General features: G+C 41.2%; 1 pseudogene; it reads right to left on the bottom strand.

Annotated features, from left to right (window-relative positions):
* Positions 1-30,615: 30,615 nt before the first annotated feature.
* LOC110481211 (leucine zipper protein 2-like) lies at positions 30,616-71,845 on the bottom strand (annotated as a pseudogene).
* Between the last annotated feature and the right edge of the window lie 244 nt (positions 71,846-72,089).

The following is a 72,089-nucleotide window of genomic DNA, read 5'->3' as shown; positions in this document are numbered from 1 at the left end:
AGAGAAAATGACCAAAGGATGTGCCCAGGGGCCCGTGGCCCTGGGCTCGGACCTGAATGCAAAAAATCCTTATATCGAAGGATGGAACCCAGACCAAAGTTGTCCCCTCCTCAAACTTGTGCTGCTCTGATAGACCCAAGGCAGCCCTACAAACTGACATCAGGAACCTGGACTGGTGAGTTTTCTTTCCCAGGGAAAATGGCCAAAGGATGTGCCCAGGGGCCCCTGGCCCCTGGCTGGGACCTGAGTGTAAGGAATCCCTATATCGAAGAATGGATTACAGACCAAAATTGACCCCTCCTCAAAGTTGTGCTGCCCAGATAGACCCAAGGGAGCCCTACAAACTGACATCAGGAACCTGGACTGGTGAGTTTTCTTTCCCAGGGAAAATGGCCAAAGGATGTTCCCTGGCGCCCCTGTAACTCGGCTGGTGCCTGACTGCTAAGAAACCCTATATCGAAGGATGGCTCGCACACCAAAATTGTCCGCTCCTCAAATTTCTGCTGCCCAGATAGACCCAAGGGAGCCATACAAACTGACATCAGGATCCTGGACTGGTGAGTTTTCTTTCCCAGGGAAAATGGCCAAATGATGAGCCCAGGGGCCCCTGGCCCTGGGCTCGGACCTGAATGCCAAAAATCCTTATATTGAAAGATGGAACCCAGACCAAAGCAGTCCCCTCCTCAAACTTGGTCTGGCCTGATAGACCCAAGGGAGCCCTACAAACTGAAATCAGCAACCTCGACTGGTGACTTTTCTTTCCCAGAGAAAATGACCAAAGGATGTGCCCAGGGGCCCGTGGCCCTGGGCTCGGACCTGAATGCAAAAAATCCTTATATCGAAGGATGGAACCCAGACCAAAGTTGTCCCCTCCTCAAACTTGTGCTGCTCTGATAGACCCAAGGCAGCCCTACAAACTGACATCAGGAACCTGGACTGGTGAGTTTTCTTTCCCAGGGAAAATGGCCAAAGGATGTGCCCAGGAGCCCCTGGTCCCTGGCTGGGACCTGAGTGTAAGGAATCCATATATCGAAGGATGGATTACAGACCAAAATTGTCCGCACCTTAAATTTCTGCTGCCCAGATAGACCCAGGGAGCCCTACAAACTGACATCAGGAACCTGGACTGGTGAGTTTTCTCTCCCAGAGAAAATGGCAAAAGGATGTGCCCAGGGGCCCCTGGCCCCTGGCTGGGACCTGACTCTAAAGAATCCCTATATCGAAGTATGGACCACAGACCAAAGTTGTCCCCTCCTAAAACTTGTGCTGCCCTGTTAGACCCAAGGGAGCCCTATAAACTGACATCAGCAACCTGGACTGGTGAGTTTTCTTTCCCAGGGAAAATGGCCAAAGGATGTGCCCAGGGGCCCCTGGCCCTCGGCCGGGGCTTGACTGCAAAGAATCCTTATATCGAAGGATGGACCCCAGACTTAAATTGTCCCCATCTCATACTTGTGCTGCCCTGATAGACCCAAGGGAGCCCTACAAACTGACATCAGCAACCTGGACTGGTGAGTTTTCTTTCCCAGGGAAAATGGCCAAATGATGAGCCCAGGGGCCCCTGGCCCTGGGCTCGGACCTGAATGCCAAAAATCCTTATATTGAAGGATGGAACCCAGACCGAAGGTGTCCCCTCCTCAAACTTGGTCTGTCCTGATAGACCCAAGGGAGCCCTAAAAAATGACATCAGGAACCTGGACTGGTGTATTTTCTTTCTCAGGGAAAATGGCCAAAGGATGTGCCCAGGGGCCCCTGGCACTGGGCTGCCACCTGACTGCAAAAGATCCTTATATCGAAGGATGGACCCCAGACCAAAGTTGTCCCCATCTCATACATGTGCTGACCTGATAGACCCAAGGGAGCCCTACAAACTGACATCAGCAACCTGGACTGGTGAGTTTTCTTTCCCAGGGAAAATGGCCAAAGGATGTGCCCAGGGGCCCCTGGCCCCTGGCTGGGTACTGACTGTAAAGAATCCCTATATCGAAGGATGGATCGCAGAACAAAGTTGTCCCCTCCTAAAACTTGTGCTGCCCTGTTAGACCCAAGGGAGCCCTACAAACTGACATCTGGAACCTGGACTGGTGAGTTTTCTTTCCCAGGGAAAATGGCCAAAGGATGTGCCCAGAGGCCCCTGGCCCTCGGCTGGGGCCTGACTGCAAAGAATCCTTATATCGAAGTTTGGACCCCAGTCTGAAATTGTCCCCATCTCATATTTTGCTGCCCTGTTAGACCCAAGGGAGCCCTACAAACTGACATCAGCAACCTGGACTGGTGAGTTTTCTTTCCCAGGGAAAATGGCCAAAGGATGTGCCCAGGGGCCCCTGGCCCTCGGCTGGGACCTGACTGCAAAGAAACCCTATATCGAAGAATGGCTCGCACACCAAAATTGTCCGCTCCCCAAATTTCTGCTGCCCAGATAGACCCAAGGGAGCCCTACAAAGTGACATCAGGAACCTGGACTGATGAGTTTGGTTTCCCAGGGAAAAGGGATAAAGGATGTGCCCAGAGGCCCCTGGCCCTGGGCTGGCACCTGACTGCAAAAACTCCTTATATCGATGGATGGACCCCAGACCAATGTTGTCCCCTCCTCAAACTTGTGCTGCCCTGATAGACCCAAGGGAGCCCTGCAAACTGACATCAGGAACCTGGACTGGTGAGTTTTCTCTCCCAGAGAAAATGGCAAAAGGATGTGCCCAGGGGCCCCTGGCCCCTGGCTGGGACCTGACTCTAAAGAATCCCTATATCGAAGTATGGACCACAGACCAAAGTTGTCCCCTCCTAAAACTTGTGCTGCCCTGTTAGACCCAAGGGAGCCCTATAAACTGACATCAGCAACCTGGACTGGTGAGTTTTCTTTCCCAGGGAAAATGGCCAAAGGATGTGCCCAGGGGCCCCTGGCCCTCGGCCGGGGCTTGACTGCAAAGAATCCTTATATCGAAGGATGGACCCCAGACTTAAATTGTCCCCATCTCATACTTGTGCTGCCCTGATAGACCCAAGGGAGCCCTACAAACTGACATCAGCAACCTGGACTGGTGAGTTTTCTTTCCCAGGGAAAATGGCCAAATGATGAGCCCAGGGGCCCCTGGCCCTGGGCTCGGACCTGAATGCCAAAAATCCTTATATTGAAGGATGGAACCCAGACCGAAGGTGTCCCCTCCTCAAACTTGGTCTGTCCTGATAGACCCAAGGGAGCCCTAAAAAATGACATCAGGAACCTGGACTGGTGTATTTTCTTTCTCAGGGAAAATGGCCAAAGGATGTGCCCAGGGGCCCCTGGCACTGGGCTGCCACCTGACTGCAAAAGATCCTTATATCGAAGGATGGACCCCAGACCAAAGTTGTCCCCATCTCATACATGTGCTGACCTGATAGACCCAAGGGAGCCCTACAAACTGACATCAGCAACCTGGACTGGTGAGTTTTCTTTCCCAGGGAAAATGGCCAAAGGATGTGCCCAGGGGCCCCTGGCCCCTGGCTGGGTACTGACTGTAAAGAATCCCTATATCGAAGGATGGATCGCAGAACAAAGTTGTCCCCTCCTAAAACTTGTGCTGCCCTGTTAGACCCAAGGGAGCCCTACAAACTGACATCTGGAACCTGGACTGGTGAGTTTTCTTTCCCAGGGAAAATGGCCAAAGGATGTGCCCAGAGGCCCCTGGCCCTCGGCTGGGGCCTGACTGCAAAGAATCCTTATATCGAAGTTTGGACCCCAGTCTGAAATTGTCCCCATCTCATATTTTGCTGCCCTGTTAGACCCAAGGGAGCCCTACAAACTGACATCAGCAACCTGGACTGGTGAGTTTTCTTTCCCAGGGAAAATGGCCAAAGGATGTGCCCAGGGGCCCCTGGCCCTCGGCTGGGACCTGACTGCAAAGAAACCCTATATCGAAGAATGGCTCGCACACCAAAATTGTCCGCTCCCCAAATTTCTGCTGCCCAGATAGACCCAAGGGAGCCCTACAAAGTGACATCAGGAACCTGGACTGATGAGTTTGGTTTCCCAGGGAAAAGGGATAAAGGATGTGCCCAGAGGCCCCTGGCCCTGGGCTGGCACCTGACTGCAAAAACTCCTTATATCGATGGATGGACCCCAGACCAATGTTGTCCCCTCCTCAAACTTGTGCTGCCCTGATAGACCCAAGGGAGCCCTGCAAACTGACATCAGGAGCCTGGACTGGTGAGTTTTCTTTCCCGGGGAAAAGGGACAAAGGTGGTGCCCAGGGACCCCTGGACCTGGGTTGGACCCTGACTGCAAAAAGTCAAGACATCGAAGGATGGACCCCAGACCAATGCTGTCCGCTCCTGAAACGTCTGGTGCCCTGATAGACCCAAGGGAGCCCTACAAACAGACATCAGCAACCTGGACTGGTGAGTTTTCTTCCCCAGGGTTAATGGCCAAAGGATGTGCCCAGGGGCCCCTTGCCGTGATCTGGGCCCTTGCTGCAAAAATTCCTTATATCGAAGGATGGACCCCAGACCAAAATTGTCCCCTCCTGAAACGTCTGGTGCTGACATTATAGACCCAAGGGAGCCCTACAAACTGACATCAGGATCCTGGACTGGTGAGTTTTCTTTCCCAGGGAAAATGGCCAAAGGATGTGCCCAGCGGCGCCTGGCCCTGGGCTGGGCCCTGACTGCAAAAATTCCTTATATCGAAGAATGGAACCCAGACCAAAGCAGTCCCCTCCTCAAACTTGTGCTGCCCTGATAGACCCAAGGGAGCCCTACAAACTGACATCAGCTACCGGGACTGGTGAGTTTTCTTTCCCAGAGAAAATGGCCAAAGGATGTGCCCAGGGGCCCCTGGCGCTGGGCTGGGCCCGGACTGCAAAAAATCCTTATATCAAAGGATGGACCCGAGACCAAAGTTGTCCCCTCCTCAAACTTCTGCTGCTTTGATAGACCAAAGGGAGCCCTACAAACTGACATCAGCAACCTGGACTGGTGAGTTTTCTTTCCCAGGGATAATGGCCAAAGGATTTGCCCTGAGTCCCCTGGCCGTGATCTGGACCCTGACTGCAAAAAATCCTTATATTGACGGATGGACCCCAGACGAAAGTTGTCCCCACCTCAAACTTGTGCTGACCTGATAGACCCAAGGGAGCCCTACAAACTGACATCAGGAACCTGGACTGGTGAGTTTTCTTTCCCAGGGAAAATGGGCAAGGGATGTGCCCAGGGGCCCCTGGCCCTGGGCTAGGCCCTGACTGCAAATAATCCATATATCGAAGGATGGAACACTGACCGAAGTAGCCCCCTCCTCAAACTTCTGCTGCCCTGATAGATCCAAGGGAGCCCTACAAACTGACATCCGCAACCTGGACTGGTGAGTTTTCTTTCCCAGGGAAAATGGCTAAAGGATGTGCCCAGGGGCCACTGGCGCTGGGCTAGAACGTGACTTCAAAAATTCCTTACATCGAAGAATGGACCGCAGACCGAAGTTGTCCCCTCGTCAAATTTGTGCTTCCCTGATAGACCCAAGGGAGCCCTAGAAACTGACATCAGGAACCTGGACTGGTGAGTTTTCTTGCCCAGGGAAAATGGCCAAAGGATGTGCCCAGGGGCCCCTGGCCCTCGGCTGGGGCTTGACTGCAAAGAATCCTTATATCGAAGGATGGATCACAGACTGAAGTTGTCCCCATCTCATACTTGTGCTGCCCTGATAGACCCAAGGCAGCCCTACAAACTGACATCAGCAACCTGGACTGGTGAGTTTTCTTTCCCAGGGAAAATGCCCAATGGATGTGCCCAGGGGCCCCTGGCCCTGGGCTCAGACCTGAATTCAAAAAATCCTTATATCGAAGGATGGAACCCAGAATGAATTTGTCCCCATCTCATACTTGTGCTACCCCTATAGACCCAAGGGAGCCCTACAAACTGACATCAGGAACCTGGACTGGTGAGTTTTCTTTCCCAGGGAAAATGGCCAAAGGATGTGCCCAGGGGACCCTGGCACTGGGCTGGGGCTTGACTGCAAAGAATCCTTATATCGAAGGATGGACCCCAGACCGAAGTTGTCCTCTCCTCAAATTTCTTATGTCCAGATAGACCAAAGGGAGCCCTACAAACTGACATCAGAAACCTGGACTGGTGAGTTTTCTTTCCCAGGGAAAATTTCCAAAGGATGTGCCCTCGAGCCCCAAACACAGGCTGGGACCTGACTGCAAAGAATCCTTATATCGAAGTTTGGACCCCAAATCGAAGTGGTCCCGTCCACAAAGTTGTGCTGCCCTGATAGATCCAAGGGAGCCCTACAAACTGAAATCAGCAACCTCGACTGGTGACTTTTCTTTCCCAGGGAAAATGGCCAAATGATGAGCCCAGGGGCCCCTGGCACTGGGCTCGGACCTGAATGCCAAAAATCCTTATATCGAAGGATGGAACCCAGACCAAAGTTGTCCCCTCCTCAAACTTGTGCTGCTCTGATAGACCCAAGGCAGCCCTACAAACTGACATCAGGAACCTGGACTGGTGAGTTTTCTTTCTCAGGGAAAATGGCCAAAGGATGTGCCCAGGTGCTCCTCGCCCCTGGCTGGGACCTGAGTGTAAGGAATCCCTATATCGAAGGATAGATTACAGACCAAAATTGACCCCTCCTCAAAGTTGTGCTGCCTAGATAGACCCAAGGGAGCCCTACAAACTGACATCAGGAACCTGGACTGGTGAGTTTTCTTTCCCACGGAAAATGGCCAAAGGATGTTCCCTGGCGCCCCTGTCACTCGGCTGGGACCTGACTGCTAAGAAACCCTACATCGAAGGATGGCTCGCACACCAAAATTGTCCGCTCCTCTAATTTCTGCTGCCCAGATACACCCAAGGGAGCCCTACAAACTGACATCAGGAACCTGGACTGGTGAGTTTTCTCTCCCAGGGAAAATGGCAAAAGGATGTGCCCAGGGGCCCCTGGCCCTGGGCTGGACCCTGACTGCAAAGAATCCTTATACCAAAGGACGCAACCCAGACCGAAGTTGTCCCCATCTCATACTTGTGCTGCCCAGATAGACCCAAGGGAGCCCTACAAACTGACATCAGCAACCTGGACTGGTGAGTTTTCTTTCCCAGAGAAAATGACCAAAGGATGTGCCCTGGGGCCCCTGGCCCTTGGCTGTGGCCTGACTGTAAAGAATCCCTATATCGAAGGATGGAACCCAGACCAAAGTTGTCCCCTCCTCAAACTTGTGCTGCTCTGATAGACCCAAGGCAGCCCTACAAACTGACATCAGGAACCTGGACTGGTGAGTTTTCTTTCCCAGGGAAAATGGCCAAAGGATGTGCCCTGGGGACCCTGGCACTGGGCTGGGGCTTGACTGCAAAGAATCCTTATATCGAAGGATGGACCCCAGACCGAAGTTGTCCCCTCCTCAACGTTGTGCTGCCCTGATAGACCCAAGGGAGCCCTACAAACTGACATCAGGCACCTGGACTGGTGAATTTTCTTTCCCTGGGAAAATGGCCAAAGGATGTGCCCAGGGGCCCCTGGCCCCTGGCTGGGACCTGAGTGTAAGGAATCCCTATATCGAAGGATGGATTACAGACCAAAATTGTCCCCTCCTCATAGTTGTGCTGCCGAGATAGACCAAAGGGAGCCCTACAAACTGACATCAGGAACCTGGACTGGTGAGTTTTCTTTCCCAGGGAAAATGGCCAAAGGATGTTCCCTGGCGCCCCTGTCACTCGGCTGGGACCTGACTGCAAAGAAACCCTATATCGAAGGATGGCTCGCACACCAAAATTGTCCGCTCCTCAAATTTCTGCTGCCCAGATAGACCCAAGGGAGCCCTACAAATTGACATCAGGAACCTGGACTGGTGAGTTTTCTCTCCCAGGGAAAATGGCCAAAGGTTATGCCCAGGGGCCCCTGGCCGTGGGCTGGACCCTGACTGCAAAGAATCCTTATATCAAAGGACGCAACCCAGACCGAAGTTGTCCCCATCTCATATTTGTGCTGCCCAGATAGACCCAAGGGAGCCCTACAAACTGACATCAGGAACCTGGACTGGTGAATTTTCTTTCCCAGGGAAAATGGCCAAAGGATGTGCCCAGGGGCCCCTGGCCCCTGGCTGGGGCCAGACTGTAAAGAATCCCTATATCGAAGGATGGACCCCAGACCAATGTTGTCCCCTCCTAAACCTTGTGCTGCCCTGTTAGATGCAAGGGAGCCCTACAAACTGACATCAGCAACCTGGACTGGTGAGTTTTCTTTCCCAGGGACAATGGCCAAAGGATGTGCCCAGGGGACCCTGGCACTGGGCTGGGGCTTGACTGCAAAGAATCCTTATATCGAATGATGGACCCCCGACCGAAGTTGTCCTCTCCTCAAATTTCTTCTGCCCAGATAGACCCAAGGGAGCCCTACAAACTGACATCAGGGACCTGGACTGGTGAGTTTTCTTTCCCAGGGAAAATTTCCAAAGGATGTGCCCTCGAGCCCCTAACACAGGCTGGGACCTGACTGCAAAGAATCCTTATATCGAAGTTTGGACCCCAAATCGAAGTTGTCCCCTCCACAAAGTTGTGCTGCCCTGATAGATCCAAGGGAGCCCTACAAACTGACATCAGCAACCTGGACTGGTGAGTTTTCTTTCCCAGGTAAAATGGCCAAATGATGAGCCCAGGGGCCCCTGGCCCTGGGCTCGGACCTGAATGCCAAAAATCCTTATATTGAAGGATGGAACCCAGACCGAAGGTGTCCCCTCCTCAAACTTGGTCTAGTCTGATAGACCCAAGGGAGCCCTAAAAAATGACATCAGGAACCTGGACTGGTGTATTTTCTTTCTCAGGGAAAATGGCCAAAGGATGTGCCCAGGGGCCCCTGGCACTGGGCTGGCACCTGACTGCAAAAAATCCTTATATCGAAGGATGGACCCCAGACCGAAGTTGTCCCAATCTCATACATGTGCTGACCTGATAGACCCAAGGGAGCCCTACAAACTGAAATCAGCAACTTTGACTGGTGACTTTTCTTTCCCAGAGAAAATGACCAAAGGATGTGCCCAGGGGCCCGTGGCCCTGGGCTCGGACCTGAATGCAAAAAATCCTTATATCGAAGGATGGAACCCAGACCAAAGTTGTCCCCTCCTCAAACTTGTGCTGCTCTGATAGACCCAAGGCAGCCCTACAAACTGACATCAGGAACCTGGACTGGTGAGTTTTCTTTCCCAGGGAAAATGGCCAAAGGATGTGCCCAGGGGCCCCTGGCCCCTGGCTGGGACCTGAGTGTAAGGAATCCCTATATCGAAGAATGGATTACAGACCAAAATTGACCCCTCCTCAAAGTTGTGCTGCCCAGATAGACCCAAGGGAGCCCTACAAACTGACATCAGGAACCTGGACTGGTGAGTTTTCTTTCCCAGGGAAAATGGCCAAAGGATGTTCCCTGGCGCCCCTGTAACTCGGCTGGTGCCTGACTGCTAAGAAACCCTATATCGAAGGATGGCTCGCACACCAAAATTGTCCGCTCCTCAAATTTCTGCTGCCCAGATAGACCCAAGGGAGCCATACAAACTGACATCAGGATCCTGGACTGGTGAGTTTTCTCTCCCAGGGAAAATGGCCAAAGGATGTGCCCAGGGTCCCCTGGCCCTGGGCTGGACCCTGACTGCAAAGAATCCTTATATCAAAGGACGCAACCCAGACCGAAGTTGTCCCCATCTCATACTTGTGCTGTCCAGATAGACCCAAGGGAGCCCTACAAACTGACATCAGTAACCTGGACTGGTGAGTTTTCTTTCCCAGGGAAAATGGCCAAAGGATGTGCCCAGGGGCCCCTGGCCCCTGGCTGGGGCCTGACTGTAAAGAATCCCTATATCGAAGGATGGAACCCAGACCAAAGTTGTCCCCTCCTCAAACTTGTGCTGCTCTGATAGACCCAAGGCAGCCCTACAAACTGACATCAGGAACCTGGACTGGTGAGTTTTCTTTCCCAGGGAAAATGGCCAAAGGATGTGCCCTGCGGACTCTGGCACTGGGCTGGGGCTTGACTGCAAAGAATCCTTATATCGAATGATGGACCCCAGACCGAAGTTTTCCCCTCCTCAACGTTGTGCTGCCCTGATTAACCCAAGGGAGCCCTACAAACTGACATCAGGCACCTGGACTGGTGAATTTTCTTTCCCTGGGAAAATGGCCAAAGGATGTGCCCAGGGGCCCCTGGCCCCTGGCTGGGACCTGAGTGTAAGGAATCCCTATATCGAAGGATGGATTACAGACCAAAATTGTCCCCTCCTCAAAGTTGTGCTGCCCAGAGAGAGCCAAGGGAGCCCTACAAACTGACATCAGGAACCTGGACTGGTGAGTTTTCTTTCCCACGGAAAATGGCCAAAGGATGTTCCCTGGCGCCCATGTCACTCGGCTGGGGCCTGACTGCAAAGAAACCCTATATCGAAGGATGGCTCGCACACCAAAATTGTCCGCTCCTCAAATTTCTGCTGCCCAGATAGACCCAAGGGAGCCCTACAAACTGACATCAGGAACCTGGACTGGTGAGTTTTCTCTCCCAGGGAAAATGGCCAAAGGTTGTGCCCAGGGGCCCCTGGCCGTGGGCTGGACCCTGACTGCAAAGAATCCTTATATCAAAGGATGCAACCCAGACCGAAGTTGTCCCCATCTCATACTTGTGCTGCCCTGATAGACCCAAGGGAGCCCTACAAACTGACATCAGGAACCTGGACTGCTGAGTTTTCTTTCCCAGGGAAAATGGCCAAAGGATGTGCCCAGGGGCCCCTGGCCCCTGGCTGGGGCCTGACTGTAAAGAATCCCTATATCGAAGGATGGACCACAGATCAAAGTTGTCCCCTCCTAAAACTTGTGCCGCCCTTTTAGACCCAAGGGAGCCCTACAAACTGACATCAGGGACCTCGACTGGTGAGTTTTCTTTCCCAGGGAAAATGGCCAAATGATGAGCCCAGGGGCCCCTGGCCCTGGGCTCGGACCTGAATGCCAAAAATCCTTATATTGAAAGATGGAACCCAGACCAAAGCAGTCCCCTCCTCAAACTTGGTCTGGCCTGATAGACCCAAGGGAGCCCTACAAACTGAAATCAGCAACCTCGACTGGTGACTTTTCTTTCCCAGAGAAAATGACCAAAGGATGTGCCCAGGGGCCCGTGGCCCTGGGCTCGGACCTGAATGCAAAAAATCCTTATATCGAAGGATGGAACCCAGACCAAAGTTGTCCCCTCCTCAAACTTGTGCTGCTCTGATAGACCCAAGGCAGCCCTACAAACTGACATCAGGAACCTGGACTGGTGAGTTTTCTTTCCCAGGGAAAATGGCCAAAGGATGTGCCCAGGAGCCCCTGGTCCCTGGCTGGGACCTGAGTGTAAGGAATCCATATATCGAAGGATGGATTACAGACCAAAATTGTCCGCACCTTAAATTTCTGCTGCCCAGATAGACCCAGGGAGCCCTACAAACTGACATCAGGAACCTGGACTGGTGAGTTTTCTCTCCCAGGGAAAATGGCAAAAGGATGTGCCCAGGGGCCCCTGGCCCCTGGCTGGGACCTGACTCTAAAGAATCCCTATATCGAAGTATGGACCACAGACCAAAGTTGTCCCCTCCTAAAACTTGTGCTGCCCTGTTAGACCCAAGGGAGCCCTATAAACTGACATCAGCAACCTGGACTGGTGAGTTTTCTTTCCCAGGGAAAATGGCCAAAGGATGTGCCCAGGGGCCCCTGGCCCTCGGCCGGGGCTTGACTGCAAAGAATCCTTATATCGAAGGATGGACCCCAGACTTAAATTGTCCCCATCTCATACTTGTGCTGCCCTGATAGACCCAAGGGAGCCCTACAAACTGACATCAGCAACCTGGACTGGTGAGTTTTCTTTCCCAGGGAAAATGGCCAAATGATGAGCCCAGGGGCCCCTGGCCCTGGGCTCGGACCTGAATGCCAAAAATCCTTATATTGAAGGATGGAACCCAGACCGAAGGTGTCCCCTCCTCAAACTTGGTCTGTCCTGATAGACCCAAGGGAGCCCTAAAAAATGACATCAGGAACCTGGACTGGTGTATTTTCTTTCTCAGGGAAAATGGCCAAAGGATGTGCCCAGGGGCCCCTGGCACTGGGCTGCCACCTGACTGCAAAAGATCCTTATATCGAAGGATGGACCCCAGACCAAAGTTGTCCCCATCTCATACATGTGCTGACCTGATAGACCCAAGGGAGCCCTACAAACTGACATCAGCAACCTGGACTGGTGAGTTTTCTTTCCCAGGGAAAATGGCCAAAGGATGTGCCCAGGGGCCCCTGGCCCCTGGCTGGGTCCTGACTGTAAAGAATCCCTATATCGAAGGATGGATCGCAGAACAAAGTTGTCCCCTCCTAAAACTTGTGCTGCCCTGTTAGACCCAAGGGAGCCCTACAAACTGACATCTGGAACCTGGACTGGTGAGTTTTCTTTCCCAGGGAAAATGGCCAAAGGATGTGCCCAGAGGCCCCTGGCCCTCGGCTGGGGCCTGACTGCAAAGAATCCTTATATCGAAGTTTGGACCCCAGTCTGAAATTGTCCCCATCTCATATTTTGCTGCCCTGTTAGACCCAAGGGAGCCCTACAAACTGACATCAGCAACCTGGACTGGTGAGTTTTCTTTCCCAGGGAAAATGGCCAAAGGATGTGCCCAGGGGCCCCTGGCCCTCGGCTGGGACCTGACTGCAAAGAAACCCTATATCGAAGAATGGCTCGCACACCAAAATTGTCCGCTCCCCAAATTTCTGCTGCCCAGATAGACCCAAGGGAGCCCTACAAAGTGACATCAGGAACCTGGACTGATGAGTTTGGTTTCCCAGGGAAAAGGGATAAAGGATGTGCCCAGAGGCCCCTGGCCCTGGGCTGGCACCTGACTGCAAAAACTCCTTATATCGATGGATGGACCCCAGACCAATGTTGTCCCCTCCTCAAACTTGTGCTGCCCTGATAGACCCAAGGGAGCCCTGCAAACTGACATCAGGAGCCTGGACTGGTGAGTTTTCTTTCCCGGGGAAAAGGGACAAAGGTGGTGCCCAGGGACCCCTGGACCTGGGTTGGACCCTGACTGCAAAAAGTCAAGACATCGAAGGATGGACCCCAGACCAATGCTGTCCGCTCCTGAAACGTCTGGTGCCCTGATAGACCCAAGGGAGCCCTACAAACAGACATCAGCAACCTGGACTGGTGAGTTTTCTTCCCCAGGGTTAATGGCCAAAGGATGTGCCCAGGGGCCCCTTGCCGTGATCTGGGCCCTTGCTGCAAAAATTCCTTATATCGAAGGATGGACCCCAGACCAAAATTGTCCCCTCCTGAAACGTCTGGTGCTGACATTATAGACCCAAGGGAGCCCTACAAACTGACATCAGGATCCTGGACTGGTGAGTTTTCTTTCCCAGAGAAAATGGCCAAAGGATGTGCCCAGGGGCCCCTGGCGCTGGGCTGGGCCCGGACTGCAAAAAATCCTTATATCAAAGGATGGACCCGAGACCAAAGTTGTCCCCTCCTCAAACTTCTGCTGCTTTGATAGACCAAAGGGAGCCCTACAAACTGACATCAGCAACCTGGACTGGTGAGTTTTCTTTCCCAGGGATAATGGCCAAAGGATTTGCCCTGAGTCCCCTGGCCGTGATCTGGACCCTGACTGCAAAAAATCCTTATATTGACGGATGGACCCCAGACGAAAGTTGTCCCCACCTCAAACTTGTGCTGACCTGATAGACCCAAGGGAGCCCTACAAACTGACATCAGGAACCTGGACTGGTGAGTTTTCTTTCCCAGGGAAAATGGGCAAGGTATGTGCCCAGGGGCCCCTGGCCCTGGGCTAGGCCCTGACTGCAAATAATCCATATATCGAAGGATGGAACACTGACCGAAGTAGCCCCCTCCTCAAACTTCTGCTGCCCTGATAGATCCAAGGGAGCCCTACAAACTGACATCCGCAACCTGGACTGGTGAGTTTTCTTTCCCAGGGAAAATGGCTAAAGGATGTGCCCAGGGGCCACTGGCGCTGGGCTAGAACGTGACTTCAAAAATTCCTTACATCGAAGAATGGACCGCAGACCGAAGTTGTCCCCTCGTCAAATTTGTGCTTCCCTGATAGACCCAAGGGAGCCCTAGAAACTGACATCAGGAACCTGGACTGGTGAGTTTTCTTGCCCAGGGAAAATGGGCAAAGGATATGCCCAGGGGCCCCTGGCCCTGGGCTGGGCCCTGACTACAAAAAATCCTTATATCGAAGGATGGAACCCAGACCGATGTTGTCCCCTCCTCAAACATCTGCTGCCCTGATAGACCCAAGTGAGCCCTACAAACTGACATCAGGAACCTGAACTGGTGAGTTTTCTTTCCCAGGGAAAATGGCCAAAGGATGTGCCCAGGGGCCCCGTCTGATACCACTTCTGATATTTCTCTTGCCCACCTTCCATGCAGGAAGACCATTTTCTGCCAAAATTTGACAGAATTTTCTTCTCAAATAGTAAAACTACTTCACTTCCATAGGGAAAAAAAAAAAACAAAACAAATCCCTAGGACTGATTTGTGCATGATCTGGTCTTAATAGCTCAAGGTTTAAGTTTCCTGATGGTCCCCTCTAAATGTATGCAATTGTTTTCTTCTTTTCCTTGTTCCTTTGGCAGTTTTCTAAAGTTCAAATCCACATGTTGAGTAAGTGGTGTTGAACAACAGAATTAACTAATTTCATTGCAATTCTTGATTTCTTTTCCCTAAATTATGGAGAAAATATCACTATGTCAAAAATTGACAATTCAGTTTTAATTTTGGTATTTATTTTCCTATAAGACATCTTTGACATCACTATTATTGACATCACTATTATTTAATTCTTTTATTTAATTTTAGGAGACAGCTCACAACAGATTCATATATGAAAATATAGTGAGAAGCATAATAATAATTCATCATTATATTTCATAAATAACTGGCAGCCGGATGGAAAGGATGATAAAAATGCCACCTGTTCCAAATTAAGCATTTCATATGGGTCAAATTTCTGTTGATTTATTTATTCTGAAATTCACTTTTTTTCTCAAAGTTTTGCAGTAACAGGAGCTGTAGTCCAACATGAGGAGCAAGGTCTGATTCTGCAATGCAAGGCTTCTTTCATGGCTCTGAACCAGGTACACAGTATGCCTCATAATAGCTATCATCCTGATTAAATTTTAATCCTCCAGCCACGATCATACCTGAGGGTTTGGAACCTTTTCATAGTGTAGAGATATATTTGGACATTTGATATCCTAAGGACTTTTTCCAAGTGGGTCATATTTTAGTGGCTGCTGAACCCCCAACATTTCGGATTTATTTAATGCTGTAAATACATTCCTATTTAGTGAAACAATTTAATTTGCTGTCTCTGCAAAACATTATAAAAATTCTTGAAAGTATTTTTTTATTTTGATCTTTCTGGTGGTTTGTTAGTTTGTTTGTTTTGGGGTTTTTTTTTTTTGGTTGGTTTTTTTTCTGGTGTTTGTTTTTGATTTTTAAGTTCAGTGAAAATACATAACTATCCGTGGAATTTAAAATGTAAAACATCCCTGACTTAATTTTCAATGGAGTTAATGTACAAGTCTTCTAGAACAAGTTAATTGTATATCTCTTGGGACTGAAAAATATATGTATGGGTATATCTTTGCAACTAAGGGAATGCTCAAGGTAACCTATAATGCTTGGTGGGAAACCATCTCCTTCCCCTCCCAAAAAAAAGATAAACACCAAGTAGGAGAAGTTAAGAAATAAATAAAAGCAAGTAATGATAAGAATTGAGATTCTGAATTTTAAGATTTATTTTGAAATTTAGAAAAACAAATTTTATTTTAGAATACAGAAAAATTAATTCTGCAGTTTTGTATCACATCTGTAATCCATTCAAATTCCTCACACAGGAATTAAATTAAATGAAAATCTAAAATTATTTAAAAAATGCATTTCTATTGTATGTATACTATGTACAGTCAAGACTAGTTTAAAGCATTGTAAAAATGCTTGACATTAAGATTACCTTCCACGGCCTAACTTGGTTATAAAGCAAAACAGTTTTGTGATAACAATACCATCTTCTTGACTAAAATTCTACAAGATTTTTATATTGGATTAATGCTAAATGTATAAGTATATTTCATTCATCAGTCAAGTTCCAGGCAGCTAATTCAACATTAGCTTTGTAACAGTATGTCACATACTGTTACTCTGCTGAGCCCTCTGCATTTCCAGTAGCGCAAATCATTTATACATGCTGGCAACACAGTTGGTCAACTAACCGAGGCCCAGGTTCTTATTTTCAGGCTATGTCCTGATGTCTTTTGTGTTTAACCATCAAGTTCTGAGTAGAGCATATGGTGAGAAACTACCGCCAGCTTGAGTTTCAACTGATTAATTTATAAGTTTTGGTTTTCTATTCTTAATTATATTCATATCCCTTCAGAACTCTCATCAAGAATAAAAATCCTGTGTGCTATCCAGGGTTCAGATATTTTGCATGCTTAGTGGATAATGCTTAATGCATTTGAATTGAAATTAGAATAGTTTAGTGTGAAGTGCAACCTTTTCTGAATCTATTTCATCTTGTATGAAAATTACTGAATTTTATCTCCTTTTCTAAAGCACACTGAGGCCTATGAATAAAAACATTTTCCAAGCCTTATAATGACAGTTGCCATTCTTAGTAAAAAACAATGGAATGGATATAATCTAGGGATGAATGCAATGTGTCCATACTAACACACTTGCTCATTGGCAGAAAAGAGACAATTTTACCTTGCTCCTGGATTAATTTACAATCAAACACACTGCATTTTTTCTAGATATAGAGCCTTCTCAGAGTATGTCAAGAGTTTTATTGTACATCCTTCAGTAATGCTTCAGAAAATACTTCTGAAATAGTAAAAAAGTGGTTCTTACTTCCTAATAAAAACCAAGATGTCTATTTAGAACTGAAATGCTCTTCATATTTTGCAGTATTTGAACTTTGCGTCTTTCCAGCATGAGTATCTTCTTTCAGTGATATTTTCAAGAAGATGCAATATTCTGTCTCATTTTTGTGGGATTCCTTAAAATCAGAGGGTTTTGGGCATGTTGCAAAAGGCAGGCCTCAGAGACAGCAGGATGGTGATTAGAACTAAGCAGTAGCTATAAGATTCATCAGCAGAAAAATCATACAAGAAGTAGAAAGAAAGGACAAATAGAACAATGGTCTGTGTATTAAGGCTTGGGTAGAATAACTCCCTAAGTTGCAGAAAAGTATCTCTGGTGAGATAGTAGGAAGTTCTAAGCTTAATAATGGAGCTCTTTGCATTGTATCTTAAGGCTTACAAGCAAGCATTGTATTTGAAATAAGCAAGCATTGTTTAAACCAAAGGCACGTGTATTTATCGTGATTGGCTAGAACTACCGTCAATACGCTTTTGCTTTGTATGATTGGTCAAAAAGCTTATAAAGTAAGTTGTAACATTAAGTTCTTGGTCTGTTGCCTGGGATGTGAGCTTCTGGCATCTTCACATTGTCATAACCATGTAATGAGACTGATGCTAAGAAATAAACAGCTCGAGACGCGTTCCACAGCAGTCCTGTCCCGTTCGTGACTTGTACGTCGCCCCCAGCCGGCGATACATTTTCTGGTGTCTTTTTGTTAGGGTATTGCTTCCCTAAAAACACTGAACCAGCACATCTATTGTCCTACAGCTCTAGGTCTGCTCCTCTCACTGTCAAGTCAGGCCACAGATCCTCATAGTTTAGTGAGTACTTTATCACAACAGAACATAGCAGCTTTATCCAAGTCCTTTAATAATTCTGAATTCAGAATAGTATCAACTCCAGAAGATTTGTAGGCATGACAGGGTAGTCTTCAAGTATTTGATTTTTATGTAAGAAGATTATTTTCTCTGGAAGGGCATTTTAATTTTCCGTGTCTAGCATAAGGTTCAGGAGCCCAGTAAATACAAAATTTCACATCTGATGAAATAGCTCTTTCTACCTGTCATGTCCACACAATTTTCCAGTGTATTTAAATCTTTAGATATTTAATTTTTTTCCCCTTATTTACTATGTTCCTATTCACAGTTTAAGGCCTTAAGGTGACCTTTTTCCAATAAATGGCTGATTCTTTAAGCCCTTGAATGTAAACACAAAAAAAGACCAGGTATCCTCCCTTGCTTCCTGAATGGACAATTTCATTTGAAATGGATGTTTATATAGAGGACTGATACTGAACTGTAAATTTCAGGTTAAGTGACCATTTATTTTGTTTTTCCATCTACTTCTATTCCTCCATCCATTAAATATAATGCAGCTGCACTTGTTACATACAATTTATAAATGCAGTTTTATTTGTTTGGTAGTGGCCTTGCTATGATATGCTCTCTTAGGAATTTTCACTGCATTTGCAAACTGATTAAAAATTATAAGGAATATGAAGGTGTATGGATTTATTTTCTACTTAAAATTTCCGTTTGGAAATAGAGAAGATGTTTTTCATGCTTTTCTAAGAAAATAGTCTAAAAGCTACTTAAACTCTTGTCCATATTTGTTGTCAACCAAAATGTACCAATCAAAATTGTATTTTTACCCTAAATACATATACAGGTTTAAGCTAAGCAAATACTAATACAAGTATAGAAACAACCCATTTTTTTCTTCTAGTTGTTTTGCTAAATTAAAAAAAAAAACCTATATTTTATACAAAGTGTATTCAAGTACCAATTAGTTCACTCCTAGACTGAAATAATGTTTGTCAAAAAACTGTTTCATTCAAGAAATTGCAATTGGCTTTTTTTTAATGCCTTAATGCATCAGCAGCTCATTGACTGCGCTGTCATTTTCTGTGGAATAAGACATTCTAATACAAAGCTTCAGGCTGAGCCAAAATTTCTCACAATAAAAAAAGCTTTTATAGTCATTACAGAGTGTTAAGAAATTCAGTCAATGACGAAGTGATAGACCATCAAGGAGTAATAACATTAGATTGGAGGGCTTATCAAGTACCTATTTTTAAGTTTGTTTTTTATTACAATAAAAACTATTGCTTTGCTCTGGTTGTTCTCATGGTGTCACATGCTATCTCTGATTCTCTTGCATTTCAAGCAAGGAGATCAGAAAGGACTTTTTGGACAGATGGTTGACGTTATCTCTGTGCTGTGATTCATATGCAGTCTCTGTCTAGAATTGCATTTGTGCTGTAGGTACTGACTTTTAGTTCCCCTTTGGAAATGGTTTTAAGAACAGGAACAGCAAGATCTCAAAATATGTAATTTCTCTTCCCCTATGCTTATACTAAATGCCCTTCTGCAAGGTGCTAATGGACAAGGTGTCTCAAGACTCACATCACATCTCCATAAGGGTGAGACCAACCTTAGCTGCTGAGGACAGGTTTCCTAGAATAACTAGTTTTGCAAAAGATGGAAATTAATTTATAGTGAAACATTAAGTTGAAATAAATTACTTAAATTTCAGCGATAGTTTGGAGTCAGAAACACTGTATCAATTGTCTTCCAAAAACTCTGTCCCTCTCAAAAATAGAATTGAACAGAAGGAGGAATGTTTTCCTATTTATAAGCTGTAATATAAGACTGCTTTCTGTACCTTTAAGTAACATGGAATGTGGTAGTTGTGCTTATAGTAACTCATTATAAACAAAAATACAGAAGGGAAATAGGCAAAATACTATATTCAAATAGTGCACGTGTCGTGCAGTTTACATTGAAAGGGTAAAGGGTAGGGTTCTAGTATAACAGCAAAACCAACCAAAGGTAGGGCAGAAAAGTTAAATTCGTTATTGTGAAGATAAAAACAGGCTACAGAATACAAGGCATTTACTAACGGATGTAATCAGGAAGAAGGTTCTTTTGTGCAGATAATGTCAATTTTTGATTAAGATGATGTTTCAGTTTCTGTGAAGCTCAACTAAGAAGTAAAACCAGGCAGACAAGACTATCAGGTGAGACCTAACCTTACCCATATTTTCAAAATAGCACCAGTAGTTTTAGAAGCAAGGTGCCATTTGTTAAATTTCTTTAAAATTTTTTAATTTAAAAAATTTAAAAATGTAATGGCTTATGGGTCCAGTCCTTGACTCTTAAAAGAGGATTAGACTGTTCAATGGTGACAGCTTTACAGGTCATTCAAGGATTTCCCTGCTGCACATAAGCTTCACATGTTAAAACTTAACTGCTCTCTTTTTCACCACCTTTTTTTCAATAATGTCTCTCATAGCAGAAATATGGCTATAGCATCTCAGGGAGAATTAGCCAAGAATAATCTGTTGGAATTATATTGTTGCACAAAATACCTTATTCATTTTCCAGTCAGAAAATTGCAATGCTATTATTTTTTCCTGTTAGGAGAGTTGAAATTAAATTACCTAAGAGACACCCTTAGGTGTCTGCTTTGAAAGTCCTAAGTTTTACTCTCTTCTAGAGCAAAAAAGGAGGACAGACAATTTGATCAGTGTCCAGATAGTTCTATATTATGCAACCTATTATCTGGTAGACCTAGACACAGAAAAATGTTAAGTCTTTTCTTTGGGCTTCCAGTAACATGCCAATGCACTGCAAGTTTCAAAAGATACCAAAAGGTTGTGACAGAATGTTAATGTTTTCTTGATAATTCATTCTGTGCATTTGAAGACCTTTTTGCAGACTTCCAGTACCAAAAAGGGATATACAGGAAGGGCATGCAGAGATAGGACAAGGGGAAATGGCTTCCAATGGAAAGAGGGTAGATTTAGATTTAGATATTAAGAATAAATTAATTATTGTGAAGGTGGCAGGGCACAGAAAGAGGTTGTCCAGAGAAGCTCTAAGTGTTTCAGGCCAGGCTGAATGGAGCTCTGAGCAACCTAGCCTAGTGGAAGGTGTCTCTGTCCCTGGCAGGAAAGTTGGAACTAGGTGATCGTCACAATTCCTCCCAACTTAAACCATTCTGATTTTCAAAAGGAAGAAAATGTGTATATTAATCTGAAGTTTAGTGCAATATTATGTACTTGAGACAATGATTTAAAACTTCTAGAAGAAAAATAAGTGTGTTAAGCACAAACAGATTAATATTAAATAATGCTTTCCTGTCTTAAAAAAAAGACAATTAACTTATTTTTGTCTTTTCTTTCTCCCACACATGGATTTTAATTGCCTCTGAAAACAGCAGATCAATAGAAAGGAGAATACCATTTCCTTTCTTTGAATATTGTAGGGTTGAACAATGCTATTTGCAATGTCTTTTATGATGCTTTCTACCACTTCAAAACATAAAACAATTTAATTATCATGTGATAAATCATCAGGGCCTATATCATCCTGGATTCATCTAGCAACATTTTTTTCTGGTATTCAGATTAAATGTTTCTTTCAAGGACTTGTTGAACAGAATTTTTTCTATATGCATAGCAGGAGAAAAAGAAATGAAACTCATATAAATAAATAATCTCTATGTATGTGATAGCAAATATATCCCGTAAAAACTGCCAGACTATAGTTTATGCTGTATGTTTTTTTCCTTGAGTGAAGTGAGAAACCTCTGTGTGCTAAATATCTTTTGGGTGGCAAGGGCATTCAATAAATCAATGGGAAGTCTCTAATAAGCACAAGTGGTAAAGTTTTCTCCGATTTTGAAGCCTATTACAGCAATTTGCTTTATTGCATTTTAATCATTATCAGGCTCTCTGAGGATTGGCATTTTTTTTCATTTATGGTCACATATTTTTTGGGGGTTATATTATTTATCCATGATTTGTTTTTCTTATTTGTTTGTGGGCTTTTTGCACAAAACTCAGCACTAAGGACCTTCTCTCACCCTGGCTAGTCTAATTGAATCTGATTTTCTCTCTCATTGAGTTGATATGTTTGAACTATTGCCAAGCCAACTTGATCTTTAATTATTCTGGATAGCAATGCTAGCATTATCCTGATTATGCATTTTGGGAGGAGGGATTGTATGTATATGTTATATTTAAATTACTTAAAATAAATGAAAAGAAAATGTATTCTTAATAACACAAGCTGCCAAAATCTATAAAGACAGAAACAAAGAAGGGATAAAGCAATATCGCATTACTTCCAGCCAGTCATCTTTTGTTATTCAGTTTATTGTAAATGCCATGGACTTTGCAAACATTTGTTTACATGTGTTTTGACTGCACATTTTTCCATCCCCCTTCTTCCTTCTTGGAAAGGAGAAGGAATTTCATAAACTCTGATCTCTGAAGTGAAAATATTAAAGCAAATCCATATTTCATTCTTTTACACAAGACTTTTCAAATTTTTCAGTGGTATTACCTGCAAGAGATCTAAAGAATCAAGGAAAATTAGGCCTTTTCATTAATGAAAATTATCTCAGGAGACCATTTACTTTTGCCAAATTAGAACCATGTGTTCTGTAGTTCTAACAATTCTCTAAGTTTGATGAAAATGTCTTAAACAATTTCGCAAAAGGATAAATTCATCGTTGTATAAAGGATACAGTTCAAACTAATATCTAATACTGTTTCTGCAGATGAAAAAAAGAAAATGCATATATTCTAGTGGCCTAAGTTTTTCAAAGCCATCTTAGAGTTAATTATTAAAAATCAATGGAAAAATCTGGGAAATATTGCAATATACTAGATTGTTACTAGTTATCTAGAGAAAAGAAAACTGATACTAGTAGGGCACCTATAACTGAGTGGTAGATAATATCACCAGAGATGATATTAGAAATTATTACCAGAGCAATAATCTTAGAAGAGTACCACAGCTAAAATAGAATGTCTTGAGTATTGAGGTAAACTTCACCTTCATTGTTGGAAGCATGCTGTTTGTAGGGCTCAAAAGTGACTAACAGGGCAGCTCAAGTTTGAGGTGGGGGCAGCTGGGGTCTGGGACATATCTTTTGATTTTTGGATTTTTTGCAGTCAGCCTCTCACTAAGGCCCAGAGGGCTCTGGGTAGAAACACTGGCCATTTTCCCTGGGAAAGAAAGCTGACCAGTGCAGGTTCCTGATGTCAGTTTGTAGGGCTCCCATGGGAATATCAGGGCAGCACAAGTTTGAGGTGGGGGCAGCTGGGGTCTGGGACACATCCTTCGATATTTGGATTTTTTGCAGTCAGGGCCCAGCCCAGGGTTAGGCGACCATGGGCACACACTTTGGCCATTTTCCCTGGGAAAGAAAACTCACCAGTCCAGGTTCCTGTTGTCAGTTTGTAGGGCTCCCATGGGATTATCAGGGCAGCACAAATTTGAGGTGGGGGCAGCTGGGGTCTTGGACATATCCTTTGATGTTCTTGTTTGTTGCAGTCAGCTGCCTGCTCAGGGCCAGGGCCCCTGAGCACAAACTCCGTCCCTTTTCCCTGGGAAAGAAAACTCGCAAGTCCAGGTTCCTGATGTCAGTTTGTAGGGCTCCCATGGGACTGTCAGGGTGGCACGAGTTTGATATTGGGTCAGCTGAGGTCTGGGACACATCCTTTGATGTTTGCAATTTTGAAGTCAGCTGTCTGCTCAGAGCCACTAGGCCCTTGGCACATACTCCAGCTTTTTTCCCTGGGAAAGAAAACTCGCCAGTCCAGGTTCCTGATGTCAGTTTTTGGCTCCTTTGGGACAGTCAGGGCAGCACAAGATTGAGGTGGGTGAAGCTGGGGTCTGTGACACATCCTTCGATGTTCGGATTTTTTGCAGTCAGCTGTCTGCTCATGGCCAGGGGGTCCTGGGAAAAAACTCAGTCCCTTCTCCCTGGGAAAGAAAACTCGCCAGTCCAGATTCCTGGTGTCAGTTTGGAGGGCTCCCTTGGGTCTATCAGGGAAGCACAGGTTTGAGATGGGGGCAGCTGAGGTCTGTGAAACATCCTTCGATGTTTGGATTTTTTGCAGTCAGCCGCCTGCTCAGGGACAGGGGCAATTTTTAAGAAAAAATGGGGGAGAAATGGGATTTTTGAGAAAAAATGGGGGAGAATGCAATTTTTGGGGAAAATATGGGAGGAAAATATGATTTTGAGTAAAACATGGGGGGAAAATGGGGTTTTTGAAAAAAACATGGGGGGAAATGTGATTTTTGGGGAAAACGTGGGGGAAAAATAAAATATTGGAGAAAATATGGGGGAAAATGGCATTTTTGGAAATACGTGGGAAAACGGGATTTTTGACGTAAAATTGTGGGGAAAGTGGGATTTATGAAGAAAAATTGGGGGAAAATGGGATTTTTGGGGAAAGCATGGGGGAAAAGGCAATGTTGTGAAAAAAATGTGGGGGGAAAGGGATTTTTAGGAAAAAATATGGGGAAAATAGGATTTTTGGGGGGAAAATGGGTGAAATGGCAATTTTTGGGAAAAAATGGAAGGAAAATGGGATTTTTTGGGGACAAAATGGGGGAAAATGGGATTTTTGGAAGGGAAATGAAGGGAAAATGGGATTTTTGGAAAAAACATGATGGGAAAATGGGATTTTTAGGGAAAAAGGAGGGGAAAATCGGATTTTTGGGGGAAAAATGGGGGAAATGGGATTTTTGGGGAAAACATGGGGGAAAAATAGAATTTATAGGGAAAAAAAAGGAGGAAATGACAATTTTTTTGAAAAATGGGGAAAAAAGGGATTTTTGGGGAAAAAATTGGGGAAATGGCAATTTTTTGGAATAAATGGGGAGAAATGTCATTTTTGGGGAAAACAAGGGGGGAAATGGGATATTTGGTGAAAAAATGGGGGGGAAAAGTGATTTTTGGGGAAAACATGGGGGAAAATGGGATTTTGAGGAAAAAATGGGGGGAAATGGGATTTATGAGGAAAATATGGCGGGGGAAATGTGATTTTTGGGGAAATAAGGTGGAAATGGCAATTTTGTGGAAAAATGGGGAAAAATGGGATTTTTTGGGAAAACATGGGGGAAAATGGGATTTTTGGGGAAAAATGGGGGAAATGGCAATTTTGGGGAAAAAATGGGGGGAAATGGGAGGAAAAATGATTTCTTGGGAAAAAACCTGGGGGAAAATCGGATTTTTGAGGAAAACTTGGGGGCAATGGCTATTTTGGGGAAAAATTGGGGAAACTATGTGATTTTTTGGAAAAACAAAGGGGGGAATGGGACTTTTGGGAAAAAATGGGGGGAAATGAGAATTTTTTAAGAAAAAATGGAGGAAATGGCAATTTTGTGGACAAATGGGGGAAAATGGGATTTTTAGAAAAAACAAGGGAAAATCGGATTTTGGGGAAAAAAGGGGGGAAATGGCAAATTTGGGGAAAAAATGGGGGAAAATGGGAGACAAAAGGGATATTTGGGGGAAAAATATGGCAATTTTAAAGAAAAATGGGGGGGAAATGGGATTCTTGGGGAAAAATGGGGGAAAATGGAATTTTTGGGGAAAAGATGGGGGAAAATGGGAGTTTTTGAAAACACATGGGTGAAAATGGGATTTTGGTGAAAAAATGTGGGGAAATGGAAATTTTTGGGAAAAAATTGGGGGGAAATGGGATTTTAAGAAAGAATGGGGGAAAATTGGATTTTTTGGGCAAAAAATGTGGGGAAATGGCAATTTTTTGGAAAAAATGGTGGAAAAATGTGATTTTTGTGTAAAATTGGGGGAAATGGCATTTTTGGGAAAAAAGGAGAGGAAAATGGGATTTTTGGCAAAAAATATGGGGGAAAATGGTACTTTGGCAGAAAAATGGAAGTAATGGCAATCTTTGGGAAAAAATGGGAGGAAAATGAGATTTTAGGGGAAAAAGTGGGGGGGAAATGGGATATTTGGGGAAAACACATGGGGGGAAAATGGTATTTTGGGGGAAAACATGGGGAGAAAAGGCAATTTTTGAGGAAAAAGTGGGGGAAATGGAATTTTTGGGGAAAACAAGGGGGGAAATGGGACTTTGGGTAAAATATGGGGGAAATGGCATTTTTGGAAAAAAAATGGGGGAAAATGGAATTTTTGGGGACAATATCAGGGGAAAGTGGGATTTTTGGGAAAAATGGGGAAAATGGCAAATTTTGGGAAAAAATGGGGGGAAAATGTGATTTTTGGGGAAAACATGGGGGGAAATGGGATTTTGGGAAAAAAACTGAGGGGAAATGGGATTTTTGGGGAAATATTGGGGGGAAAATGGGATTTTTGGGGATAAAATGAGGGAAAATGCGATTTTTGGGAAAAACATGGGGAGAAATGGGATTTTTGGGAATAAAAGTGGGTGAAATGGCAATTTTTGGGAAAACATGGGAGAAAAATGGGATTTTGGGGGGAGAAATGGGGGAAAATGGGATTTTTGGAAGCAACATGATGGTAAAATGGGATTTTTAGGGAAAAATGGGGGAAAATCAGTTTTTTTGGGGGAAAATGGGGGAAATGGGATTTTTGAAGAAAACATGGGGGAAAATGGGTTTTTGGAAAAAAATGGGGAAAATGGGACTTTGGGGAAAAAATGGGGGAGAATGGATTTTTGGGAAAAACAAGAGGAAAATTGGGATTTTTGGGGAAAAAATCTGGGAAATGGTGATTTTGGGGAAAAAATGGGAGAAAATGGGATTTTTTGAATAAATGGGGAAAACGTGAATTTTGGGGAAAACAAGGGGGAAAATGGGATTTTTGGTGAAAAAAATTGGGGGAAATGGGATTTTAATAAAAAAATGGGGGGGAATGGGTTTTTTGGAAAACACATTGGGGAAAAATGGGATTTATGAGGAAAACATGGCGGATGAAGTGTGATTTTTGGGGGAAAATGAGGGAAATGGCAATTTTGGGGAAAGAATGGAGGGAAAATGCGATTTCTGGGACAAACATGGGGAAAAAAAGGGATTTTTGAGGAAAAAATGGGGGGAAATGGGCTTTTTAGAAAAAACATGGAGGAAAATGGTATTTTTGGGAAAAACAAGGGGAAAAATGAGATTTTTGGGGAAAAATTTGGGGAAATGGGATTTTTGAGGAAAACATTGGGGGAAAATGGGATTTTGGGGAAAACATGCGGGGAAATGGCAATTTTGGGAAAAACGGGGAAAATGGGATTTTGGGGGAAAAATGGGGGGGAAATGGAATTTTTGGTGAAAAAATGGGGGATATTGGGATTTTTGGGGGGAAATGGGGCGAAAAATGGGATTTTTGGGGGGGTAATGGGGGAAAAATGGGATTTTTTGGAAGCAACATGATAGCAAAATGGGATTTTTAGGGAAAAATGTGGGGAAAATCGGATTTTTTGGGGGAAAATGGGGGAAATGGGATTTTTTGGTGAAAACATGGGGGGAAAATGAGAATTTATAGGAAAATATGGGGGAAATGGCAATTTTGTGGACAAATGTGGAAAAAGGGATTTTTGGAAGAAACATGAGGGGAAAATCGGATTTTGGGGAAAAAAGTGGGGAAAATGGCAATTTTGGGGAAAAAAGGGGGGGAAATGGGAGAAAAAAGGAATTTTTTTGAAAAAACCTGGGGGGAAATCGGATTTTTGAGGAAAACTTGAAGAAAGGCTAATTTCAGGGAAAAAATGGGGGAACAATGTGATTTTTGGGGAAAAAATGTGGGAAATGGTATTTTGGTGAAAAAATGGAGGGCAATGGCAATTTTGGGGAAAAAATGGGGGAAATGGCAATTTTTTGGAATAAATGGGGAGAAATGTCATTTTTGGGGAAAACAAGGGGGGAAATGGGATATTTGGTGAAAAAATGGGGGGGAAAAGTGATTTTTGGGGAAAACATGGGGGAAAATAGGATTTTGAGGAAAAATGGGGGGAAAATGGGATTTTGAGGAAAAAATGGGGGGAAATGGGATTTATGAGGAAAATATGGCGGGGGAAATGTGATTTTTGGGGAAATAAGGTGGAAATGGCAATTTTGTGGAAAAATGGGGAAAAATGGGATTTTTTGGGAAAACATGGGGGAAAATGGGATTTTTGGGGAAAAATGGGGGAAATGGCAATTTTGGGGAAAACATGGAGGGAGAATGGGATTCTGGGGCAAAATGGGGGAAAATGGGATTTTTGGGAAAAAATGGGGGGAAGTGGGATTTTTAGAAAAAACATGGTTGAAAATGTGATTTTTGGGGAAAACAAGGGGGCAAATGGGATTTTTGGTGAAAAAATGGGGGAAAAATGGGATTTTGGGGAAAACACGGGGGAAAATGGGATTTTTGGGATAAATGGGGAAAATGGGATTTTGGGGGAAAATGGGGAGAAAATGGGATTTTTGGGGAAAGTATGGAGGAAGAATGCGAATTTTGGGAAAAACATGGTGGAAAAATGGGATTTTGAGGAAAAAATGGGGGGGAAATTGGATTTTGAGGAAAAAATGGGGGAAATGGGTTTTTTGGAAAACACATTGGGGGAAAATGGGATTTATGAGGAAAACATGGCAGGGGAAGTGTGATTTTTGGGGAAATAAGGGGGAAATGGCAATTTTGGGTAAAACATGGAGGGAGAATGGGATTTCTGGGGAAAATTGGGGGGAAATGGGATTTCTGGGAAAAAGTTGGGGAAATGGGATTTTGGTGGAAAACATTGGGGGAAATGGGATTTGTGGAAAAAAGATGGCAGAAAATGGTATTTTGAGGGAAACGTAGGGGGAAAATGTGATTTTTTTGGGAAAAAATGGCGGGAAAGTCGGATTTTGTTGAAAAAATGGGGGTGAATGGCAATTTTAGGGGAAAAACTGGGGGAAATAACAATTTTTTGGAATAAATAGGGGGAAATGTGATTTTTTGGGAAAACATGGGGAAAATTGGATTTTTGTTAAAAAATGGGGGAAATCGGAGTTTGGGGAAAACAGAGGGAAAATGGGACATTGAGTAAAAAATGGGGGGAAAATGGGGTTTTTGGAAAACACACTGGGGAAAAATGGGATTTATGAGGAAAACATGGCAGGGGAAACGTTATTTTTGGGGAAAAAAGGGGGAAAATGGCAATTTTGGAGAAAATGAGATTACTGGGGAAAAATGGGGGAAAATGGGATTTTTGGGGAAAAAATGGTGGAAAATGGGATTTTGGAGAAAAAAGTGGGAAAATGGTTTTTTTTGGGGAAACAGGGGGGAAAATAGGATTTTTGGGGGGAAAACATGTGTGGGAAATGGGATTTTTGGTGAAAACATGGGGGGAAAATGGGGGTTTTGGGGGAAATCATGAGGGGAAATGGGATTTTTAGGAAAAACATTGCGAGGAATTGGGATTTTGGGAGAAAACATTGGGCGAAATGGGGTTTTTTGGGAAAACATTGGGGAAAATGGGATTTTATGAAAAAACATGGGGGAAAATGGGATTTGTGAAAAAAGATGGCAGAAAATGGCATTTTAAGGGAAAAGTAGGAGAAAAATGTGATTTTTTTTGTGGAAAAAAATAGCGGGAAAGTAGGATTTAGGTGAAAAAATGGCGGGGATGGCAATTTTGGGGAAAACATGGAGGGAGAATGGGATTTCTGGAGAAAAATGGGGGGAAATGCGATTTTGGTGAAAAAATGGGGGAAATGAGATTTTTCGGCAAAACTTGGGGGAAAATGGCTTCTCTAGTGCACTGCATCTTAGCGAAAAGCTTTGCCAGTGTGTCTCGCAGGGACAAAGCTTAACAGCGCAGCGCACTTCTCCCACCCTTGCCCAGAAACACCGATTTGCTGCACAATTCCAAAACACTGCTCTTTCCTGGGCAAGCTCCAAGCTGCTGTCTGATGGCTCTGCTCTCTGCCTGCTCCTGCTCAGCTCCTTGTGGTAGCGTGCACATGCCGTTCTGGCATTCAGTGTACAGTGCAGGGAATTGCAAAAGTCCAGTAGCTGCAGACTCCCAAACACAAGGCGCTGTCTATGTTCTTGCTTCTCAACAACTCAACGCAGCCTTTCTTTTCTGCAGCTGCCATCGAGGTCTCTGCATCTCGAAGCCTGAGGGGATGAGCACGAATTTCCCAGGAGGGGAATTGGTCCTGACGCAGTTTAGAGGAAGCAAAATTAGGTAAACTGGATGTATGCTGTGAATGGTAATCCACAGGTCCATGTGAGACCAATCTCCATACCTAACAATCTGGATTTTGATTTTATTTAAAATATTTCTTAAGAAATTTAAATTGTGCATATACATATACCTTTTCTACCACTGTCAAGCAGTAATCTACAGTATTTTGAGACACAATATGTAATAGATTACATGAGTCTTTATTGAGAGCTAAAGAGTTAATTAAAAAAGGATATTTGGAGTGAGACTATGGAGTAATTTTAATTTACAGGCAAACAAATCTGCAGTTAACAACCACAAAAATTGTAGCAATAAACAATTAACAGTTACCTCTTTAACCCATTAGCACATTGCTAATTTCAGAGTTGAACCCTGAGGTAATGGGCCATTCCAGCTACTTACTCTCTGCAACAAAGAGGAGTGATGTCAAAGAGTTAATGAACTGAAGATAAAGACTGTGCCACTAAAACTTGAAGGAAAAGGATATTTCGTGTTTGTGTGTGTGTGTGTGTGTGTGTGTGTGTGTGTGTGTGTGCTGGGAGGGGTTGTTACGGACTAAAAAAGAGATATCTACTAGGTACTTTTTTCCATTTCCCTTGACTGTATTCAGATAACTGAAAAAAAAAAAAAAAAAAACCAAGGAAGAGTACTTTGTATTTCAGTCAAATATCAAAAATCTGATTCTAACCTCTATCTGTATTCTCATGTCCCTATGTAACATCAAGGAGACCCCAAATTCTCCAAAGGCTCTGACCCTCGACCAATCTTAAAACAGATCCATGCTGTCCAGCTGGCCCTTATCCTTCAGTACTCCTCTCATGACAGAGGCATGAACACTTCCAACCTGAAGAAAAAGACAATAAGAGCAAGCTAAACAATTCTACAGCCACATTAATTAGGAACAATATGCTCCTGAGATCCCTGCAGAACAGGGATCCAGTGAGCTTAATCTAAATGAACACTATCATACCCATATGCTTCTAATCATAAATACAGTGCTTTTTTTCCCAGAGGTAACAATTCTTGGGAATGATGGTCTTTCCTGAAAAACAGTTATTAATAAACTGACAATCATAATTTTAAGACTAGCGATGTGATATTCAGTTTTATAATTACACTCTGCTTTCTGAAATTGTATTTTAATACATATAGAAAGATTACTAATTTTTGGCTTCAGTCTGTGCCATAAAAGTAAATACCAACAACTGCCATATACAAACTGCTATGAGTTAGCAATTCCTATTTTTATTTCAGTTTTGTAATGGAAAGAGGACATCTTGACTGTATTATAATATTTGAATTTCCTAACTCAAACCAGTTTTAACCTTTTGTTTTTCCTCATGCTTTCCCTGAAACAGCCCTTCTTATTTTGCAGAACTGGAATATTCCCTATTCCCTACTGTCAAGTTCATTGATCCATTTTGGAAATTTTGATTTGGGTGTCCCAGATGATTTTATGGTTTTTATATATATTTTTTTTCCACTGAAAGAAACCGTGATATGCAAACCCCATATTATTGTTTAGTGCTGTATTACCACAAACTCACTTTCAGTGCCTGACAGGTAAATGATTCTATGAATTAGCACCCTCATTTATTTTAAATGCAAATCTATCTGCATTGTAGATTTCACTATCAATCCATTTACCAAGTGACAGAATTTTGTTATTCAGTAAAATGTAGCTGTTTCCCAAATAAAAAAACTACTTGACATCAGAAACAGTGTTAGAATTATCATCAAAATTTGTCATAGTCTTCCAATGAATTTGAAATCCTCCTTAGTTTTCAGTTTGATGCTCTTACAGGACAAACTTTCAAAGATGTTAAAAAAAAACCCACCCAAGAATGAAATCATACCTTGGTGCTTGTCCCTAGAGATGAGGCTTTGGAGCCCTTTGCATTGGAGGAAGGCAGCCTCTCAGCTGGTTTGGAGGAGATCAGACTCACTGTGGGAGGCTGACTGCACAGAACGGAGGACAGGCAAAGCTGCTCAGTCTCCTTCAGAGCTTTCAGCTGGGACTCCTGGGAAGTGATGGGAACCATCACTTCTCTGTGATGTGCTGTGCTGTGATGAACACAATGGCTTACGTTCTCCATCTGTATTAAACCAAACACTTATGAGTAGCTGCTGCTTTTACTTATTGATGGAAGGAATTAAGACTGTCTAAAGCAGTATTTTTATGTGATTAGGAAGTCACTGCACTCTCTTCATCCCTTCAAGCAGTTTTATCCACATTGATTATTGCAAATAGTACTTAAAAATATTTTTTCTGGAAAGAAAAATACTATTTACAAAATATCATACAGTGTTCAGCCTTTTATGTATAATATCTACAGAGAAGTCTTAAGTATTGCAAGAAACAGACTTTGCATGGAGTTTTGTCTATAACATTCCAAATAATTGGTATTTTTCTACATTATACATAGATTATAATCCAATTAAGATGGCTTCCCTCATGGGCATATTATACTTTTGCACTATATAGTAAAAAACCATAGGTCTTTTTAACAGTTAAAAATATATTTGTCCAGACCCACTGCTGTCCATTAAGCCAAAATAAAACTTCTAAGCAGTGAAGTGCTTGCGACTCTTGTTAGAACATTTGTGCTTTACTCCCAGAAACATAGACAGATATATTAATGGAAACAGAAGTCTGTAATTGTAATAAGCTGAGAGAGCAAGAACAATGAGATAACTACAGCAGTGAGGAAATAATATTTTAAATCTTTATTTCATCAAAGCAAGACATGTATCAAATGTTAGTCATTGAGAAAACTTCTTCAATCACTTCAGGGGGAGTCAGCAGCATTTGACATTAAAAAACCATTTGATTTCTAGTTTTCTTCTTTTTATTAAAAATACACCTGTAAGTACAGAACACATTCACATTTCAATCATCAAAGATTTTTTTAAAGGTATATAAATCAAGGGATACCATGGCAAAAGCTGGTGGAAAACATATGTATATATGGTGGAATATGTGTACATAACATTACACATTACATATAATGTATGTGAAATATTGCATATAAAATAAAAAAATATTTCATAGTCATTAATCCTAAGCAATGGCATACAGCATGTTTTATTTTCTTAGCAAATATTTTTGAGAAAATTACAAATATTTTGTTTTAACTCAGATAAACTTCCCTTGAACTGAAAACAGGGAATTTATCTCCTAACTGGAAAAAACTGAGCGTTTCTTAAGAAAACAAACAAAGCCAGTTAGTAGAACTGTATTTCAATAGGAGGACAAAAGACAGCCATAGAAAGACCATTAATGCAGAGCACAATAGGGAAAATTAAAGAAATGGGAGATGGAACATGTTATGACCTGCTCCTTAAGGTAAGTCATTAACTTAGGTTCTTGTTAATAGATCCCTTGGGGCAGATTAGAGTGAAAACCACAGAATTATTTGTGTGTGTTTTATTGTAGAACAATTTGGTTGCAGAGGAAAGCAAATAGGTAACTGTTTTGGTTATTGCCTACAGTAACATATCAATATAAAAGCATACAAATAGAACTTAAGAAAATGAGGAAGAAGTTCAGGGAAGGGAAGGGAGAAAAAGAAGGGAAAGGGAAAGGGAAAGGGAAAGGGAAAGGGAAAGGGAAAGGGAAAGGGAAAGGGAAAGGGAAAGGGAAAGGGAAAGGGAAAGGGAAAGGGAAAGGGAAAGGGAAAGGGAAAGGGAAAGGAAAAGGAAAAGGAAAAGGAAAAGGAAAAGGAAAAGGAAAAGGAAAAGGAAAAGGAAAAGGAAAAGGAAAAGGAAAAGGAAAAGGAAAAGGAAAAGGAAAAGGAAAAGGAAAAGGAAAAGGAAAAGGAAAAGGAAAAGGAAAAGGAAAAGGAAAGAAGCATAAAAGTAAAAAGACATCACCACCCCTGGATCCAGTTATGAGACTTAATCATTGCAATTTTGATGTCCATTGGTCAAAGTGATATCCACAGTCTTGTTTCCTTGGAGGTGAGGAAGCCCAGAAAACAGAGTTCAATGTTTAAGCTTATGTGGGAGTGCCCAGGGTACCTCTCCTGAGGGAGCAGTTTACAGTGACTGGTGCAACATTGTGGATAATGCACAGTCCTCTGATGCAAGGTCCCAGAAAGAGTCTGGGGACACTCTAGGCATCTTTGATGGTTTATTACACCTTTGATGGTTTATTACACCTTTGACGGTTTATTACACCTTTTAAGACATGACAGCTGCCTCTCACATCAGCATAGTTAAGCCAGTTATGCCCCATCAGAAGGGATTAGCACCCTCAAGATTATTGAATGTTGTGTGTGAGTGTCCCCATACCTTCCCTGGGGAGAAGAATTTTACAACTGAGCCAATAATTCACAGAATTCACAGAATAACCAGGTTGGAAGAGACCTTCCAGATCATTGAGTCCAACCCATACCCCAACACCTCAACTAAACTATGGCACCAAGTGCCACATCCAGGGATGGTGACTCCACACCTCCCCAGGGAGGCCATTCCAGTACTTTATCACCCTTTCTGTAAAAAACTTTTTCCTAATATCCAACCTGTATTTCCCCTGATGCAGCTTAAGGCTGTATCCTCTCATTCTGTCAGTTGCTGCTTGGAGAAAGAGACTGACCCTCCCCCCGCACCCCCCGACTACAACCACCTTTCAGGGAACTGTAGAGAGTGATAAGGTCACCTCTGAGTCTCCTCTTCACTAGCCTAAACACCCCCAGCTCCCTCAGCCATTCCTCACAGGGCTTGTGCTCCAAGCCCCTCTCCAGCCTCGTTGCCTCCTCTGGATGTGCTTAAAATGTCTCAACGTCCTTCCCAAACTGAGGGGCCCAGAACTGGACACAGCACTCAAGGTGTGCCCTCACCAGTGCCAAGGGCAGGGGAAGAATGACCTCCCTGCTCCTGCTGGCCACCCTGTTCCTGATACAGCATCTTGGCCTTCTTGGCCACCAGGGCACACTGCTGGTTCATGCTAACCAGTGCCCCCAGGTCCCCTTCTGCCTGGGCACTGTCCAGCCACACTGTCCCCAGGCTATAACATTGCAGGGGTTATTGTGGCCAAAATGCAGGACTTGGCACTTGGACTCATTAAACTTCATCCTATTGGACTCTGCCCATCTATCCAACCGTTCCAAGTCTCTCTGCAGAGCCCTCCAACCTTCCAACAGAAGGACACATGCTCCCAGCTCAGTAGTGTCTGCAAATTTACTGATGAAACTCTGAATGCCCTCATCCATGCCATCAATAAAAATATTGAACAGAACCAGAACTGGCCCAGCACAGAACCCTGAGGGACACCACTGGTGCCTGTCCCCAGCTGGATGCAGCACTGCTCACCAGCACACTCTGGGCTGGCCATGCAGTCAGTTCTGAACCCAGCAAGAGTGCTCCTGGCCCAGCCGTGGGCTGCAGCTTTTCCAGAAGTGTGCTGTGGGAGACAGAGCCAAAGGCCTTGCTGGAGTCCAAATAGACACATCCACAGCCTGTCCTGCAACCACCTGGTCATAAAAAGAGATCAGGTTGGTCCTAAACCCCTGCTGGCTGGGTCTGACACCCTGGCCATCCTGTAAGTGTGTATGATGACACTCAGTGTAAACTGTTCCATGACCTTACCAGGTACTGAGGTCAGGCTGACTGGTCTGTAATTACCAGGATCCTCCTTCCCACCCTTTCTGTGAATGGGTGTCACAATGGCCAGCTTCCAGTCATCTGGAACCTCCCCAGTGAGCGAGGATTGCTGGTAAATGATGGAGAGAGACTTGGAAAGCTCATCTGCCAGCTCCCCCATCACCCTGGGGTGGATCCCATCTGGTCCCATGGATTTATGAATATCCAAGCATCTCAGCAGTTCTCTGACTGCCTCCTCTTGGGTAACAGGGGGATCATTCTGCTCCCTGATACCATCAACCCACCCAAGAGGTCAGTTGTTCTGAAAGCAAGTCATCCTCCCACTGAAAACTGAGGCAAAGAAGGAGTTAAGCACCTCTGCCTTCTCTTCATCTGCAGTTAAGTTCCCTCCCACATTTAATTAAGCACAAAGGTTGGTTTTACCCTTCCTTTTACCATTGATCTATTTGTAAAAACAATTTTTATTATCTTTTACAGAAGTCACCATTTTAAGTTGAGATTTGGTCTCCCTAATTTTTTTCCTACATGCTCTAGCAGCCACATTAAAAATTTCCTGAGAGACCTGATCCTCCTTCCAAAGATGATACATCCTCTTTTTATTCCTAAGTTCCTCCAGAACCTTCTTGCCCATCCATTTATCCATTTGACTCAGGTTCCCTTTAATTTCTAATTGGCAGCAGAAGATACTAGCATACTTCTTTTCAATGTAACATGTCTTTAATTCTAACTTTTCAAGTTAGTGACTGCACAGACAACATAAATCACCATTTGTTATGGTTAAATGGGTAGAGGTAGCAGACTATCTAATTTTACAGATGATATGGACTCATTCAACCTAGTCAACCCTAGTGCTTCCTGCAGATTGCACCAATCTGAAATTACTCTCTCATCCAGAAATTTCTCTGGATAATTTCTCATCTTTTAATCCTGCTATCCAGTGCTTATTCTTCCTTGGCAGCAGCCATTCCAATTTTGCCATTCCAAAGGTAAAAGCAGAACAAATAAATTTGTTTCCATCTTGTGAATAGCATCATTCAGTATTGATTTTGCTGATAGGAGATCTATAAATGAACATCAGGAAAGCACAGGTGAAGGAAACACTATTGGAACCAGGGATGTAATTTGACAAAGTTCTCTATAACCTTGCGTAGATGTGCTTGTGATCAAAATAGTCTGCTCACCAGCCAAAATCTGCCCACATATGATGCATTCTTCATATGTCCCTGTTATGTGTAATAAATATAATTTGCGGCATTCCTTGTATGAAATATGTAATATTGGATACTTGTTAGATTATGCCTGTTTGTATTAGTTCCCCCCACCCCTTGCAGGCAAGACTGGGTGTATATTGGAAACTGATTTACAAGTAAAAGGATGTAGCTCGGCCAGGAGATGGGCCATGTCCGGACTCCAGGTGTTGCGCTGATCATCGCATGAATGGCCCGAGATGGATATCATGGAAATCCTCAGTCAGATCTATGTGAATGCAGCCTTCCCATAAAATCTCATCAGGAATTCACCTACTCTGGACACTGAATTATTTCTCCTCATCACCAAAAAAGAAAATCTTATTAACCTGTGGCCTCTGAATAGAAGAAAAGACTGATTGCTGAAATCTTGGCCTCAGGCGGAATTTTCCCTATAAAAAAACTGCTTGTGCCAGGATGGAGGTGTGTGGGCATAGGGGAAGACCTCTGCTGAGGCTGGCTCCTTGTTTCACACCCAGGGCCAACCCCGGGCTTGGCTGGCTAGATAGAATTTGACCGCTAATAAAATTATTTTTATTTTTAATCTGGCTGAATAAGTTCTCATTTATAACATCCCTGATCTATTTCAGTCCTATCACATGGCTAGAGCCACAGAATCATCAAGACTGGAATAGACTTTTAAGACCATCTGTCAACATAGCACCATTTTAATCGCCCCTAAACCCACGTGCCACATCCAGCTGCCTCTTCAACACTTCTAGAGATGGTACCTCCACCACCTCCCTTGGTAGCTTATTCCAATGCTTAACCACTTCTGCAGTGAAAATAAAATTACTTATTTCTAATCTGGATCTCCCCTGGTACAACTTAAGTAATTTCCTCTCATCCTTCCACTTGAGACATGGCAGAAAAAACCAACTCCTGCCTCATTATGGTTTCCTTTCAGACAGATGTAGAGAACAATGAGCGTGGGCCTCCTCTTCTTCAGACTAAACAAGGCCAATTCCCCCAGATACCCTCAGAAGACCTTCACCAGCTTCATTGCCCTTCTCTGAACTCACTCCAGCACTAAAATGCCATTTTTTAAAGTGAGTAGCCCAAAACTGAACAATATGTGAGGTGTGGCCTTACCAGTTCTGAGTACAGGGGGACAGTCATTTTCCTAGTCCTACTGGCCACACTACTCTTGGTATCTGGGGTCTGGTAATTCAAAATTTGTAAACATTATAAGGGTTCATGGTGGGAAATAGAAAACTGCCCTAGTGTAAATAAACTTAAGACTGACACTAAGTCTACTCTCAGCACAAACTATAGTTCAATAAATACCTAAATCTACTAAAAATTAGTGCAAAAATTTTTGAGCTTTTTTTTTTTTTTTAGTAATTTGACCATCCTCTTCTTAAATAACTTTTCAGATGTACTTAACTTCATGTATCATAATTAGTTCCACTGATTTCAGTAGCATCTCTCTCAGGTACAATTCAGATGCAACTTAGTATCCATCTAAGTAACTGCAAGGCTTTCATTTGTTTTTGTCAAATTACACCAAAACATCCACAGCTGACATAGGTAAACATGCTTGCATTACATGACACTTCTTACTTTGTCAAGGGCTGCATTTTCCAATTTGTCTTTTGCAACTGATAGTTTTTTCTCCAGATCTGTTAGCTGTTGTGTCTGTGGGGATCAAGAAAAAAAGCTGATGCAATCTCCAATGCATTTTTTCATGAGAGAGGAAAAACCAGAAATTTTACAAGTAATATATATGGGTTGGGTCAGATTTGCTTTTCCTGAGGAAAAAAATTATGGCCAAATGTGCTCAATTGATGTGAATGCAAGTTCATAATAATTCAATATCAATAGCAAAATTATTTCCATACTATAAAATATTTAATATTATGCCATAATATCCTTCTGGAAAATTCAGGGTATTCAAATGTCTTTTAATAATTTTGTTCATTTGTCTGACTTCTGAGTGCAATTTGAAAATTATTTTGTAGTTTTAAACATTGTAATGCCAACATTAAGCTAATTGAGCATAAACAGACAAATTAGAGAACACCCAAACATTCTTTCATGCAGACACCTTATGAAATTATATTACCTACTACTATACAAGGAGGTAACTCCAGATTTTTTTTCTCCACGTCTTTTCCTGGAAATAGAGAAGAAAAATGCACAAGAATATCTAACTCATAGCAGGAAAGCATTTTGGGAGACTTGTATTAGAAGTCAGGATCAGGCTAGTAGCCTGCACCCCGAGTGGAAGGACTTCTGGCTCTGTATAATATATATGTCATTCATGGAGCACAGGAGTTCACCAGATGCTTTTTAAGTGAGTGGCCCAAAACAAAAAGCATCAGAAGATGTTTTTAAGTACAGTAAATAAAGACAAGTATTTTCTCTCTCTCCCTAGAGGTATAAACCCAGCCTGTTCACTTGAAGGAAATACATTCTCTGCGAGACTTTTCTGTTTCAGAAAAGCAGATTCCTGCAGTTGTCAGCCTTGTCATTAATAGCATGTTACTATGGAACCAAAAGAAATAAGGATTCTTTTGCTGTTGTACCTGCAAAAAAACCCAGCCTAGTCATTGTTTTCCCTGTTTGAAAAGGGACACATAGAGAAGGACACTGGACTAGCCACTTATCTTTTCTCTCTGAAATTCTGATTAGGTAAATATACATTTTGTATATGCAAAATAATAGGATAAAATTCTAAATTTTCAGATAAAGCGCACCACATTTTTATTTCAACCCAGTATTTGCAAATGCATTTTCCCTCAACACCATTCCACGCCCTCAGGTTTCTGGAGTTCAATCCCAGCCAGAGATTTTTTTTCTTGACAGACCTTTCAAGATCTCCTGCATGCTGCTGATTGTAGCATAGCTTAATGGATAGTCACACTATGTAAATGCTGTTTAGTGTAAATCCTATAAGGTTAACTTGTTTTCTGCTGGGGTAATGACAGTCCTTCCAGAACATGTCATAGATGAGGTGGTGAGCTTAGGCAAGCCTGCAGTCCTCAGCAGACAGAGAATGTGATGTTCATTAGCATTAGGCGTAGTCTGTACTGCCAGATAAAATGTCAAAAGCCTGGAATTTTCAGTTCCCAACTCATATAAAGAACTGAGTAGTTGCATTTTAAAACAGGATTAGGCATTTATCTTCAGATTTATCACCTGAGTCGCAGTTTCATTAGTCAAAACCAAACTTCCTTCTAAGTGGAAGTCAATTGTGTTACTTAGACGTGGGAAAGTCTCTTGTGAATTGCTGTCCATAATTTAGACTGCATCACATTCCTTACAGCTAACACCAGTCACTGTCTCAACATACATATCAGACCATTGGTTTGACCCTTTAGTCTGGCAACAGAGAGTTCACTACAGAAATAATCCTTCCATTTTATCAGTTTGCAAAATTTAAGTGGAATTATTACTAATTTACTAGAGAAAAAAATTACTGATATAAGAAATTGCTAGAATTCAGTAACTTTTTAGATTTTTTCCTTAATATGGTATACAATATCACTCACAATAAACATGGCCACAGAAAATGTCTGAAAGACTGAACATTGGCTCTATGTGATGCAGAGACACTTCTCATAGAACTAGAGTAAGACATTTCAGACATCATTAACATTTTTATACTCTTACTTATTAAATTATTTTTCAGTACACCTATACAAATTAATACACCGTCAATTAAAGAGAATCAAGATTTGAAAAACTGAATAATTTCAATTGCCACTAAAAAGGAAATTACACAAAATAACATATGACAAACATGAGGCTAGGATGGCACCTCTCATAGTGTGCAGAATTAGAATCAGATAGAAGATGGTGAGGACCATACAACTTCTTATTTCAGCACCATCAGTGTTACAGTTTAAATCAGTGAAAAACCAGAGCTACAGCTATGAATAAGAGGGTGTCTGGTTTCCTTCAATATATGCATTAGATAGGCATCTGAAAGTCTTGGTAGTTGGCAGAAAGCAGGCAGTGGTGGTCAGAATTGTCTACTGTTCTGGTTTGAAAACAAAACCAATGAGAGACTCCAAATCAAAATTACAATTTATTAGGAAAAGTGAGAAAAGGAAAGAAAATACCTGCAATAAAACAAAAGCAAAACCACTGACAGAGTCAGAATATAAGCTGATACCCTTTTTGGTTACGGTGTTGGTAGCCATCCAAATTGGAATGGCTGCAGTCCTTCTGGAAACCCAGTGGAAAAGCCTGGTGTCCCAAAAACCCAAATTATATCCAGTTAGGAATGCTTGGCTCCCCCCTCTGGGTGGAGCATCTCACAATGGGATGCTGTAACTTTTATCAGTCATGCAGTGACATTCAATAGCCCATTATCAGTTGTTATGCAGCATGATGAAGTCAGTCTGTAGCTTATAGAACTTATTATCCCTAATAATGTGTTGCAAAATCTCTGGGAAAAAAAAAAACAACTCTACTATTTTGCATTCCATTTATGTTTATAACTGGTATTTTTATATTTTTTTTAGTTCAATTATGTCTTTCCTACACAGTTATGGTAAACTTTCCAAGGGAGGTTGCACAAGATCCAGATGCCGAAAAAACACGCTGGATGAATAAACACACCCCAGACTAAAGATCCTGTCTGAAAGCAAGGGAAATTGCAATATTCTCTCAGGAAAGTTGGTACAACAGGCCAGTTTTCTCTTATCATCTCCTTCGAAGACTGAACTACAGAAATTGTATTTACCATTACAGGGCAATGTAAAAGTAGCAACAAAGATAAGAGCATTCTTTCTGAGATAGACACATAAATGCACAAATAAAATTATAGGAAAGTGACACTTTTTTTTTTTTTGAAAGCGTCCTGCAAGGAAAATAGGAGTTTAATGGTACTTTGAACATAATGAAGAATGCTTTAAAATCTGTTAAATGGAATAGTTTTTCATATATGCAAATTTAGCTGAATTCTGCAGCTGATAATTTTAATACATGCAGAGGCAAATCATGAGGGAAGTGGATGTACATATGCAGAATGGGGTGGCTTAGGATCAAGCCTAGTCACCAGAAGTATACAAATAAAACTGTATTTGAAAGCCTGAAACTTGCATCTTCATATATGTGCCAGTACACAAAGTACTTCTGTAAAAATGTATCACAAATTTAAAATATGTAATCAATTATTACAAGCCCAGAAAGTAATCCTAATGTTCACACAAGTTCTCTGCCAAAGCAGGTGGTTTTCTGCTTGTTTTTTTCTTCCACTGTTTTTCTTTCATTATTTCATCTCTTTATCTGTATGCGATATGGAGTCTCATTGCCCTCATTAGAGAAATAAATAATTTAAAATTCTGGGAAATCAGTTTACTGTGGCACATAATTAACTTTGATAATAGAGAAGGAAACACACATGGCATCAGTTTTACTTCAGAGGGAGGAATGGTACAGATATTTACCAAATCCAGTCAATATGATGCAAAAATAATTTCCCATAGTTTTGTATTTGACTCTACCACAGCAATTATATAAATGATTTTCACATGTCAAATAATGACCTAATTTGTGTAGAACTATGTGTTTCAAATAATGTGGAAAATAGTCTTGACTCTAAATTTGCAATAGTGATATGGTCCTTAGTTCTTTAGAGGCATTGAGCACTCATAGTACTTGAAACATTACTGAGGAGTACTGAAGGTAAATTACAATCCTGTTACTTTGTGAAGCTGCACTTCAAAGAAAGACATGAATTCAAGAGTATCATCATGGAAACAAGCTAAAACGACTGTAAGGAGCAGCAGCAGAGGTTGTCAAGTGCTGGGAATAAGGTTCTCCGCTATCCTCCCTCCTTCCTGTCCATTGCTCCTCTCTCCCAGTCATCCCCACTACAATTCCTGACTGCTTTCTGCTTGCCATTCCTATCTGCACACCTCTGTCTTTTCTGCTCCTGATGTCACTGACTCCAGCCATGCACTGGACGTGGCAGACATCCTCTAGTTTAATGCTATTAACTGGGCACCCTGGGGGTTCTGAACACGTGGAGAAGCCTGAAGGACTCCCCAGGAACTCCCCAGGGACTCCCCAGGGCCCAGAGCAGATCTTTGTTCAGTGCACACCCACCCTGACCACAACATTTCAGCAGGAACTGATCATGTCTGTGTACCCAACTGCATCCCAAATGGTTTACTCCTCAGAAGAAGGTGCCAAATTATAAACCAGGCATTCATGGTAATCCCATCTACAGAATACATATTAGCAGTTACCTGACTTGCTGAAAGCTAGTGTTTCCTAAGGTACTAAGTTGTATTATTTGTTATAATAGCCAATCCTATTTGCTTGCTTATATAAATTCTACCATGGAACAAACATTAAATACATTGTTAGGCCAGGTGCTGTTGGTTGCTACTCACATTTGAACTTTTCCTGTTTTTCTAGGACTGCCTATCAAGATACTTTATTTTAGAATTTGAACAAAAAGGAAAAGAGATTAAGTGGTACATCAAATATGTCTGAATCTGTAGCAAAAGCCTTAGAAAAAAGCATAGATATACTCAAACCATACCACTGAAGCATGGTCACCTTTTACATTTACAAGAGGAATGTCAATAATACAAGATATTTGTATAAACTGACATTAGAAATCATTGCTGGATTTATTTTTACTCATCTCTTATTACTATCATATATACACGTATGCATTTCATGAACAAAAAAAACAAACTATTTTTAATTCTTTCCTATTTTAGTAAAACATGAGACTTCTTCCAGAGCAATACAGCCTAATAATGGGAAGACAGTTAATGAAGGAGAAGCAATTTAAAAACGAAGTGGTCTGTAATGTCTGAAACAAATGCAGACCTCAATCTAGCAGAGCACTTAAACTTAGAAGTACTTCACTGAATCAGGGGTTTAGGATGATAATTTAAATTATTGCAATTCAGAGTAGTGTCATTCAGAATTAGTAAGTACCTACTTACAAAGACAGTGATAAAATTAAGAACGTTCAGTGGCATTTTTTATTAATAATTTCTTGGTTTTCTCATTGTAATACAAATCAAATTTCAACTTGGGTCAATTCTTTAAGGATAACATGCTAAATGCTTTAAGAGACTGTGATCTGAAAAAGACACCGAACCTCAAATTATGATCTCAGTAGAGATACAGACAAGCTCTATTGCCTTGGGTGCATGAATTAATTTTTGTGATTCTGATTACTTATCTGTTCCATGGCTTTATATCACATTGGGAGAGTTTTAAAAATATAAACATATGCACATATGCTCCCTCATTAATCAGCTAGATTATAAAATACTTTGAAAATATAAGAAGTGTAAGTAAGATATGATAAAGGAGATATGAACTACCAAATCACTGGAATGTTAAGGAAAAAGCTGCCTTTTTCCCATTTTCAATTCCTCTCCCACTTAATCTCCAGAGGTCCAGTTCAGACCAGAGCCATTGACAGTAATAAGTACCAGAATTTAAGAAATAGTTTCTTGATGTCTATTATGTAAAATAAAAATCAAACAATCCCTCTCTATTTATTTCGCATATATCTGCAGAATTATTCCTTCAGAGAAAGAATTATTTTGATGGACACGAACTGCGGCTTTTCTTGATACCCTTTAGAAATCTAATAGCCTGCATCTTACATCCTTCTGGTGAACTGCTCCAAGAAGCTTGCAGTGTTCAGATCTATATGGAGAGCAGACTTCCCTGAAATCCTCGGTAAGGCACACAGAAAATAAAGTTTAGTGGGATGGGAAGGGAGTGGCAGGGGAAAAGGTAAAAGTCCAGTAACGTGAAGTAGCTAGCAGCCAGGAATTTATCCCAAACATTCATGCTGTGCCAACAGGAAGACTACCCATTTCATTTATCAGAAAGAGTAACAGCTTCATAAACCAACCACAACAGCAATGCTAACATTAAATCTGTTATGTTTCCAGTATTAAAGCAATTAGAAATGAAATATCACCTGTTCTTGCCCAAACCTAGCAGCCTCTCTCTGATCAAAGTGTCCTGGGTTACAACATGGGGTGTAACTGAGGTTTATATTCTACCACCATCTACATTACCTTCTGATGAACAGTTAAGGTGGGTGGAGCACGGTTTCTCTATCTTTGCCATGACTCAAGCATGGTAACTCCTTCTGGGGAAACAGCAGCCACCCTGAGGGGTCAGTCATCTCTGCTAATGGGACATCAAGGACTCCCCAGCATGACTCACAGAATCACATCAGCCCACTGTGAAATTCCCCCACCCTAGGGGAGGTACTGAACATTCCTGCCTCTACATAACCTGGAGTTTGGGACAGATGTACTGCTGCATCCCCAAGAACCACAAGAACTCTCCACCACTGGACCTCAGAGAAGGACCAGACCTTCCCATAGGCTCACTGCTTTGACAAGACCACATCCAATGGGACTGCAACCACCATTTGGACTGTTACCACCATGCTGACCAACAGGGTATCAGGTCGTGTTCTGACTTTATCAATTTAAACCAGTGTTTCTATACTATTGCCATTATTGTAATTTTCCTATTAAATTGTAGCCCTGACTTGAAATCTTTCACATAGCACTTGTGTGGGGTTCATTCCCTCCACTGGTTTACCTTCTACTCAGCACAAGCAGATACTTAAAAAACTTTCCAGACTATACTAAATAGCTTCTACTCTGCTTAGTGTGTGTGTCTTCAGACATGAAACACACATGAACAAGCACACTGAACCTACCCTCCCCCCATCTCATATGATTTAGGAGAACAGCATAAGGTTGCTGCTCCCTCTGCTTCACAAATCAAATTTTCTTGGACAAAAAATATTTCTGGTTACATATAAAGGATATACCAATATTAGCAAAGCAGGCATTCAGTTTCATACAGAATTGCACACTGTCAAGAGATGTTTCAATTATTTACATATAAATATATAATACATAGTTCTCAGTATGTGGGACTTTGGAATTCACAATTGATCAACATTCTCCATCTAAAGTTCTTAGAGTTTTTTAAATTACATAAGATCATAGCTTACCTAGAAGGCAAGTAACTATCCTTATTTTGCAATAAAAGTACTCAGAGGAGAACCCATACTACCATTACCTACATCTCAGCTGGTGGCTCTAGTGTTCATTCATAATCAAGAACAGTCGAAAATGGATTTGTAGAAAGTTCTCAGGGCCTGACAGAAGGTCCACACAGCATGCATCCATATGCAAACTTTGAGACAAGACATACTCATTTAGAAATGCCATGGAATAGGACAGATATTGTTGAGAGAGAAATGAAACTAGAAACAAGTTTCAAAGGATGGCCTTGCAAATAAGAGTAGATACTTTGGACAAACAGAACTATGAAAGATGTATTGTAGTGGGACCCACGAGGGGTAATTTTAGATGATTTGCTTTAGGGCATCTACAACATGTCATGGCAAAAAGCTAGGCCAAGAAACACTTATAGTATATTTTAATTAGGAAATATCTGGCTTCTGATTGTGATGGTGTGAATTATAAACATCTGTATTGTGTCACCCTTCTCATGAGACTGAAAATGGAATTCAAGTTTTTAAAACACCTCTCAGTTGCCCCGTCTGGGTCAGGAAAAGGGTATTGTCCTATAAAGAACCATGTATATTCAAAAAAAAAATCAAAGACTTTAAGGTGTAATTCATGTGGTCAAATGTAGACATAGTCTTCAGAAGATAACCCTCCAAGGATTTGAAGTGGAGACTATGATGGAGAATGCCATATCCAGTCAGATGAAACCATTCCCTTTCACATGAGACACATTTCCTGCCTTTAGTGCAGTTCCCCACATGTGTGCCTTAACTACTACACTGCCACAGTTCACTGAAGCAGTCTTAGGAGAGGGTGGATTTCACTGCATGTATGTCAGTGGCTTGCTGGACAGCCTTTCTGCCATGTTCACTTGTTTATGTGCCTGTTTTCCTTTTCATCTTCTGTAAGCTTTTTTCAGGTGGGCAGTACTTGGCAAGAGTTCGCTTGCTAAGCATTAGTAAACACCCTACCATAACTCAGATCCTTGTTTGGGATCACTGTGTATTAGCATAATGAAAACAGCAGGAAGATAATAGTGCTGAGCAATCCTACTGCTTCAGCCAAAGAAAACAAATTTTCACAGCAAGGCAAGATTAGAATTTTTGATCTTTACCTCTCCTCAAGCTCTCCATGATACTGAATTTGAAGAAAGATGTGTTACTTTTATTAATGCTAGATGCCGTTAAAAGTTAGATGCCTAGATCTATAATATACCTAATTTTTGTCTCTAAATCTGTTTCCCTGGTTTTGGTCTTATGGAGACCAGAAATAAATGTCCCTGAAGAATCTTGGAATAAACCTATGCGTTAAAAAAAAAACAAACAAAACCAAAACCAAAACCCAACCAAAAAAACAAGCAAAAAAAAAAAAAAACCACATCAAAAAAAACCCAAACAAATAAAGGGCAAGCAAAAAAAAAAAAAAAGCACAGAAATCACACTGTCTTTTTAATGCCCCACTATATTACTCTGTATTTCTCTGTATTTACATTACATATTCACAGCACTGTATATACAACAGAGAAACAGCAGAGTTAAACACTTCCAGAAGACAATCTGGAACTCATATTGACATGAATGACTTGTAAGTAATTCTAGGTCTAGTAACTTGGAAGATGACTACTTAATGTCTATCCTATTTGCTGGGAATATATAAAAGGACTACTCCACTAACAGTCATCAGTCAGATGACCCACATCTCTCTCCTCTTCCTTTTAACAGGTATTAGCTTCTCCCTGTGTTAACAAGGACTAGATGCCCTTCAGCAATGTCTTTATGTTTTGTCCTGCCCTCCTTTATTTTAAAAATTTTTATTATTTTTTAAAATGTGCTAGCTAGAGCAGACTATTGATTTGGATTGTTTTAGCAGCAGATGTTTCTTTTTTCTTAAATCTTCAGACCTAAGGAACTCTACATTGCTCAAGCTTATTATGAACACAGAGATTTACTTTAAATGTGAACAATAGTTGACTTTGCCATGGAAGAGTGCTAATTAAAGGAAAAACAAGAAGCAGCTGTAAAATATTATATCATTCAATTAAAAAGATGAAAGATGTTACAGAATGTATGGAATAGGGCAACAGGTTTTATTCATCAGCAGTAACCTAGAATTTTGCTTTTCGTAAGTACAAAAATATAGATATAAGTATATTATATTTCTGAAAATGCATTATGGTATTCTGTCTTGATGTTTTGAGTTCTTTTCAGAACAAATTTATTCCTGAGAACTGCAATATTAAAGGCAGCTATCATATTCCTACTTCACTACAATGCTGTATAAATACTTTAGCTAACTATAATGAAATAAAACTTACCTTAAAAATCAAACCCTTTTTCCCATAACGAAGCACTTTCAGTTGGGCTTGGATCTTTTTTGGCTGAAATGAGGATAATCAAATCAGGTTTTGGGTTTTTAAAATTATAAATATTAAAAAAATTTGTGAATTCTGGAAACAGCAGAATCTAGATAAAATTTAAAATATAAAATGCCCCCGTCCAAATAATTGTCGATTTCTTTTCCAGTTCACAAGTCAAACCAAGCAAAAGTACTGAGGAAAATGCAAAATGGCACACAACTAAAGCACATACCTGAGTTATTACTGTAAAGAACAGCAGCTGGGCTTACACATTTTGGACATGAGCTGTTATTAATACTTGCCATGAAGCATAACTGAAGGCATCAACTTCAAAGTAAACAATCTTATTCTTAGAAGCAAAAAGGCTCCATAGGCTTATAAAAGTCTTCGTAAAGATCAGGGTGTTCCAGGTGTTATCCAAAGGAACTAGTTTGGATCTACCTTCTCAGTTTGTAACCCTGCCCTTGAAAGTACAGGCATAGTTATGCTTATTTATATCAGTTTAAGCTTATATTAACTTTATATATTGCTAAATATATCCTTAAAATAATTCTAAGTAGTAGTCTATATATTATTTTTTTTAATTTAAACAAAAGAAATAGAAATTGATTTTTTGTACTAAACTCAACTATTCAAGGAACATTATTTCACCATTTATCCAAGAATCCTCTCAAAGTAATAATTTGTTTTTAATAAAATTCACAATCCCAACTGATACACAATACATTTTCTTGAATTAATTAATGCCAAGTGTTTTGAAGTCCTTGGAATGGATTAGAAGTCTGTTTCACATTTACTGAAAGAGCATTCCATAAACATAATATATTACAGAAGTAGTATATCTTAAGTTGGAATTTTTAAAAAGATTTTATTTCTTACCAATTGATGCAGTCAAATTCAGTGACAGACTTTTGGGAAGGCTGAATGAATCTAAGGAATCTAAAATTTTAGAACCTGCTTTATATGTTTAAATAGTAAGACCAAAATGGTTATGGTATTCTGTAAAATCTGAAACTAATAGCCAAGATCAGTCCAGCAAAATATTTTGAAACAATTTTGATTTTGAAAGACTTAAGAAAAATATTTCTAATCCTATTATTTCCTACCTTTGAGAATTTACGAGAAACTTGACTTTCTAAGTATTGATCTCAAAAGGCAGAGACTCTAATGAAGAAAATGCTTTCAATCATCATTAGGAAAATTTTAGTACAGAGGAAATTGTTTATGCTTTGGATTCTTTCTGGCAAGGTGCAATAACCTTAAGAGAAATTATATATGCAAAAAACCCAGACTAAAGCAATGTGAGTAAATCAGATTCACATGCAATAACTTTTTTTAAAACTAAAAGAAAAATAAAGGGAATGCTTATATGCGTGCAGGTACTTCTACATTGAGGAATTTGCCAAAAATAGGACCTTTTTTTCCTTGAAATAAGGAAACAGAATCAGTAGTAATAGGTTGTTCATTTCAAAACAGGCCTTTGGCAATTCCTGGCTTAGTGTAGACATGGAGTTCATGTAAATGAAATCAGTTTTATATACGTTATAGATGCATATATCTATAGAGTTATATCATAGGCACGCCTAGATTATTTTATTAGTCTAAAACTTGAGTTTGCAACTTGCTTTCTAATATATTTGAGCTGCTTCTTGTGAAGTCACAAAAATAAATTGGGATGACAGTACTTCAGGAACACTCACCATATAAGCATAATATATATTCTGCACTCATATATATTCTTGTGTATATATATAATATACCAGAACCTCAGTACAAAATACTTTGATGCAATTTTTTTGGGTACATAGATTTAGAACAGAGAAGAATCTTCCTTACCTCTTCTGCGTGCATACCACAAAGCTTGTTTACTGACAAGAGCTTGTTTTTGAGGCTTTTGTTCTGAGAGTAGGACAAAAAAAGCCAAAATAATTTATTAGTAAAAGCCAAAATAATTTATTAGTAAGTGTTACAAAGTATTAAGAGACCCTTTAACTATTTGATCAATACTGGCTTTATTTTTAATATGGATAACATCTTCATTTCACCAACAAAGATATAAATAAACAAGAGAGGTTAATCAAGGCACAGTATCCTCTTACAGAATTCTTAAAGGCATTTGCATTACAATTTGCTTCAGCAGGAACAGGACTGCCCATACGACCTTCCCAGAACACTGGCAACTGAAAGCAACTTAGATTTAATACACTGAGGTGCAGCACATTAGGGCAGAAAAAAAACCTTGCTTGGTATCAACTCCATAGCTCAGTATCATTTTCTGTAAATCATTTTAACATCTGAGTAAAAGGGCCAAGGTCTCATCACTTGACCTTAATGATCAAAATCAAGGGGTGTTTCTGCTAAATTTTATAATTTAAAACTGCAAATAATAAAACCAGTATGAAGTTAGTTATATGAAAGTATTCTGCCAACTCAATATGGTTTTTCATGTAGGAGTTGTAAGTGTTTTTCTTCTCATTTTCAGGGAAAATAGCAAACCCTGACAAAATTAATTCTTCATAGTAATTATTTCTCCATTCCTCACTCGTATTATCCCATAACTGACAGTCAAAGGTGAAGATTTCTCTGCAGTGTGAACATCTTTTAAAACTGGTCCAAACTGTAAGTATTCAATAAGCAGATCTACAACTGCTGAACATAACACCCTTAACATGAAAAAAAAAAAAAGAGTACAAAACCCAACTATTCCTGCGTTAATGAACTGTAAATATACAAACAGAAACAGAACCCACCACATTTCAGTATGTTTCTTAGTGAACAGAAATAGCTTTCCTGTACATTGTGTACAAGAACAAGCTGTCATTAGAGCAAAAAACATAATTCAATCCAGTTCAAATATGGGTTGGCATCCCACTGAAACACTGGAAGCTTTAATTTCAGAATAGGAAGCTTTGAGTTTCTCTTGAAAAAAAAAATACCAACAACTTTTTTTTAAAAGCAAATGCAAAGAAACTAAAATTTTATTTGAAAACTCATTTTCATGATTCCAAAATAAGGAGGAGATCTGACACAATTTCACATTTCACTGCAGAAACAATAATTTTTTCCCTGCTGTTTGACATGGATGCCCATAGTTGTCTGATTCAGAATTCAGAAAGGAATTAGGATGTTATTTTGAATGAGACAATCCAACAATCCGGTTCTATCTTTGAAAACATGATTTGCAAAGAGCTGGATATTGTTCTAGTAAGTGTCATAGTCAATTACCTATTTTAGTTCTTTGTTTGAAAATTTATATTGAAACTCGCCAAAGAGAAACAGCCTATTGTACTAACCACTATAAAAATATTGAATTAGACAATTGGCTCTGAAAAAATGGAACTGTATAGCAGATACAAGATGAAAAAGGTAAACAAAATGAAAATCAAAGACATGAAGCACACCTGACTCATCTATTGCTCACCAGGGGTACATGCTCTACTTGTGAACACAAAGTGAATGTGTTTTACACACATCTTAATGGTTTGACATAAAGATCAGCATCACCTTTTGGGATGATGCTAAAACAGATGTGCCAAAGGCACTGTTTCATTAGGGACTTGCACTTAATTAACCCAGGATAGCAAGTCATCTGATGTTCCCTCCCTGCACAGCCCCTCAAAATATCCTAGGCTAGCTCAGAGGTAAGCAGGCTGTGAAGGGGAGGAATATCAGCAGATGGCAAAGATTTCCAAAAGAGGCTCTTACCCCAATATATGTTGGTTCAGCTCTCTTTATTCTGTGGTGTCCAAGTGGAGAGTGGGGCAAAGAGGACAAACAGGAAATGTCAGGGGTCTATATAGACTTTGGACAGGGTGGGCTTCCCTGGCTCTCTGCCAACCCCATTGGAGCAGGAAGGAGGGGTCCAGGGTTATCTTGATCAGAGTCACAGGGTCCCGGGGAAGGGGAAATAGAGTGCCCATGGGCTCACTGTAACACCTCCCCCTTATTTGTTAAACAATGTTACAGGAATTCACTGGACTCTGTTCAACCCTGAGTATGGGTTTCCCACCACATACAGGTGGTGGCATAGTCAGGCCTCCTCAGGTTAGCCAGCTCTGTGTGCTTGACTTCTGAGGTAGAATGTATGAGACCCTTGATAGCTTTGAAAAACAAGTGACGCAGAATCCCGAACGCCAAGGTTACAAGGAACAAAATAACAAGGAGTAACAAAATTGAACTAACAATAGATGTCCACAACCCCTGAATCCCCAGTCCTTAAACAGTTATGTAAACCAATCCTCAGATTCTTGCTTCACTTGTCCAATCAGGCTGTTCATGCTTCAAAGGGCCGCATGGATGTTTGGAGCTTTTGAAGTCAGGTCCATGCAACAAAGTCCTTAGAATTCCTTGCATTCATGTCCATGCAGTAACAAAAGGAAATCTATTGCAGCATGATTTTGCAGCGTGGCCTGTCTGGTAATTTCCTCGTCTTCTAGGAGGGAGCTGATGGCGGCAGATGTTAAGTTTGCCTGTTTGACTACCCAGCACTCTAGGTGACCCAATTCACCTAGAGCTTTGGCTGCTGCGACCCATGGAAGAAACAGGGACACAGCAACTCTTTTTGACTTGGCCGAATGAAAAATTTCTGAGTTACAATTTGGGTCCAGATTGTCTGCACTCCTCTTTTGAATTTTGTTTGCTGATTTGTTTTTGTGCATCCATTCACCAGTCAGAGTTTGGTTGGGTGTCAATACGGACAGCCTCCCGATTGTACATGGCCCTCCTAAAAGCCGGGACAGAATTCCTGCCCATGCTCTATCCCCACAAATTAAAAAGAAATGGGTTGTCTGCCCTGATATGGCTCGTGTTCTGACACCACCTCCTTACAGTGAACTCCCCATGGTGTTGTTTTATAACATGGTATTCATCAGTGTTAGAAGGTTTTGGGAGCACAGCGAAGTGTACACAGTAAGCTGCAGGAGAGGAACCCAATAGCTCTAACTCTTGGGGTTCCTGAGCCATCCTGGACAAACCCCGCTGAAGAGAGCCTGACAGAGGAATGGTTGAACGACAAGGGACATGATACTGTAAAATTAATCCAAATAGGGAGGGCTACATGACTGCTGCAAAGTTCGCATGGCCCTGAAGAGTAGATGGTGTGCAGAAAGCAGGATATTGAAACTGCTTGGTATGTAGAAGTAGATAGAGAAGAACAAAGAAGTGCTAAGCTGTTCTAACTGCAAGGCCAGCTGGACAGGCATGTATCTTTCACAAAGATAGTTTTAAGATAATAGTACAAGTCACATAGCAACCAATCATGAGCTTGGCTTTTGCAATATGTATGAGCTAATTAACGAACATATATAAACTGTGTAATCTGTCACAATAAACTGAGACTTGATGATCATGATATCATGAGTCTTGTCTCCCGCGGCATCCCTCCAACAACTGGCGCCCGAAAGCAGGGACCTGATCCGAGCCTAAGGCGAGAGAGGTGCTGCGTTGGAGTTCGGGTCCTGCAGCTGGAAGGACGGCGAAAATAAAGAGAAGAGGCGAAACGCTCTGCTCCGCGCCCTGAGTGACCGTAGAAGCGGGCTCAGCCGATACGTGCTGCCGAAGCCTGAAGGAGCCAGCAACGGTACCGACGTAATCATGGAAAGGCAAGCAGCATATGATTTATTTAGTGCTTCTCTTAGAAAAAGGCAGATTAGGGGGATTGACTTAGATAAGGATCTCCCTTCGCTATTGCATCATGCTGAGTCTTACGGCTTTTTCGTTAACCCCCATAGTGTTCATAAACTTTCAGAATGGAGAAGATATGCTATGAGTGAGCACAAGAGGCCATCTGATCCAATTAACAGAATTTATTTAATTCATTTAATAGAGTATATGAGAGCAAAGCAAAAAGCAGCGCTGCGGCGACAGAGGGGAGCAACCGCTCCGCCAAGCTGCCGCGCCTGTGATCTCCTAGTTCGCTCTTTTTATCTTCTTCCTTAGTTCACTCGTTTCTTCTGCGCAGTCGCATTCTGTTGCTAGGTGGTCGTTTTCTGCCTTCTGGTGGTCGTGGGATGAAGGCTGGTTGTCTTCCTCACAGGTGTCCTTTGATCTAAGGATTCTCACAGTCTCAAATGCGTGTTATCAGTTAAGCAATGCAAAGCCTATTGCCTACTACCGCTGTAAAAGCTTAGGAATGCGTGTTATCAGCAATTCACAGCCTGTTGCCTATTACCGCTGTAAAATAAAAAAAAAAAAAAAACAAAAAAAAAACTTCCTTGAAACAAATTACTATCTGCAGCTGCATCGTGAGATAAGTGGAAGATCATTTGTTCACTGTGGTATGCTCGCTTACCTTGGTTTGCATAAGAATGTACTGGTGTGTCTTTGAAATGCTTATTTGCTTACAAGGTGATAAGGAGGTTGAGATTAGAGTCCTGGGTGTGTGTATCTGGTCTGCTTGCTGTATCTCAAAAGAAGAGACTTAGAAGCTATCACAACGACCAGACTCAGACTACATCTGGAGAGTCACGCCTGCAAGGAGAAGCGGGGGGATAAAAGGAAGGTTGGGACAGAACATTTTTGCGCGCCGTTGGTGGAGCAGGAGACTCCCCGGCCGCCCAGCGCTGTGCTTTGCCTGCCTTACTCGCTTGCTATTTTAAATAAAATTGCTTTATTGAATTAAGACACTTCAAATTGTCGTGTCACAATTTATAACAATTTGGTGCCGTGACTCGGATGGAGAAGTAGATCAGTCGCTACGGGACGATCGGGAGGCGCCCCGCCCTTATGGCGGCCCGGCTGCCCCAGGCTTTCTGATCACTCTCCACCGACGAACCTAAATTGAGTAACAGGCAAAGGAGAACCGGTTACCCCTGTAAACTTTGTGCACGAAGAACCAAGCGAAGACGCAGGACGCGTGAGTATAGGCCGGTTTCCCGCTCGGTTTGGGGTGGTTTTCCCGGAGTGCTGTGTGTGAGAGGTCTCGTAGAGACCAAGTGAGTGCGGACTCTGTATTAGTGCGTTTTCCATTCCCCGTGAGGGGCTGGGCCGCGAACCAGGGGAGCACGTGTGTGAGAAATTGAGTGCACTCCGGAAGATGGGACAGAGGAAAAGCAAGCCCTCTGGTCCCATGGGAGAGGGGACCCATGCTAAGCTTCCCCAGATTCCCAGGGATAGCCCCTTGGGTTTGATGATAATTAATTGGGATGCTTTCCCATCTAGAAAAGGGAAAGACAAAGTTAAAATGATACATTATTGTATGGAAGTGTGGGGGGGAAACAAATTAGGGGAGACCATTTGTATTGGCCGGTATTCGGGTCCTTTGAGGATTGGATTTGTCAGGCTCTAAATATATATGTTAACTCAAAGGAAGCCTTTGATTCAGAAGAGAGCGAATATGCTTCCCTGTGGACAGTTGGGGAGACAAGGACAAAACTATTTGCCTTATCAGCCAGGGAAAAGAACAAGAAAAACAAGGAGAAAAATAATATGCCCCCCTACGTTCCTCCTCCATATATTCCTTCACTCCCACCCCCTGCTAGTCAAAATATATATCCCCATCTGCCTGCGGACCCGGTTGGCCCTGGGGTCCCCACAGCTCCTTCAGACTCTGATGATGAGGCAGAGAGTGGAGGAACAAGTGAAAACAATCGTAGGGTAACTAGAAGTCAGACTAGGAAAAAGGAACAGGAATTGGGGATGTTTCCCCTAAGAGAACAAAGCATTGATATGATCCCGAATCCCCAAGCGGGACAGGAAGGTCAGCCACCCCAAATAGCAGGGGTTGCCTATGTAACTGTGCCTTTAGACTCTGGGCAAGTCAGGGACTTTAAGAAGGAAATGGGACATTTGTTGGACGATCCTCTAGGAGTGGCAGAATGGTTGGACCAATTTTTGGGGCCCAATGTGTACACATGGGAGGAGTTACAGTCAATACTAAGGATTTTGTTCACGGCAAACTAGAGGATTAGAGGAGCTCTTGAAGGAAGCGCAGAAGGTTTTTGTGAGAAGGGAGGAGGATTATGGCTGCCGTTGTGCGGGAAGGGCCTAACCCTAATTCCCGTGCAAAGAATGTAGAACAAAGGGAGAATCGGGAGCAGAGTTATATTTCTAGGGAAGGAAAAGGAAGAAGTAGTGAAATTGTCTGCTTCTACTGTGGAAAGAAGGGACATATGAAGAGGGGATGCAGACAACGGATAGCGGATGAGAAGGCCTTTAAGGAAGATTAGGGGTGTCAAGGGCTCTATTTGTTGGGGAAGAAACATCATAAGGAGCCCTTGGTAAAGCTTAAAGTGGGACCCCAACAACAAGAGATGGAATTTTTAGTGGATACCGGGGCTGAAAGATCCACGGTGCAAGCCTTGCCGCTTGGATGTAAAAAGTCATCTGACACTGTACATGTAATTGGGGCAAAAGGAGAGCCCTTTGAGGTATCTGTTATCAAGGATGTGATGGTAGAAACTGATTCCAAATTTGGTATAGGTTCTTTACTACTGGTACCTGAAGCAGATTACAATTTATTAGGGAGAGATCTGATAATAGAATTGGGTATTAATTTAGAAGTTGTAAATAAAGAATTACAGATAAAGCTCTGCCCTTTAAGGGTGGAGGATGAAAAGAAAATTAATCCTGAGGTGTGGTATACCCCAGAAACGGTGGGGAAATTGCAGATTAAGCCTTTCTCAGTGGAAATAAGTAATCCTGGCAAACCCGTAAGAATAAAACAATACCCTATCCCTAGGGAGGAAAAATTAGGACTAAAACCTTAAATAGATAGGTTATTGGAAAAAGGGCTTTTAGAGCCCTGTATGTCTCCCTTCAATACTCCCATCCTGCCTGTAAAAAAAGTCAGATGGGTCCTACAGATTGGTGCATGATTTAAGAGAAATAAATAAGAGGACTTTGGCCCGGTTTCCAGTAGTTGCAAATCCATATACTTTGTTGAGCCGTCTGGGACCTGAAAATCGATGGTATAGTGTTATTGATCTAAAGGATGCCTTTTGGGCATGCCCCCTGGATGAGAAAAGTAGGGATTATTTTGCATTTGAATGGAAGGAAGGGAATTAGCTCACAGGCCTTTTGCCAAAATACAAATAGACTTCACTGAATTGCCTAAAGTGGGTAGATATAAATATTTGTTAGTAATAGTAGATCATCTCACCCATTTTGTAGAAGCTTATCCCACTACTCGGACTACTGCTCAGACAGTGGTCAGAATATTATTAGAAGAAATAATCCCTAGATATGGGATAGTAGAAACAATAGATTCTGATAGGGGACCCCACTTTGTGTCCAAAATAACTGAGGATATCTCACATGCTCTGGGAATTAAGTGGGAATACCATACCCCATGGCATCCCCAAAGTTCGGGAAGAGTGGAAAGAATGAATGGGGAACTAAAAAAGCAATTAACCAAATTAATAATAGAAACAAAATTGACATGGGTCAAGTGTCTCCCTTTAGCCCTATTGTACATAAGAACAAGACCCAGAGCAGATGTTGGGATTTCCTTTTTTGAAATGCTATACGGGATGCCATATGATTTGGAGGAACCCCGAGACCACCCCCGGTTGAAGGACTATAAAATAACCTCATATATTATTGCCTTAATGAAACGCCGCAATGAACTTTGGGAAAGAGGAATCATTACGCAAAGACCCCCTTTAGATTTAAAAATACATAAAATACATCCAGGAGACTATGTGTTAATAAAATCCTGGAAAGAATCTACACTAACCCCACAATGGGAAGGTCCTTATCTTGTGTTACTCACTACAGAAACTGCAATTCAGACTGCAGAAAGAGGATGGACACATGCCAGTCGAGTAAAAGGACCAGTTAACAACACTGTGTGGCAAGTAACCAGTCCTCCCGGGAACCTGAAATTGAAGTTACAGAGAAACTAATGGACTCTTATCAGATTGAATACACATCAGACTTATATTACTTAGATAGTGGACTAATTAGTAATTCAAGTGTTAGAGTAAAGTGTAAAAATCAAAATTGTAATTGCTATCCTTTTGTATGCTATATCTGTAAGGTGTGTGGGGAACGGTGGTGGTCACATTGCAACAGAGGGTATCCTCCATGAGGAACTTGCAATTCCTGTTGGAACGTACAAAGAGAGATTACAGCTTGGGTACTGACCTGTAAAGTGACTAGAGGGGAAATCCGATTGAAATCTAAAGAGTGGTGGGAAATTTTCTCAAAGGGCATTCACCCAGACTATTACTGCTACCATACAAACGAGCCGAGCCCATTTGTGGCAGAGATCATAGAAGGCCTTTGTAGGAAAGACCTAAAAGGGGTCAGTTGTACCGCACCGGAGGTAAAAGATAGAATTGGCATTCTTATTGCATGCGGCAAGGCACTAGAGGGCATAAATCCCCTCCTGAAGAATACTCTTGCTGTCGAGAAGATGGTACACCCTGTGGCTCGAAGCACCCGAGTCAACGGGCGAGGCAGAGGAGTAAACAGCTGTGGAGGAAGGAGCCCTCAGGAGGGAATACGCAAGCAATATTTGCAGAACTACCCCGGGACTGGGAGTAACAAAGGCAGAAATAGTTTTTGGGCTCAAGGGTATTTTGGTGATAACCAGCTAATAGAGGGAAAGAAGTCACAAGGGTATAATTGTTGCAGTGTGAGAAACCAGACCCCACATGCCATTTGCTTACTGCTTGTGATTTTCCTTTGTATATCTTGTAATACTGCGTAAGTAACAACTCATGAATCTTTCAAGTGGACTTTAGGAAGATGGGAGGATTCACGAGTTATAAGGAGCAATACTACAGCTGGAGCTCCCACTTTCCAGTTACCTGTGGCATCCTTAGGTACTCGTTGGGGTTCCCATTGGGTTTCATCGTTTTATATGTGTCCTGCTTCGAATCCTGGTAAAGGGTATTACAATAGTCCTGGACAATATTACTGTGCATATTGGGGTTGTGAAACAATAGCTGGTACATGGGACCCCCCCCTCCTGATCCATACATTAAGGTGGTCTGGAAGCCAGATGGTTGTATTCATCCCGGCTACTGGACAGGTCATAAACCTCCAGAAAATATTTGCAGGAATATACAAATTACTGCATTAAGGCCAGAGGATAGTATATGGTTAATTGGAAAAACTTGGGGCGTTCGTTTATATTCGGCTGATTTTGGCAATTTTGGTAGCTTAATATTTATAAAGAAGGAAATTGTGCCCCCTGATCCTGAACCTGTAGGGCCAAACCCAGTGTTATTAGAAAAGGAGGTTGTTTTAGCCAACCAAACAAAAGAAAGGGATCAGACCCAGAATAAAATTCAGAATGAAAACACTTCAGGAGACGAACAGGAAAAAACCCAGGAGGGTAATATACTCTGGAAGGTTATGAAAGCAAGTTATGGTGTCCTAAATAGAACCAACCCAAAACTGACGGAAGACTGTTGGCTGTGCTATAATTTAAGACCCCCATTTTATGAAGCCATAGGGGTCACTGCAAAGCCCAGAAGAGTGAATGGAACTAATCCGAATCAGTGTTTGTGGAAAAAGGGTAAAGAGACAACACCGGGGCTTACCTTGGCTCAGGTAACAGGGAAAGGGAGATGCATAGGAAAAATCCCCACACAAAGAGAATACCTTTGTGGAGTAATAGAAACAGGTGGAAAGAAACCGGCTGACTGGCTATTGCCAGCAGCTAACACTAAGTGTGTATGTAACACTCTGGGTGTCACACCGTGCATCTCACTGAAACTGTTTAATCCAAGCCAAGACTACTGCATCCAGGTAACGATTATGCCCAGAATTACCTACCATACAAGTGACTACATATATGAACAACAAACTGTGCCAGAACACCATCTAATGAAAAGGGAACCCCTCACTGCCTTAACTATTGCAACTCTCCTTACCATCGGGGGAATAGGAGCTGGAACTGGGGTGGCATCCCTAGTAAATCAACAAAAGGAATTTAAAGCATTAAGAATTTCAGTAGATGAAGATCTGAGTAAAATTGAGCAGGCCATCGATGGATTGGTAAAATCATTAAGATCCCTATCTGAGGTAGTGTTGCAGAACAGAAGGGGTTTAGACTTGCTATTATTACAACAAGGGGGATTGTGTGTAGCCCTGAAGGAGGAATGCTGTGCATACGCTGATCATACTGGAGTTGTTACAGACACCATGGCAGAATTAAGGAGAAGATTAGAGCAGAGAAAGAGGGAAAGAGAGGCACAGCAAAGTTGGTATGAATCATGGTTCAATCAATCTCCTTGGTTAACTACCTTGTTATCCAACCTTGCAGGACCTCTGATTCTGATAATATTGGGACTGACCTTTGGGCCATGCATCTTCAATAAGGCAATAAAAATAGTGAAGGGACGCTTAGAGGCAGCACATTTAATGCTCATTAGGGCAAAATATGAACCCATACACGATGTAGATGAGACCCTAATACTAAGTCACCAAGAGTTACAAAGATTCAGTGAACAAAATAAAGATGAACAAGAAAAAGGGGGGAATTGAGATAAGTGGAAGATCATTTGTTCACTGTGGTATGCTCGCTTACCTTGGTTTGCATAAGAATGTACTGGTGTGTCTTTGAAATGCTTATTTGCTTACAAGGTGATAAGGAGGTTGAGATTAGAGTCCTGGGTGTGTATATCTGGTCTGCTTGCTGTATCTCAAAAGAAGAGACTTAGAAGCTATCACAACGACCAGACTCAGACTACATCTGGAGAGTCACGCCTGCAAGGAGAAGCGGGGGGATAAAAGGAAGGTTGGGACAGAACATTTTTGCGCGCCGTTGGTGGAGCAGGAGACTCCCCGGCCGCCCAGCGCTGTGCTTTGCCTGCCTTACTCGCTTGCTATTTTAAATAAAATTGCTTTATTGAATTAAGACACTTCAAATTGTCGTGTCACAATTTATAACACATCGAACAAAAAGGTCACCCTTCTCTTACAGATATAGGGATAAGTTGTGGGAATTAGTGTTAGATGAGGATAAACCGGGCAAGAAAATGAGTAAACTTTCGAGAGTGGTTGATAACGAATTGTTAATGTGTCAGGCAGAAAAGAGGGCGGTGGAAGTGATACGGACAGCTCTGGAGAAAAATAAGGAATGTAAACCCTCGCTTCTCTCCAGTGAGCCAAACCCTCCGGTTCTCACAAATTTTCCCATTCCCATCTCTGCTTCTGAAATGCCTGTACCTCCCATAGACACTAGTAGCATTGAGGTGCTAGAAATTGAGATCCAAATTGCTTTATGGCAACGGGACTGGGATCCCAAATTCACTTTTTGTGAACGGGAATCAGGTAGAATGGAGCAGGCGCGGGGCCAGACAGAGCGGGGCCGGCCAGCACCGAGCCAGAGGCGAGCCCGGGGCGGAGTGGACATCAGCCGAGAGACGGAAGGCTCCTTGTTGCCGAGCAACAGCGCAAGGGGGGAGAGGGGCGTTCCTGGGGGCTCAGCCGCGCTGGAGCCGGAGCAGGCGGGGCGCGGCCGTGGCGGGGGTGTCTTCTCCCATCCACAAGGTGACACAACAAGGACGGGAGCGAGGCGGCGCCGCCCCTCATCTCCCTGCAGCACCCAGCAATGGCGGCGGAGATGGCGGCACAGTCCTGTTTGCCATGGCAGCGACAACGCCGAGAGCAGCAGCGCCACCGATGGCGGGATCGCAAGACTACAGCAAAAATTTCAACAGCATCTTCCCAATTTCTTACAAGAGTCAGAAGACGTAATGAAAAAGTACAGCAGGACCGAGTGTTTTCCAAGATACCAAGAAGGATGAACATTATGTGAATCAATGTTATTTCAAATATGATATGAATAAAAATCACTGTATAAAGATAGAAATGTTAGTAATGATTTAATTACCAAAAATGTCTCTGCAAACAAAGAGTTGAGAAAATGTCATCTGATGGAATTTTAGTATTGAGTTTGTAATCTCTGTCTTTGGGTTTTTATAGATAAAAATATAAGTAATAGTGATTTTTAAGTTTTATAGATAATACGATAAATAGTGATTGTTAAGTTTTTGTAAGTAATGATAAGTAGTGATTGTTACTAATGTTATATGAGTGCTTTAAAAGGATTGTCTTAAACTATTTTAAACATTTCTTGTTAATAGGTTAATCATAAAATGTGAGTTATCTGATTTTTGTGATAAGAATTATTATTAAGATATTAAGGTGTTGTTATAGTATTTACAGTCAGTTTTCATATGTTTTATTGTCTCTTTAGGTGATTGATTACAAGATGTTTTTTCAGGATCCTGTGTTTTTGATTTTTTAACTACTCATGTGTTTTCTTTATCCAATCTTTTATGCAGCTGCAATTCAACTTCCTTTAAAAATTCATTGTCCAAATTTTAATTCAAAATTTCAGACTTCAAATTTTCAGATTTCTGAAGAAAGGGTTTGTTGTATTTAGAGAATTTTTGTCTTGAAAGAGATTTTAAACAGGTTCAATTATTTAATAGTTTGATAAATTTTTAATAATAAGGTTTTTTACTTATAACTGTTATTTCTAAGACTTTTGTTTTGTAATGTGTTAAAACATATCCTCCAATTAGAGTTTGAGCTCTGGCCAAGCTCTGGCTCTACATGGATGGTGTGATTGACCCAGGTGTTTTCTGCATCAAAAAGTATTCAAGTCCTTTTGGCTTGACAATTTGACCATATAGGGCAGCTGAGCCTCGAAAGGAGTTTTAGAGAAACATGATCCGGACATGTTTTATCCAAATCTCTGTTGTTTTAAGGTTTATCAGCTGCTGCAGACTCTGGGATGACAATTTGATAGTGTAGCACTTGGTAACTGTGATTTTATATGTAATATTAATTGTGTATTATCTGATTGATTTTTATTTGTTGTTAGTTTCTTTACTATATGCATTGTTTTGTTCTTGATGTTTTTTCATGTTTATTATAAAGATGTTGATATTTCCATTTCTTCATGCAAATTTTAAGAAACAGAATTGAGAGAGGACCTTCCAGTCCCTGTGGGGAGTGTTGAGTTTGTTTGTGTTTTAGCAGGTGCAGAATCTGGATAGATTTCATTGAAGAATGTTAAACTTATCAATTTCAAGAGAACACTAATCTCTCCACAAGTAAATCAGAGGATGCACAGCAAAAGTGGATTGTGCAAAGATTTGTGTTTCACCCACAGAAGATTGTAGACTTTGGGTTTTTTCATAAGTGTGTTTTTAATTATGTTATAGACTTTTTTACTAAGTTTTAATGAGTTTTAGTAATGCCTGTGATTTTTCTGTTCATTTTGCCATTGCTTTTCAATGGCAAAAGAAAAAGAGGGACAATCAATTAGATAATCAAAAGCATAACATTAAGTTTATCATAAATATAGTTTGTATTAAGAATTAAGTTTGTTCCTTTCATGTTAAACAGAGCAATCAAGAACATGAGAAATATGAAGTGGGGTGCACTTCTGTAATACTAACCTCATTTTTCACCCCACGAGTTGCTTCAGTGCAAGCTCTCACACAATTGAAAATCCTAGCCTACTGGACAAAAAAGTAAATTAGTATTCCATCTAAAATGTTAAGTGAGCTTGCCACAAATATAGGTAGTATCTGTCATGCAGTTCTGCAAAACAGAGCAGCTGCCACTAATTTACTTCTTCTAGCCCAAGGTCATAGTTGTGAAGAATTTGAAGGAATGTGCTGTATGAACTTATCTGATCACTCTACATGTATTCATAAGCAAATACGAAAATTAACCGAGCTAACTCAACAATTAAACGTGGAAGACAGATTGAGTCCAGAAGGCTGGCTGAAAGGATTAGAGATCAGACCATAGTTAAGAGACATTATCAAATACAGCATAATAGTTCTAAGCATAATTGTGATGCTTTTGCTTGTTTTGCCCTGTGTGTTTACTTGCTTGCAAGGCTTAATGCAGCAGCTTTTGCAAAAAATGCTGAATGCACACCTTCTTGTACAAAAGGAAAACGGGGGAGATGAAGAGAGCCTGACAGGAATGGTTGAACGACAAGGGACATGATACTGTAAAATTAATCCAAATAGGGAGGGCTACGTGACTGCTGCAAAGTTCGCATGGCCCTGAAGAGTAGATGGTGTGCAGAAAGCAGGATATTGAAACTGCTTGGTATGTAGAAGTAGATAGAGAAGAACAAAGAAATGCTAAGCTGTTCTAACTGCAAGGCCAGCTGGACAGGCATGTATCTTTCACAAAGATAGTTTTAAGATAATAGTACAAGTCACATAGCAACCAATCATGAGCTTGGCTTTTGCAATATGTATGAGCTAATTAACGAACATATATAAACTGTGTAATCTGTCACAATAAACTGAGACTTGATGATCATGATATCATGAGTCTTGTCTCCCGCGGCATCCCTCCAACACCCCGCAACCACTCCTCTAAGGACTTCAGGATCACCCCAACTTGCTTTTGATCCTTATGTGGTCGAGGGGTGTATGCCTCTGGGATTTTGTTGGACCTATGTTTGTTCAGGCCTGCTGGAAATTCTCCAGCTTGCCATGGAATTCCCACCAGAAAGGTGGACATAGGTTCTTTTGCTGCTGCAGTGGACAAGTAAATGTTTTCCTGCTGTAATGTCTGTGCCAGGGTCACCCAGATATTTTGACGTGGCTCAGGGACGATCCATGCAGCTGCCCGATTGTTCAGCATTAGCAGGATGGCAACTTGGATGAGGTTCATCACAGGGTTGAGTGGGAGGCAGGTTTTCTCTAAAAGGGAAAAACAAACATTTTAAGAACATATTAAAGTTTCTGTTTCTGCCGGAAGGAATTCACGCTTGGGAACATTTTTCTTCTTCTATCTGGGGGCGTCTTCTCTTTGCAGCATCTGCTACTTGCTTTTGTCTGTTTGTCTGACTTGGATTTCTGGGGACAAAAGGTTTCACCCACTTCTGGGGAATCCACTGAAGGCCTGAGGGAGTAGCTACACACGCATAGCCATGACCCCGGGTTACAAGTTCATAGGGACCCTTGGTTTCCCAAGTTTCTGGATCCCTAATCAAGACCAGGGGATGCTGAGACAATTTGAACTGCTTGCCACTGCTAAAGTGATGTACAACAGGTGGACTCATGTTTTCAAATGAGCAGTTCAGAAAATTGATGGTAAACATGGCTTTACAGAGTCTCTCTCGTGGAGACATCCATGGAGCTGAACTGTTTTGTTTTTTCAATACCTGTTTGAGCGTCTGGTATGCACGCTCGACTACAGCTTGACCTGTGGGGGAGTGGGTGATGCCAGTTTTATGTTCCACTCCCCACTGTTAGAGAAATTTCAGAAACTCCTTAGATATATATGCTGGGCCATTATCTGTTTTGATTGTTTTTGGAACCCCCAATACTGAAAATGCTTGCACTAGGTGTTGTTTGACATGTGCAGCCCTTTGTCCTATATGAGCAGAGGCATACACTGCACCTGAGAATGTGTCCACGCTTACATGAACGCATTCAAGGCGACCAAAATTCTGAATGTGTGTGATGTCTGTCTGCCATACCTCACAGCTGCTAAGGCCTCTGGGGTTTACCCCCATGCCCAACGATGGCACGGCCTGGAGCTGGCAATTAGGACAGTTGGTCACAATGGCTCGAGCCTGACTCCGTGTTATCTGGAACTGTTGAATCAAACCTGGCACATTCTGATGGTAGTGCTGGTGGCTCAGCTTTGCCTATTGGAAGACATTGGGGAGATGTGCTTTTTTGACTGGAGTAGCAAGGGACTCTGCTTTGTGATTCCCCTCTGCAATCTCACCTGGCAACTCAGTGTGTAACCTCACATGCATCACAAAGAATGGATGCTCTCAGTGAGAGATTAAATAAATCAGCCTTGAGAGCAACCTGAAGAGATGTTCATTTTCTATTTCTTTGAGTACGGCCTGCTCCGCCCTGGACACTACTCCTGCTATATAAGCAGAGTCTGTCACCAATCTGATTGGCTCAGAAAACTTCTCAAAAGCTCTCACCACTGCAGCCAGTTCAGCCACCTGGGGGGATCCCTCCACGCTGAAGGACTTAAAATTTTTTCCTGCATTTTTTTTCCTGCAAAAAGCAAGATTCAGACTGCTTGATACCAACATTTCCTCTAAATCTATTTTCATAAATTAGATGATAAACTCTTCAGTTCAAGTTACTGAATTTATGTCAGCATGTCACACTTTACATGTCAGAATCTCAGCCATGAGTCCACAGAGATTTTAATCCCCTCTTTGAAAGTTTTTCCATATTGTACAAAACAAAAAAATAATTGAAGACAATTAGTCTAAAGAATACCCACAAAAATCTGTGGATTAATTTTTCACCTTTTTTTAATTCAACCAAATTATCTATTTCAATAGGTACATTTCAATACATACAAGATTTTTTACTTGAAATTAATCATTAATAGCTTTGGACAAGAAAGCAAATTTGACTGCCAGTAGATTTCACATTAATACTTCTTTGGAAAAGAAGGGATATAAAAATGAAATTTATCCAGTCCAATTATATCAAATTGAATATTGATCTGTCAGTCATAGGCAGACAATCCAAGTAATGAATCTAGCCAGGAAATTTCCTAACTTTCATGCTTATATTCTTTTCAGAACTATTGTAAAGATCTGGGTCTAGGTCATAGCAAGTGTACTTCTCATGAACATTTCTTAACAGCTGACTATGCATATTATTTAAAAGTGGTACATTTTTATCTGCAAAGTATATTTCAAGATTTCTGAAGGCAGCTGAATTTCAGGGAAGCAATCTTTTAATGAACTTACTGCTCAAAAGCTGCATGTCTCATTACCCATAATTATTCCTCAAAGTCCAAAACTTGATGATAAAGCTGTGTCATTCCAAATTTCCAACAGTTCAGGATTTAAATAGAAACATTTACAGGCTTATATTCCTGGCAAATATGAGTAACTATCAGATACAATACGGGCACAATTTCCCACAAACCATATTATATGTTTAAAGTGAGCTGCTCACTCTGTAACAGGCCATCTACAAAGAAGAAAATTTTTAAAGAATCTCTTTTTATACATATTCTATTTTATTCTACATTTTTGCAAGCGTCTTACTTCTACTGGTACTTCTGCATTTCCAAACTTCTAGGTTTCTTTGTCAGTAACAGAAATTGCTTGAAATAAGAGCATATCTGTTTACATGCCAATCCTTTAAGATTAAATTAACACAACCCACTTGATGTTACAGCTGGAAGTCTGACAGATACTTTGTGTTATTTGCAGGAAGTACTTAAAGCCTTCTAAAGCGCAGATGATTTTGAGACACCTAATCCTTTGTGCTCTACCTGGCACATTTTTTTCCTCAATACCACAGACAATTTTTTGTGTTAATTTTTTCCCCAAAGCCTTGAATAGGCTAAAAATTGCCTTTCTGTACAATGTCCTCTCCTCACACACTACATGACACCTGCTGCATTCAGCTGGGAGGCTGCTGCCATATATTTGTATCTCCAAATGGCAAAGCTGAATGGCACTAGGGCATGTGCTGAAAGAGCAAAACTAAATAGGAAATTATTTTTACAGTCACAAAAGAGCCTAAGATTGCAAAATTCACAATTTGGCAATATAAAATGAGGGTGAATGCAATATTTGAAAGAACAAGAGCAGCTATGAAGGAAACATTTTCATTATCTGTTTCTATACAGCTGTATGCAGATTCTTGTTTCAAAACCTACACACCAATTGCTATCAATTATTTAAATATATAGCACATCCAAATTTATGAGATTTTTAAAAGCAATATTTAGTCAATGTTTGGAGGCAGGACCTAAATAACATAATATCTTCTCAAAATCAAATAATTTAAATTCAGTCAAATTTCCAAAAAACTGAGAGAAGTGGTTACTTTCAAGGAACTAATAAACATGGTATAAAAATTTAATAGAAAGCCATTAGATAGGTATAGCTTTTGGTTCCTCTTCCACAGAGTAGCTGATATTTAGTGCCAAAAGGAAGATTCCTTTCAAAGTATATTTTCTAAAATTTGCTATAAATACAGTAAATACTAGAGAAGTCTACTGACCTACATAAGCAAATCATTAACAGTCAGACAGTTTGAATATGTGTATTCAGTAGGAGAAAAGATTTTTTAATGAGTGCTCAATAGGATGAGACTGATTCGATTTACTAGAGTTTAAAGGCTCAATTGCAAAGCATCCAATGAAAACAGATGAGACTAGAAAGCAAGGCACTTTTGACTGTCAATAAAGGCAACTGAGAGCATGACCTAAATAACATGAGCAACTGAAAGAGACATTTCCTGTTGCTGTGGTTTGGGAATAATACTCCTCAATCCAGCACCGCAGTGAGACTCTCACAAACCAGCTTGCTCGCTCACCTCCTTCCCATTCCAGGACTGGATTTGGGGATTGGAGGCACAAAGGTGAAAGTTAGATAAGAACAATTTACTAGAAATAGCAATAAGGTAAGAAAATTAACAATAACAGCAACAATATTAATAACAAAAGGTGTAAGAAAAACTAATTATATGTCAAGTAAAACAGTACCAGACAATTTCAGTCACCATGCTCTTCCCTCTCAAACAGACCCAGAAACGAGAGAGTCTCCTCTTCCTGATCCAGGCAAGTGATGCAAGATGGGATCAAATAACATTATGGTTCAGCCATGCCCCCTTCCTGACTACTGTAAAAAATTAATCCAAAACTAGGATACATTTATGACTTAAAAACCAATGTACACATTTTTCAGATTGACCATATATAGCTACAATCTCATAGACCAAAGAAATCAGGGATTCCTGTTTATATGACAGCTTTAAAGAGATCAAGTTTTCATACACATAGACTCAGAATAGTTTAGAAAAGCAAAATAATTGAACAAAGCAGATAAAGACATGAAGCCTGGTTGGCAAGAGAACAAGGCATCATATGAATAAAATATTTTCAAGTGCAACATCCTTTGCAAAAATGAAGGAATGGAAAGAGAAACTGCATCCTGATTTAGGCAAATTGTGTGGAAGGAAAGGGATAAGGGGGAAAAGAAATATAATGCTGCTCAAATATTTCATATTTCTATTCAAAGACCAAATTTCAAAATAAATTCAGTTTAATACCAATAATCATTATTTAAAACATGTTTTATATTTTATTTGGAATTTTGAAATCAATCTGGGATTGATATTCATGGCACACAAAGCTTAAAAAAATGTTTTAGGAGTTTGAGGTTTTTTTCAATTTTATTAAGAATCTCAGTTCCAATATTGCATTTCCGTTTTCCTCCTCTTGCTGTTTATTTCTAAAGTAAGCAATAACAATAAGAACAAAGTTTCACAGTGTGTCAATAACCGACAGAACTTCCTTTCTGAAAAAGCAGCTAAAGTTACGGAAGTGTGCTATCAAACTAAGCACCACTAGCATGGAGTCAACCACTGCATTCAATGAAACACTATTTCTATATGCACACAGTCATTTTTGTCTGCATTTCTTTTCAGAGAATTTCACTGGTGCGTTTTTTGCTTTCTACAATAAGGTGCTTTACATATGAAGCCAAACCACACTCTCTTCCAATATGAAATCTGAATTGAGATGACAATCAAATGTTCCTCTTACCTTGTTTTGGAGGTCTCATATAATTTTGCTCTTCCTTTCCATTTCAGTCCTCAAAAACTTAATCTACAATTTTAAAGAAATGTTGAGTCCGAGTTGTTGAGATGTAATAGTAAACACTAATTATTTTTTGATGCTTTTAAACATTTTGGAAAAGAACCAACTTCCAAATCAAAATCTTTGCTTACACATCAAATTGGTACAGACCACAGTCAAGTATTTGATAAATCTTAGCATTCAGCATATTTACTAGAAAGCTTATAATCAAAAGAAGAAAATTGCTGTATGTAAATAGGCTTACTTTTGTTTTGTACTAGTAGACATAGTGTTTATTTTTCACAAGCTAGTTCAATGTTATCTTCAAAGAACTAATATTTAAAACAATATTAACTGATTTTCTAACAAATATATTTTTCCCCCTCTAAGAACATATCTATCAGAGCACGTTTCTAACACAGTTATTTTATTTGAATGCTACAGTGTTGGTCCTAATTAGATAAAGACCTTGCTTCTAGTCAGACCCACCTGTGGAATTATGTTATATATGAAAGCATTCAAATATGGTCTTTAGATCCTGCTTAAGTCAATGACTTGACTTGGAAAGCAGAAATTCCAGTCACAATGCTTGAGACTGAATTTAATCAAACACAGTTTAAAAAATTATTCTTACAAAAGAGTTTTTTCAGGACTGAGCTTTAATCACAGTTTATGGAATACAATGGGAGGAAGGAGGACAAAATTATAAACTAGGATTAAAAGAACACATTTCTGTTACTTTGAAGGAAGATGCTTTTGGATTGTTCAATTAGCAAAATCCCTATTTACCCTATGTCCCATGCTGTTGATACAAAACTCTACACATGGTCAAGGGAAACTACAGTTGTTTTGACATTGCAACAGAAAAACAAAACTCCTGTAAGAAAACAGATTCAGATTTTAGAGACATTGACCCAAAGGTTATTGGTTGGGATGTCATGTACATAAAAAAATGAACACTGAATCTACATGATATGACAGCTGTTCTTATAATCATGTCCCCACTCAAGTAGACATGTCAGTAACTTAAAAAACATCACTGAAATGACAGCACTCTCACCTGTATCAAAGGCAAAGTCACAGAATTGCTATCATCACTTAAGACAGAAATGTAGGTAGGGGGTCCATGAAAATAGTGCCACCTGACATACATAAGTAGAATTTCTTTTACAAACTCTTCCAAAGTTCTGTCTAAGTGCTTTGACTGTGGAAATACTGATTTCACATCCACCTACTGAAAGAGAATGATGCTTTATTCAGCACATGCCTAGTAATGACATCCACAAATACGGAAATTTAGAACATGTATAGATAATAAATATGAAGATTTTGCACAACAAAAAGTAAAGGTCATAATCAAAATATTAGATCAAGATGAATGGGGAGAAGCACAATACAGCTATTTATTGTGGTCACTTTGTTTTTTCAGCTGTTCAAAGGAATTGACAGCTGAAATTAAATACTGAAAAAAATATACTGATCTCCATTAAAGAGTGCTCCCTTTCTCAGATCTATCTCTCAGGAATATTAATACTCCTTCAAGGCACTTCACTTCTACTTATGAATATATATGAAATAATTAAAGAGAAGTGATACCAAAATTATTATCTCTACATAGCTCGGATCTTTTAGGGAAGAGACATTTAAGACAGTCCAGTACTATAAATTTATCCAGTAATATATGTTAGTTAAATTTTGTTAATTATTATTTACATACACATGCATCTTATATCACTGATATGGACACCTTACATAGAGCAAGCATACCATTTTAGCTTAGCTGAAAAAAACCCAAAAATTAAAATTAACAAATTAAAAAATTAAGAATATTTTTACATTGCTTCATTTTTCAAAAATAATAGAAGAATTATTTAGGAACTGATTAATTTTTGCCTTTAAATTATAACAGTATTTTAAGGGTCTTCTACTAAATCTCTAACACATGAAGAACCACTTAGTCACAAAGTATAGGTATGGAGAGTTACATAGGAGGGATTTATATGACTTGTTTACTAGAGCCATTAAAGGGATAACTTTATCTATCCATTTAAGTGTACCCATATGTATAGCTTCATGTTCTAAGGCAGATCAGTCTGTATTGGACCATTTGCATGATGCTTTCACTAAGTCTCAAGGACAGACAATTTTCCACAAGAGATGTAAAAATAATCCTTTCAGTCATCAAATCCTGAGAGTACAATAAGCAAGAATTGACGTTTATACCCAGCTCTAAATTACCAGTGAAAAACCAATACTCACCTCTTTCCACATGTTGTTTGTCTTTTATTGCTCTCTCGCTGCAATTATGACAGTACATAATGAAAATATATTGTCTTAAGGCTGAACTTTTCAGTACTAAGCAAGGACACTGCTTTCATACCCTGGAGAGAGTCATCCAAGATACTCAGAGTTTTGTGTGTTTCAGAGCTCATTATGTTTATTAAAGACAACAGTTTCCATCCAGTGGCCTTTACTCACAGCAGTTGGTGACCTTGGAATCTTTAAATTAAATTTT

The sequence above is a fragment of the Lonchura striata genome, chromosome 4 (assembly GCF_046129695.1).
Source record: "Lonchura striata isolate bLonStr1 chromosome 4, bLonStr1.mat, whole genome shotgun sequence".
Classification (NCBI taxonomy): Eukaryota; Metazoa; Chordata; class Aves; order Passeriformes; family Estrildidae; genus Lonchura; species Lonchura striata.
The sequence above is the reverse complement of the archived record's forward strand: the minus strand, read 5'-3'. Positions and strand labels throughout refer to the sequence as shown.